Raw genomic sequence first — 69,697 nt, 5'->3', positions numbered from 1 at the left:
GGTTGTTGGATCAACCATGATAGTTATTGTGTGGGTATGGAGTGATTTGGTTTTTTTTTAAAAAAAAGTTCTTAAGTATGGTTTTGTTCTAGAAAAAGAAATATGAGGAGGAGAGTGAACTACGCAACAATGAACGATGGTCGCGGCACAGAAACAAGAAGCGGTGCCGCGTCTTCCGTTTGGTCAAAGACCTTACTCTATTCTTTCGCTCGTGCCTTGTTACATAATAGAGTCCCAACACATGGCACACAAATGAGACGCACACACAATCACTCCTTCGCATACACATTCTTGTATTGTAGGAAAATTAGTACTGCACTATGTAACGGGTGCTGTCATATACGCTAAGTGACGGTTGCTGTTTCAGAGTCCTAATACTGTCAACCATTCCCCTGATTCTCATTTATACTGTCCCTACTTCTTACCTATCTTTTATTACTAGAATCCAATATGTCCTATCTTACCTTTATCATATGCCTGTGCTCATTACTTCTCCGTGTCTGCTTCCTATCTTCTCCGAACCCTTAACCCTACCTCTCGTTTACTATAGTTTAAATATGGGCCACTGTCATAGAATTAGGGCAGCATTTATCGTACCCAGAATACCAGACTTTAACACCGTCTATCAGTTGATAACACTCTTCTACTTGTGCTGCCTACTTTGAGCCTTCACACACTAAATAGTAGACGTCACATCTTTTTTGACGAACCAAAGTCTTTACTAGTTTTCATTTCTTATTCTCAATCATCTCAAGTCGGCATCTACGGTTAAGGCCCACCGGACATACCACTCGATATCATACCAATGTCTACACACTACAATCTCCATTTGGGCAGATCCACCTCAGCAGGTCCTGCCCCAAATCTTGATACCCAAAGTACGTCGTCGTTGACCTCAACTGGAACTAACAAAACACCAACTATCCCAACAAAAGAGCTGTCTCATGACGCTCCTGTTCGGCCCGTTCTCAGACCCGTTTGCTCGTACAGCGACGTGGTATGAACAAGGTCAGAAACCCCTCAGCCTGGAGCTGAAAGGGAATCTGACAGTGTCTTGCGCACTTTGGCGTTGGATAGTTCGGACGAGGGAACGACCCCTATATTTAATACTCCTGTGAATATTAACAGCTCCCCCTTTTATACCACGAGTGATGAAAGCGACGAACCTTGGAAAGAGGTTGAACATTGCTATAAGAAGTCCAAGAAGTCCAGGACGGACAGTAAGGACAAACCTGGGAATGCCAGGGTTGAAACCCGGCAGAAGGATTTACCAGGAACAGACCTGATTAAAGAGGCTGAGAAGAACCTCACCTCTGAAGAATGCCGACGCATCTGAGAAAGGAGGCGCGCTGAGAAGCGGGCTAGATCAGTCGAGCCCCACCCTACAACGAGCAAAGGACCGCCGAAGGGTAAGGGAATAGATCCCCGTAACTGGGGAGGTATTGACCTCAATGACTCAGACGTAGATGTCGAGGCCCAGATGGAAGCATTGAAGGCCTGGGCCAATGCATGCGAGTGGTCTCACAAGAATAATGGCGCCCACGCAGAGGCGTCCGAAGGGGAAAATGAACCATCAAAAGCCAACCCGACAGAACGAGCGGTCCAGAAGGCTGAACAGCGAATGGCTAAGTCCTTTCAGAAGCAAATAGAACAGTTGAATTTGGAGATACAATGAAGGGACTCACTACTGGCTAAGGCCACGGCTAACCAAGCAGTGCTCCCCTGCATGAGGGCAGCCGTCAGCAATCCTGTAGAGGAATTAATACAAAGGACTGTGGGCAAGGAGACCAGGAGGCGAGGCCTGAGGGCATCCCCCGCAGCATTAGACGCCATGGCCCAAATAGCCCCTAAGAGCTACCTTGGCTGCACGTTCGACCAGTTCAAATCGAGAAGATCGAAACCCACCATTGACAGGGACCCCGACTCGTCAGAGGACAAGCCCGAGTCGAACTCAGACTCCCGAGATGAATCAACACAGGCATCATCATCAGGAGGATCGTCCTCGTCGTCCGACTCACCAGATAATTCATCATCGGACTCAGATGATGAACCCCCTAAGCGAAGGAAGCGATCCTCTAAAAAACGAAACCGCTCAAAGAAGTGTAAATCTAAAAAAGTCTTGGAAAGGAGAGGGGTCACCTTGAAACCAATCCCGCCTGCAGAATACGACGGCGTGGTCAACTCCCGCGCATTCCATTGTTTCATCACTGAAGGAACTGCCTATGTGGAAGATGGGAATGTCCCCCGCAAGCGCCAAGTCTTCGTCCTATCTCACTTCCTGAAAGGAAAGGCGCATGACTTCTATGCGAGGCAAGTGTCAGACCGACCAGCTGAGTGGAGGTTAAAGGAATTCTTTATGGAGTTATTTAACTACTGCTTCCCGCTGGATTATTGCACCCAACAGCATAAGAAATTATACCGCTGCTTCCAAGGCAACAAAAGAGTATGAGACTACTTGTCTGAATTAAACGAGCTCTGGATGATGATCGGTAACATACCCGAAAGAGAAAAAGTTGTTAAATTTTGGTTCGGGCTGAACCCCAGCATCCAAAGTGAGCTGTATAAGATGCGTCTCAACCCGGAGGTCATGTCCCTGAGAAGGGTTCAATGAACAGCTGAAATCATCGAGTTAGCAAACTCAACGACCGAATCACGCAGTCGCAATGACGGGCAACAACCCGTGAAGAAAGGAAGCAATAAATTGATCTGTAACTCACCACACATGGATCGCCCCAGCCAAGCGTACTCAGGCCCATCGACTGCTGGGAGATCTTTCCCCAATGCACTGCGGGGCAGGGATAGGACCTGCCTAAGGGGAAACAGGGTACCCCCTGGGAATCCAGGAAGGATGGCTGGCAATCACCGACCACCGCGAGAACAACCTGAAAAATTGAGCAAGGAAGAGCATGATAGACTTGCCTCAGAGGGCTGATGCTTTGTGTGCAAGCAAACTGGGCACATCTCCCGGAGCTGTCCCAGCAGAACCACAGTGCCCTCGGGTAGCGGCAACCGACCCCCAGGGATACCAAATTACGCCATGCACGTAGAGGCGCCCGAGGACAGAAGCCTGGAGGCGTTAGATTACAGCACAGAGGTAATCACGGAAATCCCTCTGGGATGTGCTTCTCTCGAGAACCCCATACATGAGGTGCAAGTGAGCCGCGCATGGGGAATTATTGATGTGCCCTTGGGTGACCCTTGGGCTAGATGGGCAGAGCACCTGTTAAGGATACACGGCCCCTACCCAGGTGATGACCTGACAAATGAAGAGACTTTCTCAGAGGAACAGTTCCTCATTTACCAAACCTCTGGTACCCACCACATCATCATGGACCGTGGATCACACCTCCGGGATGACGTTGAGATCCCGTCTCACCTGTTAGAGAACCCTGAGTTTGGGGTGGGCGAGTGGTACGCGGGGAGGCTAGCAGAACCCCTAGACCTACCGCAGCCAATGTTACGGCCAACTAAGAATCACGCCCCCATGGGCGATGCGATGTCTGTGCGTGTTTCATCGGCCCTGAACAATGAGGGTAGATACCTGGGGGGCACTGTAATAGACCAATTTATCTGTCAACGGGCAGAGTATGGGGACAAGGTCATGTACAAAGTGTTCAATAACAAGTTAAACTTCAACGTACGGGCAGCCGAGGAATTCCTATGCAATGAAAAATTAAGCATCACCCACTGGTATGCGAAGCGATTGTTGAAAGCATATAGGCAGTTGGATGCGCTAATGCTGGAGGCTGAGCTGAAGTGGGAGGACTACTCCCTTCAACTGTTGGAGGATGGGGGACGCAACCCTATGGACTGTGCGTTAGAAGAAGTGGCGCATCAGCTTTTCACGATACCTGACATACATTTTGGGGAGACAGCTCGCCACTTCCAATTAATCGAATTAAATGGGCAGCAGGTGGTGCCGGGGAAATATCCCGCCATCCAACACAACGCGGCCATCACACAGGACTTGAAGCGACTAATTCCTAAGCCCGTCGTGGTGGTAGTGCACGTAAACGGGCGACCTGCACGAGCCCTGATTGACACAGGCTTGCTGGCAGACTTCATGTCATCGACGTTAGCAGAACAACTGCGCATGAAACGGATCCAGCTGGAAAAACCACTCACCATTCAGCTCGTGGTGCAGGGCTCGCGATCTAAAGTGAACTTTGGGGCGAAGGCCCAGTTCTCCTACCAGCGCATTAGTGAAGAGTGATTCTTTGATATAATAAACTTACAAAATTATGATCTAATACTAGGAACGCCCTTCCTCTTCCAACACCAGGTGATGGTGGGACTCAACCCATCCAGAGTAGTGGTGGGGAGTGATAAGGCTCAACCTGTGAAAGGTGAACACGTGTCAGTACTGGAGTCTCGCATGGTGGGGATGCTTGAGGAGGAGTTGGAGAACGCTCGGCAGGAGCTCCACCGCCTGGCCAAACTGCTGTGTGCCAAGGCAAGCGAAACCGGGCTGCCCCCGTTAAGGGCGATAAACCACACGATACTGCTAATTGACCTGGACAAGGTTTATAAGTGGCATCTGTTGAAGTGCCCTGAGCCCCTAAGACCTCAATGGGGTGAGAAGCAAAAAGCGTACCTGTCGTCAGGACGGTGGAAGGTGACTAGCGCGGGAAACACAGTACCAATGTTGTTTATCTGCAAGCCCGGCACAGACAAATTGCACACGGTCGTTGACCTGTGTGAGCGTAATAAAAATACAAAAAAACTGTCATCACCTTTGCCCAACATCAATGGGATACTGCGCCAGGTCGCAAGGCGTAAGTTTCGATCTATAATCGATGGACAGGATGCATATAAACAGATTCGTGTCGTGCCCGAGCATGTCAGCCGAACGACTGTCACCACCCCTGATGGGAACATGGTGAGCACAGTGTTGCAACAGGGGGACTGCAACGCCCCTGCAACGTACCAGGCATTAATGAATCACCTCTTCGGTGAATTCATCGGGAACTGGATGGACGTCTATCTAGATGACATCATAATCTACTCGGATAGCCTGGCCGATCACATGGAGCATGTCAGGACGGTACTTAGGATCCTAGAACGAGAGAAACTGTACCTGAGTGAGGGTAAACTACAGTTTCTCTGCACCCGGCTGAAAATCTTGGGTCATGTGATTGACGAGGAGGGCATTCGCAAGGATCCTGACAAGGTCGACCAAATCATCAATTGGAAGATGCCAACAAACCGCGACGCCCTGCGGAGCTTCCTGGGGGGGCTGGGGGCGGTGGGTTTCCTGGCTGACAACATCCATAATGTCAGGGTCCCGATGGGAGTGCTATCTGAAATCACGGGGGACACTGTGCCGTTTCGTTGGGAGTTCACCCACCAATGGGCATTTGAGGAGGTCAAGCGCTATGTTGACAACTGTCAGGGGCACCACCGCGTGCCGTTGGACTACAGCACCGGTGCTCCTCCCATCTGGCTCATGACCGATGCCAGTGGGCGGGGTATTGCTGCGGTGGTGGCCCAGGGCATGGATTGGCGCTCTGCCAAGGTGGCCGTGCTGTACAGTGCAAAACTCAACCCCGCGCAGCAGAACTATGCTGTGCATGAGCAGGAGATGCTGGCGGGGGTTGAGGGGATGCTCAGGCATCAGGACATCCTGCAGGGCGCAAAGTTCACATGGCTGACTGATCATAAGGGACTGGTTGACTTACTGCATCAGCGGGACCTGACCGGGTGGCAAGCTCGTTGGATCGAGAAGCTGGGTGAGTTCGACTTCGAGATTCAGTACTTACCCAGGGAGGACAACATCCTCCCTGATGCCCCAGGTACCGTCCGTGCCCCCAGTGAATTCACAGAACACGATGACTCCGTCGTGGAGGGACAGTGGAGCAGATTGCCGGGGCTCATCTCGATGCCTGTCTTGGTGGGACCTGAGGCACTGATGGTCCCCTCCAGACACAGCACTAGGCTCGTGTCTAAGAGGGAGGCACCTGTCGGGCAGGTGCCTCCCAAAACGCCAGTAGCAGGCCACCCCAAGTGGGCCCGCGTGATGGCGCCCACGGCGACTGGTCATCCTGTGCGCAGGGTGGGACCTGCGGAAACTGGTCGTCCTGAAATGGCCACGGAATTCGCCAAGCGTGTCGCACCCCGTTTCGTTCTCAAAGGACTGGTGGAACAAAAGGAGGGGGAGGTAGCAGGTCAGACTCCTGTAAGCCCACACAACAACAATGACAGCAATGAACCGCTAGAGCGGCTAGCACACCTGGGATACCCAGATGAAAGTGAACTGATCAAAGGTATCAGAGATCAGTATAACCTGGACCCATTCTTTAAACGGATATTAGACTCACCTGGTGAATACCGAAACTTCGAAGTATTGGACGGATTGATTAAACTGCGCCTGCATGATAAGACCCTGTTATGTGTGCCCAACGTAAAAGTCAGCAATCAAGCTATCAGAGAGGTGATTATCTCACAAGCCCATTCACTCCTGGTGCACTTAGGAGCATCAAAGACATTGACGTACCTTCGGGACCATGTGTGGTGGAAGAGTCTAGTAAGTGACATTACCGCTTTCTGTAGCTCGTGCAACACATGCAAGAGGAGCAAGCCCTCCAACCAGAGGCCCTATGGGATGCTACACCCACTCTCCATACCCTCAAGGCCCTGGGAGTCAATTGGAATCGACTTCGTGGGACCCCTTCCACTATCAAAGGACTGCGACGGGGAATACGACTCGATAACGGTGATAATCAACCGTTTTACGTCAATGGTCCATCTAGTGCCCAGCCGTGTTAACTACAACGCCAGAGACATCACTGAGCTAGTATTTGCCGAAGTGTATAAGCTACACGGCTTGCCTCGGTCGATTGTAAGCGACCGAGATGTCCTGTTTACCAGCACGTTTTGGACTCACCTCAACAGACTGCTAGGCATCGAGCAGCAAATGTCTAGCGCCTACCACCCCGAATCTGATGGGGCAACCGAGCGGGCCAATTGAACCATCACGCAAATGCTATGGTCCTGCATCTCAACCAACCAGAAGGATTGGGCATCATGCTTACCCGCCATTGAATTCGCAATAAATCTCGCCCAGTCGGAATCGACTTCCCAGTCACCATTCTTCATCAATAACAGGCGGATGCCGCGTGCCATGGTATGGAATAACCCCCGACAGGACGAATATCCGGGGGTACGAGCATATTCTCAGAAAATGAAGGAGTTGCTCATATGAGCCCACAACTCAATGCTCGAAGCCCGCGTCAAGCAGACTCAGAATGCCAACTGAAAGCACCAGCTCTGCCCTTTCAAGGTGGGCGACCTGGCGTACCTATCAACAAAGAATATATCCTTTCCTAAGGGGCTAGCACAGAAACTCTTACCCAAGTATGTAGGGCCATACAAGCTGTTAAAGGACTACGGTAACAACTCCTTCCTCGTGGACTTGCCCAATCGATTGAAACAATGGGGAGTCCATCCTGTGTTCCACGCCTCCTTGCTGCGCATTCACTTGCCCAACAACGACCGCCTGTTTCCAGGACAGCTGGAGACCCAAATCATGGATTTCGGAGAGCCTGACACTGAGTGGGCAGTCGACAGAATCCTGTCACACATGGGGGCCTGGGAAGATGCGTCCTTTGAGGTACAGTGGCAAGCAGGCAATATTACCTGGTTACCATATGACCAGGTAACGCACTTGAACGCGCTATCAGAATATTTCGGAACTGACAGATGGACAAGGAACGAACCCTAATGATGACCAGCCAATATCTCTAGGAGCAGTCGCATTGGAGGTCAACCGATGTATAAAACCCTGTCCCGTTCCTCCAAACCCCCCATCTATCACTCCCTCCAGCCAATCACCAAGAACCATGCACTCCGCTCCCCTCGTTAACTTCGCCGAGCGCGATCGAGACTTCATTATCACCAACCCAGACGATGTGAACGAACTACGTCTCGTCACCCGCAGCCAGCTGAAGGCATTCATCGTATACTCCTACGCCCTTCGTAACAAGGCTCCCTCGGCTCGCCCTGCCTGCCCATTGGGCTATGAGTACTTTGCTCGTGCCTACAATCATGAGGGACTTACCACTACCGCCTCTGTCATCGACGAACAAGGCATTGTAAAGTGCGAAGGCGCGTCCATTGAGATGGGAGATCTCTTGGACGACGATGACAAAGACGTCACTTTGTCCGCTATGCGCATGGACCAAGTTGACTGCATGGTGTGGCACACTGCCCTCTCTGCCGCTCATCAGCGGGACAAGATCGAGGAGCGCCGCTTGATGAACAAGAAGAGCAAGAACTACTTCAAGAAGCAGCAGGTTAAGATGTTTAGAAAGGGGTTTGGGAACCAAAAGAGGAACGCGCTTAACACTGGTGCCCCCGGAGGGACCAAAGCGTCTGGCAGTGTCCAGCCACCCACCGAGGACGAGATGAACACCGTGGGGTGAGGCTCCGCCAAACGAGTCTAACCTTTGGATGAGAGTGTGGCCTCTCTCTGGAGGGGGAGATGTAACGGGTGCTGTCATATACACTAAGTGACAGTTGCTGTTTCAGAGTCCTAATACTGTCAACCATTCCCCTGATTCTCATTTATACTGTCCCTACTTCTTACCTATCTTTTATTACTAGAATCCAATACATCCTATCTTACCTTTATCATATGCCTGTGCTCGTTACTTCTCCGTGTCTGCTTCCTATCTTCTCCGAACCCTTAACCCTACGTCTCGTTTACTATAGTTTAAATATGGGCTACTGTCATAGAATTAGGGCAGCATTTATCGTACCCAGAATACCAGACTTTAACACCGTCTATCAGTTGATAACGCTCTTCTAATTGTGCCACCTACTTCGAGCCTTCACACGCTAAATAGTAGACGTCACATCATGGCCTCAAAAAGATTCGAGGCTTTGCTGCCAATGCTGGCGACTCTCAGTGCGTTTCACTCCGAGACCTGCTAACTTCTCATTGCTCCATCTCGTCTACCAGCCGGGCCTTAAAAAGATTCATTTATAGAACCCTTCATCAGCAGCCTTGTCTGCAATATAAATTGATTATCGAATCATGTCAGATCTAATAGTGCAGTACTAATTTTTTTATGGTACGAGAGTGTGTATGTGACGGAGTGATTATGTGTGTGCATCTTGTTTGTGTGTGTGTGGTGTCTGTGTGTGTGTGAGTTTTGTATGTGAAGAATAGTTGAACAGATCCAGCGCCATAGAGTGCTGAACGACACGGGCCAATACACAAGCCAGCGATAACAGACAATGAGATTGGCATTGATCGTGAATTGATTGACTTGGATGGACTACTGACATGTACGCAACAGAAATGAACTGGTTGAGCACTCACCAGACAACTTGACGATATTGACGTCAGGTGGTTGAGCAAAACAAACCAAAAATGAGCGCCGCATGCACATTGGTGAGTGTCGCAGCAACAATCGCAGCGCACCGCAGCACCCTGCAGCACCCTCTTTCCTTTTTTGGGGGGTGCTGCGACATTGGTGCTGCGACACTAACTTATGCTCATAAATTGTCAGAACTCAAGTTGTATAATACATAGTAGCATATCCTTCAGACCCATTTTTTCGCATCATGTATTGGATTTGAACTCACATTGTAATACACATACTTTTTAGTGGTGGATTTTCATATGATATCTTAAATCTGGAACAGTGGGACAGACTACAATTTGGTCTTCAGTGCTACATTTCAAGACACCAAGTACTGGGCGAGCTTATATTTATCATGTGAAGTCCTTCCATGCACTACTGAGTGCACCATGCAGACACCAGAACATGTGCCAGCGACAAGCAAGTTGTATTTACTTAGTAGTAGTACTGACTGTAGAACATCGTGGCAATTACCGCAGCAATCGCAGCAGTGGTGCAGCATTATCATGCTGCCCATATTTTAGAACCTTTTTCGCTATCCGTCCTAATGTGACCGACATTACTAACCAACAGGCAAAGCGTAAGTACTACTTCGAGAGCCCGTGCACGAAGATTGACAACTGTGCAGATCTCGATCGATGGTGGAAAACATTAAATCATACTGGTTCGTGTGGGGACTAAGACGTCACGGCCTGCAGTGTATCAACTCTTGTACAGTAGGCATGTTCTTGACTAACGCTCATAGACATGCCATTCATACATACAAGTACCGTGCATAAAGTACAGGCATTGAACTCAACCTTGCAAGGCTTTTCGCTAACGCGTTTTTGCTATCTTTGGATGTCGCGGTATTGACATGGACTGATGGCTACAGTATGTGCGAGCCACGCACACTCACCTTCGGGCCGATCTCTGTTAGTGTGCTATGGATATCTCCGACGCGAAACTTCGCGAAAGTTGTCTGGAATATGTTGCCACATATGCATCTACAATCGATACATGATGATACTGAGAAGTCCACAACACTACCACGGTGCTGACATCTTAAAATGGCTTGCATAATTGCCAGGGTCTTGTAGAAGACTGAACAATATTTTGTGGGCGCAACGGAGTTGCACAGTATGATAAGTGGGTATCTCAGCTTGACGAAATGCCTGATGAAAAATTCGTTGGTGAAGCCCCACCTTGCTGGACATCAACATAACGTGTAACAATGTATTACTTGACATTATTCCTGCGTTGAAGCCCGAAGCAAAGCTGACAATATCCTCGTGATTGATGCGTAGTAATACTCCAAGATGCACTCACGATTCGTAAACAATCGACTGGCGTTTATTCGAATATATGGTGGAACGCCCTTCAACGAGGTCCCTTGCGACCTCCTCAGGAGTCGATCACAACAACAGGCTTGTTGAGCAGACGAGCATAAATGATATCGCCTTGAAAAAACATGAATCAATTATGAACAGGCCCCCGTCACGATGTGCCAACTATATGTGGATCTCCAGGCATCGCAAAATTTATGAAACAATAGTGTGATTCCGTGCGAGAACAATGCATCTTGAAAGAGCGCGGGCAATGATTATGGTGGGCTCGTAATTAGTATGCGAAAGAATCTTGAGAGATATCAAACTTGCCGTCACTCCCACACTGGTCAACATGCTGCATGGTACTAGTCTCCCGTAGTCAAACCTTGAGAGAAGGAAGACAGTCGTTCCGACGTGTGATGACGAAAAACAAGCTCTACTTGTCTGTCCCAGTAGCAGTACTCATGGTACATCTGCGACGTCTGAGATGAGTGATAGCCGACAATTGGAAGTCATGCGTGTCGTAAGGCATGTGCATCCAGCAAGGTTACTTTCATCCCTCGAACGGTGCGACCTGGATTTACCACCCACTAGTTTCTCGATGGTCGGAAGGATTGGAATATTTCGATGGTGGGTGTTGTTCAACACTTGCAATGGTAGTCGGTTGTTGAGTGATCTGGAAAGCTCCGGCTACATAATTTGGAGTATGTGGCCCTCGTCAAGCAGGGGCACTTATGATAGTAACAGCATCATGTGTTGGGCGTCTAAAGCAGCATGAAGTCACCCAGGTCCACAAGCACCAGCATACTACTCTCAGCGAGGATTCACTCCTAGCACTCTTTTTACCACAGAGGCCACATTCATGTCTCAGAATGCTGGCAGTTATAACTATGTCCCTGAAATATACACTGAGGCTCATGTGGAGGGGTGGAAGAAGGTGTGTTGTATCGACATCGAATTCACTGCACGAGAGCCGACGTGCGCCCCAGACTACAGGTAACAGATGCAGTCCACAAGAACACCCCCACGAAAAAACACCATTCGAGCGGGCTTTGATGGCGTTGAGATTCATGACGTGAACAGCTACTTGGTCGATCAATTCATTCAAGACATCACCAATCACCTGTACGGATGAATATGGCGGGAGCACCGAGAATTGTGCAAGGTTTGCACTCGAGGTTGCAGATGCTGGTGTAGATGCTGTCGGCTCCAAGAGGATGAGGTTCCCATTGAGTCCATGGGGTATATTCAACAGCACATTTTACATTAATCAGTACTGGTCTTTGTTCACAATATCCTGGCAGTATGATATATCATTTACTGTCATTGAAGTAAATCTGTGATATATCCCTGGAGTCGGCTTACCACAGCAAATAGTTTAGATGCCATTACAAATGATATATCACCATGTACCCAATATGCACTGCCGCAATTTTGGCAATTTTGAAACTCAGCTTTTGTCATTCCAGGCATTTGGTCACCTCCTCATGTCAGGCCTTCTCACACTATTCCCACACTCCGCATTTTCGCATTTTTAGCCACCTTACTCCACAACACCCAAAACATGACCCAATATGGTACAGTAAAAACATCAAAAATGCGATTTTCTATATTTTAATTCCTGTAGAAGGATCCTATGTGTGTTCTGGGTCAGCTATATGATATATCTACTCCGAATATACATAGAAATAGACACCTCACCTCAATTAAGGTCCGGTCCTACAGGAAAAAATTTCACAGGGGGTGAACCACCAGGAGAGGGGGGGTACACTATGCAACAGGTGATCATCCTATGGTCCTATGCTCCTGATATATTGTTCCTACTGTTGAATAGATACTGGGAATCATTTTTCAAAGTCTGTCCACCTAGAAATCATTAAATGAGAACACATTTTATGTTTTCTTGCATATGTGCTATATCTATTGATGTAGGACGCTTCAGGGGGTGAAATAAAGATGGGAATCTACTCATATATGTTCTGAATATAATAGAACACCTCCCCACCAAAGGGGCAAAAATACGAAAATGTTTTATAACCTACCCTATGTCAAGAGGGCCCTAGAGGAGGAGCAGGCACACAAATAGACAAAAAAAGCGGTCTATTACATTATATCATACATATATATACTAAACTGCTACTTATATATGCACAGGGATCTATTGTGGTGTGGTGGTGAAGCTGCAATGATGTAGGGGGAGGGTGGGAATAATTGAAATTGTGGGGATGTACCATATTGGGTCATGTTTTGGGTGTTTGTGGAGTAAGGTGGCTAAAAATGCGAAAATGCGGAGTGTGGGAATAGTGTGAGAAGGCCTGACATGAGGAGGTGACCAAATGCCTGGAATGACAAAAGCTGAGTTTCAAAATTGCCAAAATTGCGGCAGTGCATATTGGGTACATGGTGATATATCATTTGTAATGGCATCTAAACTATTTGCCGTGGTAAGCCGACTCCAGGGATATATCACAGATTTACTTCAATGACAGTAAATGATATATCATATTGACACTATGGCCTGCTTTGTTCAGCTGATTTTTGGCATACTCACGGGCATGGCAGATCCAAAACTCCAGTTCTCCTACATCGTCGAGCAGTTGCGCAAGCACAAACTCACGTATATCCCTGTCGTAAAACCACAGACTTCTGAACACAACAGCTATTTCCTCCAGGATATCTGGAATGGGCGTGAGGGAAGCATGTTCATCAGCATCAATGGGCATAACTGCAAAGTGCTATTGAGACGATAGACAACAAGGGCGGACTTGTTGTGTTCAGGAGGTCGTTCATGCCAACGTGAGTCGTTCATTATTTATTTCCGTACTTGACAGGGACTGACGTCCCCCCTTTCTTGTGCCCGACCTTCCATTCCGCCTGCTAAAGGATGTCATGCTTGAGCATGGCGACCAAAAAATGTGGTACATGCCTGGTAATCAATCAACGGGGCTACTCTGACCGGCCCTTTGCGCCAGAGTATAGTCAGCAACAGATAAGCAGATTCTAAGTTCTGAACACTAAAACATACAACTTTTACACTCTTTTACACTAGATACCCGACTTACCCATCATATTTTGTATTGAAGCCTATCTGTACGACTCGATTAGTTGGCAGTGTGTTTTTTATCTTGTTCCACATGCAAGGCGAGTGTGACGGCAGTGGTTGGTTTGCTACGCTGACATGTTTTACAAGAGGTACAGAATGTTTGTACGTCTTGCGCCATGGTTTTCCACCAGACATACTCCTGGAGATATGACAGGGTCTTATCTGCCCCTAGATGGGCTAATATGGAGTGCGCTTGATCAATTATGATCTCTATTAGTCGCCGCCCATCTATCTTAACATCAGGTATGCATAGGGGTGTCCTATCTTTTAACTTGATTCTAATTAACCCATCCTTTACTTCAAAGTTTCTAAACTCTTTGGGTGCTTCGAGTACCTTTTTAAATAAGGTGTCTTTCTCATATTGGTGCCTCATTTGGCCCAGTAATTCCATCTCGTGAGGGTACGTCACCGGCAGGCGGTTGGTCTGGCCCGTAGGTAAGTGGTACCCGATGGTGTTTAGAGCAAGCATTAACATAACACTTTACCTCTTCAAAAGCACGCTGCTCTGTTTCTGTTCAACAAAACGGAACTGTGTCACTGCACACAGCCGACAAGACCCCCAATGGTATACGGACCTTGTGTATATCGTCTGCCAGGTACCCGACGGCCCCGATGAACCCCCAACAGAGATTGTGATTCACGGGTGTCTTCCAGGTGAGTACCTTGTCCACTTTGTCCGGGTCCATACAAATCCCATTGTCACTCACAATCCAGCCCAGAATTTTCATCACAGGGCACAGAAATTTAAGTTTCTTCTCGCTCAAGTAGAGCTGCTCTCGTTCGAGAATACACACAATCACCCATATGTGTTCAATGTGTTCCTCGAGCGTATCAGAGTAAATGATAATATTGTCCAGATACACATCCATGAAAATTCTGATGTATTCACTGAATAGATGATTCATCACGGCCTGGTAGGTTGCGGGTGCATTGCAATCCCCTTGTTGTAACACATGGCTGACCATGTTTCCGTCAGGGGTAGTCATAGCCGTCCATGATACGTGTTCAGGAATCACTCTGATATGCTCGTACGTGTCTTGCCCATCCATTAGCGAATGAAACTTCTTTCATGCTACCTGACGCAATATTACTTCCATGTCCGGTAAAGGAGAGCTAAGTTTTCACGTGTTCTTGTTTCGTTCTCGAAGATCAACCACCATTCTTAGGTGATCTGTCCCAGGTTTTCATATGAATAACATAGGTACAGTATTTCCAGTGCTTGTCATCTGCCAGCGTCCTGACACTAGGTACGCACTTCGCTTTTCAGTCCATTGAGGTTGCATCGGTTCAGGGCACCTCAATGGTTGCCACAGGTAAATTTTCGCTTCGTCAATTAACAGGATGGTATGATTTATGGAGCGGAGTGGTGGAAGCTTCGCTTCAGCAGCTTTAGCACATAAAGGTCATGCTAACTGCTTCAGGTATTCCTGTGTCTTCTCAATTTTGTCACTAACGATCTCCGCTACTCTCGACTCCAGGGTCGTTACCCCTTCTCCTGCCAAGGCTAATGGCTTAGTGCTTCCCAGCACGATGTGTGACACGTTGAACCCAACAGTCACGCTATGCTGATAAAGAAACGGGGTCCCCAGTATGAGGTCATAATTCTGTAAGTTAATCACATCGAAGTATCATTTATAGTCAGCGCCCTGATACTGAAACTGGACAGCCGTCCCGTAATTGACCTTCAATCTGGACCCTTGGACGGCCAGCTGAATTGTCAGAGGCTTTTCCAACACGGTGAGCCATGCATTGACCTGTTCTGCAGTAGTTAGCGACATGAAATCCACTAATGAACCTGTGTCTATAAGCGCCCTAGCTGGTCGCTCATTGATGAGCACCACAACTACGATGGGCTTTGGTATGGCACGAGTGAAATCGCGGGTCACCACGGCATTTCGCTGCAATGAAGGGTATGTTCCTGACGGTACCTGTACCCCACATACTCTGATCTCCCGTAATGGGTGTCCTCTATCCGAGGCCTCACAGGTCCTTACTGTCTCCCCTAGGTTTATCCAGTCAGATATCGCCAACCGAAGGCCCTCCTCATGGTCCAAAAGAAGACTAAACATCCCAGCCATCCCGTCGTACTGGACGCCTTGCAGCGCCCTGCTCTTGCGCTGTACTCGACATGCATACCATCTTTCAGGGTCCCAATATCGCCGATGCACTTTTTCTACCGGCACCCAAGTATGTATGTCTAATCCCTGATCATACAACAGCCAGTTCCCATTGATAGTTTTATGACAGGTAAAGCGTGGGCGCCGAGTACAAAACAGACTCTTGGTGCACATCGGGCTGAGCTCACTCAGCCACCAAACTAAGCGATCTGATACAGGATCTCCCATTGGAGGTTTCCGATCCGTGCATTCACAGTCTAGTTTTCTCAGCCAGCGCCTATCATGCCCTAACTCCAAACCTAGACGGATGAAATATGCGCTGTCCAAACGGAAGTTCGGGTTTTCCAAGCTTGTGCTATCAATGTTTGTCCGAATCTCGGTGCGTGAGTGATCAATTATTGCATACTTGTCGTCCGAGATTCTAAACACAGTAAATCGATCAGGGTCATCCCAATTATCTGTCAATTGTTCGTCATTCGGGTACTTGACCCCCTGAAGCAAATGGGTAGCTCTCTGGGCTATCGGATCCTGAAACTCCTTAGGTCGCACTGTTCTCACTGCTCCTGCCTCGTCTTCTGTAATGAGGGATTCGGGGGCATTCGACAGCCACATGCCTATCGAACCTAGGTACAGTCCATCTTGCATTTCAGTCGTGTTTGCTAGACCACGCAATCCTTCTGACAATTCATTTTCCACGTGTATCCCAAAGCTGGGTATACCAGGCGGCTTGCCAGGTGAGCTAGACTTTATATTTATTTTCTTGGGACAGCCCTGCAACAGATGACCCAACTCCTTACAGTTGTAGCAGTGTCCCTCGGAGCTTAAGCGATTTCGCTCCTCGATACTTAGCGAGTCGTTTCTCTGACCTGTTCGTGTCTCGCTTTTTCGTCGAGGTCCGTCCCCTCCATAACTGGGTTTTGTTTGACGGGTTCCCCAGGTGGGTTCGGCCAATACACTTGTTGTTTCCCATCTGGGTTTCGGTCCCTTCAAGGGTTTCCAATTCTCAGGGTTGCTGCCACACTACCGACTACTGTTGGTGCCTCCTTTTCCTTTCGGGTGGGTCTCTTTTCGCGTCCCGTTGTTACCAAGTGCGCAATCTCAATTATCTCAGCAGCGGCTTGCACCTCCTTAAATGAGGATACTTCCGGATTCAACTCTTTTTTCCACAGTTCCCACTGGATCTCTGTATTCAATCCTGTCCATAATTGAGTTACCCAATCTCATTCATCAATGTCCCCAATCATGTTCCACAACTCATTGAGTTCATAGATATAATTGCGCACTGGTTTGTTGTTCTGAAAGCACCGTTTTAGCTTTTCATGCTGCTTTGTCCTAAAGTTAATAGGGAAACAATAGTTGAACATTTCCGTAAAGAACTCTCTCAGTCTCCAACAGTATGGATCTCCTGATACCTCTCAAATATAGAATTCATGGGCTTTACCCTTCAGGTAGTGCAACAGAATGAACACCTTCTTTTTGGAGGGTACCTTACCATCTTCCACATAGGCTGTGCCCTCGGTTATAAATCGATGAAACGCCCTGGAATCTACTGCGCCATCGTACACCATGGGTGGTATTGGTTTCAGCGTGGTTTTTTCCTTCCTTCTTCTCGTTTTTCTCTTGGAGTGCTTATGCCTTCATTTAGTGGTTTTGTCACTCATTTGGGACTCGGTCGAGCTCGACTCATTGTCAGAGCTGTCTGAGCTATCATAGCTCACATCCGACGACAAGTCTGAGTCACCGGATCCAGTCCTGGTACGACCGATTCTCCCTGACGCCTGTCCGATGTAGGACTTCGGTGCTACCTGGTGTACAGGCTCCATAGCCTGTGGAGTGTGCCTCCGTTCCCGCCGGTCCGAGGTGGGTTTAACCACTTTGTCCACAAGGGTCTTTATGGGATCTCTGTTCAGCTGTTTCGCTTGGGGCATTGCGAGCTGTCCCTTTGCTATCATCGCTGTGAGTTCCTTTAATTTCCTTTCATACTCTTTCCGCAGATGTTCCTCTGCTTTAGCTACAGCGACTTTTACTGCCTCTTCCTCTCTGGCAGCTTGATCGTTGTTGCCCCTTTGACACCCTCGGGGATCGCCAGGTTCGTCCCTACTTGGGTCCTCGGATTCTGATTCACCGGCCATCCGTTTGGCCAGTTTGTAGGATTCTAGAGCCGCGTGTTGGGCCTCCATATCTAATTCTTCCTCTTCTAGGGTCATTTCTCCCCAGTTCCAAGGGTCTGGACCTTTTCCCTTGGATGGTCCTTCCCCAGGGGGCTCTGTGTCATTTCCATGGTCATGCCTGACGCTATACTTGCGTTGGTTCACTCTGGTGCGTTCGTCTTCTGTCAGCTGTTGTTCAGCTGCGCTAACTACTTTCTTTTGTTCCTTTGTTAGCTCATTGGGTCTCTTTGCCCGGCTCTTGTTGACGTCATTGAAGATCGTCTTTCGGTTGCATTTTCTTGCAATGGTCGACCAAGAACGATCATCATTGTCCTCGGGTTGGCTGGTGAGCCCTTCGTTCTCACTCGCTGTTTCATAACTCATTATGTCCGCAGATTTCTCCACCAGTGCTGGTATATTTTCAGCTGTTGGTATCTCGACTAAAGTACTCGCAGCTAGTCTAATCTCCCTGTCGACCCAAGGGTCAACTGAGGGGGTTCACGCACGGACCACGTCGCTGTATGAACGAATGGGTCTCAGTGTGGGTTGGATTTCGTTTTCGGTCTCGTAGGACTGTCCCTCCGAAGTCAAAGGGGATCCTGCAGCGTTGGGCTATTCCACAGGTGATCTCGGGCCCTCCGCCGGAGTTTTAACACTTGATAGTAGGTTAACGATGAGATTTCCGAAGTCATCATGCACCTTTACATTTTTCTCGTGGGCGGGGGTAGAAACTGAGCTGGCTCTAGCGCGAGTGCACGAGCGGGTATTATACATGGTTTGTTTGGGTTTTGAAGACATGTTTGGAGTAGTCACCATTGATTAACGTGGTGGGCCAGACCAGTTGACGAGGTGACCAGAGAAGGTTTTAAATATAAGCTAAGACTCAGTTGAAGGTGAAAAAATATGTGATGGCAGTCAAAGTTGATAAGACTTGATGTGTCAGCACGAGGAATAGAATAGAATAGAACAGAATATAATCCTTATCGCAAAGTCACCAGATACCAGTCTGATTCAATTGGAAAAGAACTAAGGGATCTTTACAGTACAAGTAGGGTTTAAATACTAGTAGCTTGTGAAGAGCCCATGATAAAGAGAAATCAAATACTTCTAAGACACTCGAGTCACTCTATGTCAGAACCACGAATGTCGGCTTAGGCACCTAGTTCTTGGCTTCGTCTATTCTTTCTGCCTCAATCTCTATCCTCGATCGTGGCAACGCCACAGATGCTTTAGCAATGACCGACAAGTGTTCAGATCATGTGACTAAGAAACAAGGTTGAGGTTATGGCAACATCATGACAGACGGGGCACCGATCAGTAAATTGATGAGTCCTTGATGGAACTGTAGAACAATATAATTCAGCTCCTGCTAAATATCATCATTTATAGTGTGACAAATTTGAGTTGGAAACACATAGCCGTCAATGCCTAAAAATCCAGAGTAACATGAGCAGTCAACGACAACGTAACTGCGTTCCTCCCTTGCAGCGGAGGAGCAGTGGTAGCGTACTGGCGCCATGTCATATCCTGTACCTCCGGATCCGGAATTCCGGATCTACTTCATTAAAGTCCGGTCCTCCATCGTACTATTCTGCCCGGCGCTCTGCCTTCATCTCCGCACTCACCCCTAACTCCTTTTAGATTAGCTATTGCTCCGGTTACCGGTTATGTTCTTTCCGCTATGCTTATTGATCCATCCATTCCTACTTCATTTCCGACTTCACTGCTTTGATCTGCTACACTTAGTAATAGACTTTCCACATGCTTCATACATAGCCCTTACCTTTGCTGACTGATTTTCTTACATGTTACCTACAATATATAAACCCCTGTAATACTCCGGAACTCCTCAGTTCGAATATCATCTTAGTTCTGCTCATTCCTGCAATCTCCAGACTTGAGTCTCATCTCTTGTCCACCTCCGAGTCTTAGGGGTTAAACCTTAGGACTACTTCTCCGGCTCTACCTTAGGGTAGCCTAACCTCTGTTCAGTTTCTACTCCGGACTTCCGTAGTAGCCTTACTCCATCCCAGTATAAACCTCCCGGAGTTCCACTGAACTCCACCGACACTAAGTCCTCCGGAACTCCCCGGACTTCCGTCGGACTTCCCCTCTGTCCCCCGGAAATTAAAGGGCACATACTCGGGTAAGGGGCGCAGTGCACGAGCTGAAGCCGAAGCCCTTTGAGTAACCTCTCCCTTGAGCATGACCTTAACACGCCAATTATTTTGACCATTGCCATTTTGTCTTACTTATGTTTTGCATTATTGGATTGATTATCGAATACCGACAAACCAAAATAGTAAACACATCTGATACAGCAGCACTGCACTCGACATTGCATCGCGCAGTTGATGCATCGCTTGTCGCAGCCTCGTACATCCTGATTGATAATGCGTGATTGATATCTGATGAAATTACAAGTTAACACCTGGGACGTGTCAGAAAAGGAACTTTGGCTCTGTACGACCTCATGACCGAACAAGGAAGCCCTGGGCCGTGTCCAGGCCGTGACTTTGGCCTGGCTTGGCCTGGCCCACAGCCTGAAGCCAGGCCATGCACATCACTAGCGGCAAAGCACAAGCGAATCATGCAAGGATCTCACCCGCAAAGGCCAGACTAAAAAATAGACATAAATGAACAAGTGTTAACATTTAGACTAACGTCAGCTGCATCGTTGCTGCGTTCACTCTCTAGTACCAGTGAATGTGAAAGGGGTAAGCTGAAACTAAGAGTCTCAATGAAACAGAACTGACATAAGCACCACACTATTCTGGAAAATGCCGGAAACACATCATTGTCCAAATCGGGACATTTCCCCGATAACTTAATGATGAAGCCTTGAAGGCAACTTAGGATTTATTCACTTCCGATTCAGATTTATATCTAGTACTCTATCACTATGAACAACCATGCCAATGCTAACGGGGGATTCGGGAATCAGAATGGAGATGGAAATCAGGTGCGTCAATGACTTTTTAACATTGGATATTCACTGATATGATACAGATCCCTAGACAACTGCTCCAACATGCTCCAAGGGCCCTGGACGTGACATTTACGATGCCAAGAAGACAACTGGTGAGTAACATACACATCTGTGAGCTGCAGCACTGACCTTGTTGAAGGAGTTGATGTATGTTACATGGGCTGCCGCGCGAATTCGCGTGTGCCAACAAGTCTATGAACCCACCTTACCACTCCCTCCGTATCCGCTGCCGCCAGTCTGGGAAGACAAGATGCGCGCGATGATGGTGCTATGGATTGCAAGGGAACGCCGAATGTTCGAAATGGAGATGCAGGAGCTTGAATATCTCCTGGGACTCAGACGTGTGCGTTAGCGCTACTAGGTAAGTTAATTAAAAATTACATACTTCTGAATGGACTTATGAGATTATCAGACAGAAGAGGGACAATGTTAGGTACCATGCCAGCTCAAGAGGCAGAGGGGTCGGGGCTTGGCTTCAGCTCTTGCGCTGCGCCCTTAGCTGAGTACATGCCCCAAATTTGGAGTAGGTCCGACGTTGTCTGATGATAGGACAAGTGAACCACTTAGGTCCACTTTGAGGGTCAGGAAGTAAGAGCTACTAGTGGCAGGCCAACTAGGAGTGGAGCGGAGAAGGCAGAGAGTGATGTGGAGGGTGGATAGTGGCAGGAGGAATGTTTGGTAGGAGCGGGGAAGGCAGAGGATAATGCGGAGGATGGGAAAAGGGGCAAAGAAGATATTGATAGGGGCGGAGAAATAAGAGGGACACTTAGAGCACGGCTCTAAGTTGGAGCGGAGGGTCGGAGGGTTGGAGGTGACAACAAGTTGAGACTTGTGTCCGGAGGAGGCAAGGTCCTACTGAGAATTCTCAAAAGAGGTAACTGCGAGAAGACAAGTAATATTAAGACTGAGGAAAATATCTAAGTACATGATACAGTGGCTCAAAAAACTGTCCACATGTTTTCACATTTTTCACTATCTATGATATTGTATGAGAATATACAAACACCTCAAGGACATGCTGGTATTATATTGTAGTACTACTTCAGGGCTGTCAATTGAGCACTATTGTGTGGGAATCGGTTGAGATATGGTGGAGATATGAGGCTTACAAAATGATGACTCATGTGGACAGTTTTTTGACTCAAGTATTTTACAGTGATAATCAGGTATTCTAGTACATTGTGTGACCTCCCTTGGCTTTAATTACTGCCTCTATCCTTCTAGGCATACTCTTGAAACTATATCTAACTATATAAACCAGAATGTCTCATGTCTCATGGTCATAATCACCATGAAAGCCATCTCCTCTGCTCAAAGGGACAATATCCTCTCTTTGTCCTATGCTGGCCTCTCTGTTCATCAAATTTCCTCTAGAACTGAGGTATGCAAGTATACTATGGCCAAGTTTATCAAAGAAAGCCACCTGGACAAGGAAAACTCTTGTGGAGGATGTCCATCTCTACTAATAAGTGTTACAGTAACATGAGCGTTACGCGTCATTTCATTCTTTGGACTCATCTAGACCTGGACCATGGTTACGATTCTATTTCCATTTCTTTCTTTTGATCCTGTTGTTCTGAAACACGAGAAGCTCTCACTTCTACCCCTAGATCAGAGAAGCCTCGGCTTCAACCAAACCCTATGCCCTATCCACTGTTTCGGTTCTCTCATTGATGGGGATTCCCCATGCCCTTTGCCCTTACCATTCAACCGGTACTTCTTACTTCTTTACACTTATGACTCACACAACCCTTGACCCTTACCACTACATCGGTATTGCCTCCGCTTACCCTGTACCCTTACCGTTCCACCGGTACATCACTTTACATACATATATATATCACTTCTCATGTAACTAGATTCTCTAACTTGAATCTACTCGGTTCTCATCTGATCTTGTCATTGGGTCTGAACTTCTCTTGTCTAAGAGAACTCCCTCTGTACAAAGAACCATCTTCTCTTGAGACGATACTCTTGAGTTGAACTCCGTCTCATGGATCGTATCCTCAAGAAACCCCAATCAACTCTATGCAAGTAAGGGCCTCAACCCTTACTCAGACTTAGCGCAGGCAAGCTCCTTGCTGGGCTAGCGCCAAAGGCCACGCTTAGAACACCCCTTGCAGGTTTAGCACTGCCGGATCTCATCCGAGAGGTTTCACGTAACAATAAGAGGGCTATCATCCAACATATCACTACAGGAAAGGCTGATAATGCTGTCCAAGCCACCTATTATATCAATTCCATCATCCCTACTCCAGTTTCTTCACAAACAGTGAGGAATGTCCTTAAGGAAGCCAATCTTAGGGCTGTAATAAAGAAGAAAAAGCCTCTTCTTTCCATCACTCATAGGAAGAGAAGACTAGCCTTTGCCCTAGCCCATCAAAACTGGACTGTAGAGGACTGGAAGCGGGTCATATGGTCTGATGAGACTAAAATCAATAGAATTGGGTCAGATGGGAAGGTATATGTGTGGAAAAAGAAGGGGGGCCCTCTTACAGACAGAGAGATTAATGGAACTCTCAAGTTTGGAGGAGGTTCTCTAATGGTATGGGGAACTATGGGGTGGAATAGTGTGGGAATGCTTGCAGAAGTTGTGGGGAGGATGGATGCTGAGCAGTATGTGGACATCCTCAACCACCACTTGCTGCCTACCATGGCAGAATCAGGAATTGATGAAGAAGACATTATTTTACAACAGGATAATGATCCAAGTATACATGCAGAAGAGCCAGAGAATGGTTTGAAGAGCAAAATATTCACCTCCTTGGCTGGCCAGCACAATCCCCTGATGTCAATGTCATTGAACACCTCTGGGGAGTACTCAAGAAGAAGCTTTTAGCCTATGAACACCCTCCTAAAGGAGTGTGGGAGTTATAGGAGAGAGTTACAGTGGAGTGGGGAAAGATTACAGCAGAGGATTGTCAGAAATTGATTGAAAGTATGCCTAGAAGGATAGAGGCAGGAATTAAGGGCAAGGGAGGTCACACAAAATACTAGAACAGCTAATTATCTGTGTAAAATACTTGGGTCAAAAAACTGTCCACATGAGTCATCATTTTTTAAGGCCTATAGCGCCACCACATTACCATGGATTCCCACGGTCAAGGGCTCACATTCATGCCCCAAGGGAGTACTACAGAGTACCCCACTAGCATAACCTTGGTCTACCTGTCCATTCATATACAATAATGTAGATAGTGAAAATAGCACAAACATGCGGACAGTTTTTTGAGCCACTGTATATCTAAAAGGGGAAAGAGGTCCAGTTGAATGGAGAGGTTATGGAAGGGGACCGGTTGAGCGGTTGAGCGGAAGTGTAGGGGCAGAATGCGGACTTGTGATTGGACGGAGCGGAGGATGGATGGAGCAGAGGGGGTCGGAAAGCGGAGTGGATATCAATATTGGAGTGGTCGGATCAGGTATATGACAGACAAAAGTTCTAATAGTTCGAACCGAGAAATAGCTGCATGCTTCGGATACATACACTGTACTTACACAAATTCCCATATCCAAATTCTGTCCCATTTCCTGTGTCTGGGCAGCGAGAGCACTGACGGACATTTTGGAATTAACGTCCAATGTCAAGTCCTGCCGATAGTTTCTTCCAAAAAAATAATGCACAGGAAGTGAGCGGGCGCATTGTACGCAAGCGCCTGCAGGCCTACGCCATGAAGTCTGTGGATTCGTCTTGGCGAGACCAGGAAAAGCAATCAGGAGGATTGATCCGACAATAAATTCGAGACGTGAGAGTGATGATCATTTCTGTTAATGGTGGCAACTTGGGGCTACTTTGCGTGTGGGGTGGGAGTTCAGGCTTATTGTTAGTAGCCTTCATAGTCATGAATTGGCCCTTGGGCTCACCAGGATATTGATGCAACAATAAATTGTTGCACAGCAAGAGGATCAAAAGGCAACGACCTGTCTCGCTCTCTAGAACTCCCATGACCTGTTCTCACGCTGGTAAACGAAGCAGATCAGCTAAAAACGAGACAGACTCATATTTACATATGCAGCCGAGAGCGCTAGGGGGCGCCTTTCCTGAGGAACGGTTTAAGAATTACATAGACAGAATGAATGAGGAAACCAAGTCTGTTCGTTGGTGAGATTCCATACAGCGTCTTCAACAAGAACTGCTTGCCATCCATCGTCCTAATCTTGGGCAAGATGAGGATCTCAAAGCGACATATAGAGAACAACAACTGCGGGTTGTCCTTCAAGTAGATGCTGGCAAAGGTGTCCTCCCACTCAATGGTCATGAGTGAGTGTGGCAGGCTGTTCTTTATGTTCTAAGTTAGAAGTAGTTAAAGATTGGTGAAAAAACTCACATGTCCTGCTTTCCCGTCTCATACCCCACAATTCACAGTCCAGTCTGCCTGCGCCTAACACCCAGTTCATCACCTACAGCAGTTTGCTCTTCTGATGAGGCATTAAGCAACATCCAGACAGGGCTCAATGCCCTTGTTGTAAAACTTAGATTCCTGGAAGGCATTAACTAGTCCATACAACAATGGATCTGAGTGAGCGTTCGAATAATAGAAACATATTAACTCACCGCTCCCCGATCACATTTTTGACAGTAAACCATTTTACAAAAACATCTTGCTCTAACACGGTCACATGCCAGTGTGTCATGGTAAAGGAAAACGACTCAAACTTCGTGAAACTAATTTTCGCCAAGGTTACTAAATCCATCACCAGGCACTTCCATGTCCATTTGACAGCTGGATGCTCCTTTGGGGCCAAACTACTCAGCACCAGTTTTTTGCCCTTTTTCTGGCTGTCTGAGGATCCTGTACCACTCTTTAGTGCACTTGTCGTGAACCTAAGTGCAGCAGATCATTGTTATAGCATCTTTGTCCGTTACAAAATAGAACAAAAACACACCTCACAAATATATAAACCATCACCAGCCTGAGATAAACCCATCTGTGCATGGGTAGTCTTGCAGGTGACCCTGTTATGCTTGTTGCAATCATGCAAGTCCATCTAGAATGGACTTGGAATGGAGGACTAACAAACTGCCTTCAACCACAGACTCGGATGACAGGTCTTGATGGACTTCACTCACCAAGAGTAGAGAACCTTGAGCAATATCATGATTGATAACAGCCATTGAGAGATATAGAGAATCTCTGTGTTTATATACCCCTACAAACAAGGGCAAGTGCTAAGACGCGGTGACCTATCATGATGGGCTGTCACAGTGTTGGAGGTTATTGACAGGTATAGGATGTAGGTATAGTATGAGTAGCCAAGGAGCTTGCATTTGAGGCAATTTGTTGATGTGTGAGTGGGGTGTCAGTGTCTGAGTTGGGTACAATATGATACATGATACTGTTCTCCTTGATAACAGATGTTGAGAATACAACAAGATTGAGAATATGAGACAAAGCACAGGACAGTACAAATACAAACAAACAAACAAACAAACAAACAAACTCAGGAAATGTGCAAATCAGAATATATCTGCGTGACTTGGATGCGAAGAGTAATGGAGTCATGTCGTCTTCGCTTTGAAGCATGATCAGTGTGTAGAGGATAATAGATATGCAATCCTTACATTCACGACTCAGTGATTTGAGCCTCAACATCATCATGCAAAGTGCCTAACATCAGAAGGGATGTTCACAATTATGAAGCTACTAGTGAGTGAAGATCGATACTGGACAGAGGGAATTTAAAAAGATGGTAGGTCATCGTCATCGTCAACGTCATCATCCCCACCCCCTTCGTCCAAGTCTTCATCTTCCGTTTTGTCATCACTAATCTCTTTGTTGCTCTCATCTTCTTCTGCATCATCACATCCTGCACAACACTCTTCCTCACTGTTGCCTTCATAGTCCATATCTGCCTCATTGCTGTTGCTTACAACGGTTGTGCCTGGAGACTTGAACCCAAGACAGTCTTTGGTTATGTTCCGCACCATGGCTGGATGACCAACACCAAGGTGAGTATACCACATAAACATATCCCGATCAACAAATCTGGCTCGAAGGTTGAGAATCAATATATCATGAGAACAGATATTTGCGCTCACGTGCCAATGCAATATACTTCCCAATCATCTAACTCCCCTTCAGGACGCACGAATGATTTTCCATAGCGAAGGGAGCTAACACCACAACCTGAAACAAAGACCAGAAGTAAATGCACACCTTGAATCACCTGTCCTTGATCAAGAAACCTGAAAGCATCTGTGTCCGATTCCTCTACAAAGGCGACCTTGGGAAGACATACGTGTTTTGTGCTGGATTTATGGTTTGCAAGGGGGCCAGCCATCTAACCCATAGAACTTCGAGATGCTGCTTCACAGGTTGCTCCTTGTTGTTGAGCCACATATCCATATGATAGATACCTAATACATGAGCATACCAATATGGGTGAGTCGGCGTTGTCTCGCCTGAGAGCACCATGACGTCGGTGTGTGTCCTAGGGTTGACGGTATCATATGTGGTGTAATGTACTTGCATGGTGTGAACAGAGTAGATTGTGTCGTTAGGAATGATGACTGAGTTATGTTCTTCATCTGTGAAGATATGGTCGCGATGGCTCACGTCTAGCTTGCGCAGCCTATAAAGGATGTGATCCTTTAGTTTTGGTATGAATTTCTGATAACCACTGTGAGTAAACATGTGTATAAAATGTCACTCGACTTCTACCTTGAGAGCTGGGTTGTCATCATGCTCTCGAAGGAATGTGAATAGAGCAATTGGATTGTTCTGATTGCATGCGATATGGTAATGCTTTCCGGGATCAACTGGTGATTGATTGATGGAGGGGGATACACATGCCGCGGCCTCTGCCACCTGTTGAAGTACATGGCACCTGCATTCATGTTTAGCTAATTGCGATGGAGTGTCCTGCTTGTTAGTCAGTGGATAGAACACCTTCAGCGCTCGGTGTGCAAGCTCCCCCTGTACGAGGATTTCAGGTGCATAATAGAAGGAATGTCGCTGATACACACAATTTGAGTAGTAAATGAATCAGTGATCCCAAAAAACCATATTGTCCTCACATAATCCCCCATTGCATGAAACTTATAAGTGTTCAGATTGAACTTCTTTACCTTGGGCCCTGTGGATTCTGGAGAGACTTTGTGGGTTTCAGAATGCTGATTGAATCTTCTTTGATGAGCTGCTCTCTCTTTCGGTAACTCCAGAGTGTTGAAGGTAGCGCATGTGTCGGTCCGACACTTTCGCAACTGCCGGGAGAGTTTTTTGAACGTTTCTTCCAGAAAAATCAAAGTAGAATCCGAGTGTAACCTGATTTTAGCAAGTGCATGCCACTCTGCAAACTGATATAGCAGAGACTGCACGGTTGTGTCATGCTTGAGAGGGAAAAGCCCTTCAAAAATTGGAATAGCACACTGGAGGCGACAAGCTGAATGCCATCAGGGAGGGCATAAAGGAGCCTCATTAGGTGTGTAAAGAGTGCCTTCCAGGTACCTAGTTCGCACTCGTGCATCAGGTCGATGACAAGCATCCGAAATGGGTCAAGGCCTAAAACTCCCAGTTTCTCGAATGAATTGATTCTGCAAGGACTAGTTTTAGTGATCATATCTAATAGGGTTGGACTTACCAGAACAGGCACCCACTGAGCCTTCTCCAAGAGTGTCTTTGACCTTTGCACCATTGACAGTATTTCCCAATCCATAGATAAACTTGCGAGCCTCGGCAACCTTAGTTGTAACATAGACTTGAAGGTTACTTACGTGGAATTTCATGTCCTTCACAAGTCCAAGGTAACCAAACAAGGCTTTCAGGTGTGAGGCAGCGAGGACATGGGCACGAGCCCATGTCCTTGATGGTCGCAATTAAAGCCCTGGAAATGTATCAGCCATCCAACATTTTTAATGAATGCAAACGAAAAAATGTACTTCTCCGGATAGTCAGCTGAATAGGTGAAGATTCGAGGATATACTCTCTGCATGACTCCATTGGCACATTTCACAACAAATCCGTGTTGATATACATAGAGAAATTCTGTGTCCAACAAGATTTCCCAGCACACATGAAATAATTCCCTTCGGCAGTGTGTGTGAAGGGAGGCCATGCCGGTTTTTGAGATTCTAGGCAGGCTACTTAGAATATCTTTAATACTATCAGGAAGCTGACAAAGATAGTCTATGTTAGCAGTGTTTGTTAAACGGAAGGTAAAAATCCTACAAGGTGACATGATCCCGATGTAGGTGATGAACGTAAGTATTTCGTGAGATTTCCGAAGTAGGCAGTAAAGCGGCCAAGCCTTGGCAGTTCTGAAGTTCGCCAGGTGAGTGGTGTTGGAAAAGAACATCAAACCTGCAATAACACGTTCCAATGAACACCTGGACTCCTTTGGCAGTTTTTGAAGATCATCCTGAGCTTCCAGCCAAGCATCAGAGATATAAAGCTCGTCATATATTCGCTCTTGATGATCATCTAAAGGATCCTTCCACAGACATTTAAAGGGCAAAAGATGGAATGCCTGTGCTTGAGCATCTGTGAATGTGGCGCGTATAACTTCTATGAGAGGGCAATAATGGAACCCAGGAATAGTGTAAGGCTTAGAGCAATCCTCCTTTGACTTCATTGGAATGTCAATCGTGATGCTAGTCTCAATCCAGTCATCTGGAAAGGTGATTCTCTTCCCGCTTTCATCCTTATCCAGTTCTCATAAACCCTGTCTCACTCAAAACTGCTGAAGGTGTTCGCGGTCAAAATCTTCTGCGAGCATTACATCTTTGACAAGGGCTGCGACTTTAGTCTCTGATATCTGACTGGTGCTGGAGTTCATCCAGGACATGAGACGATAAACTGTCATATTAGGAAAGGGGTATGGTGGAGCAAACATGCTTGGTGGAGAATCAGCTTGTTGAGGGGCAGTTGGACATGTTCTTCCAAGCAATGAGGATGGAACAAATCCAGTCTAGCTCAAAGGAGGGACGAACGAGGGTATAGTCGGCTGAGGCCAAACAAGTTGAAAGGGGTTTGAAGCGTGTCTCTGAGCATTAGAAGAATGCGTCAGAATCTGGAGAGGGCAGGGAGGGCAGGCCAGATTTTGAGTTGACGGACTCTGACCTGACTTGGAGTAATTGATATCTTCCTCCGAGTGCGCTGATGTCATCGAAAACACCTTGGGATTCATCTCATAGGGCATGCCAGGTTCCTCTGGACGAGTCGAGAGATCAGAAACAGAAGGCAAATGACTGCTATTCAAAAGAGACTGAACCAAAGTCAAATCCATCTTCCATCTCAATATCAGCATCATTTTGTGGAATTTCTTGGTCAAGGGAGTGTTGCGAGTCGGCAAGATCAGAAGTATCGAGGATGTGGGCGGCAGACCCTTGCCTTTGTTTTGATGCTAGCAATTGGCAGGGGGCAATTGGTCTCGGATGGCCCATTACCTGATGTTCGAGTTTACATGAGTCACTAAGAATAACAGTTGCAACTCACGTGTGAAGTGTTCGCAGACAGGTCGCCATGACTGGTGAGGAGGCCACAAATGTGCAAGCAATGAGGCATCTTTGGTGCGTTCCTGTCTCTTCTGAGTTGCATGAATGCTAGACTTTTTATATGAATGACAGGATGCACGATGCCTGTTGAGTCCACGGGTATCTGTTGCCCTCTCCCAAGAGCAGCCAGATGCACCACACAACACCATCATTAAAAGGAACAAGCCAGAGAGAAGGGCAATAATCCAACTTGAGCTTCGACCCAGATATCCTGCGATATGCATTTGTGGCACTTTGGAGCTCCTCCAAGTTGAACTGGCTTGGAGGCAGTTACGGTGGCTATTTAAGACTCTGACTCTTTCAGATTCTGTGCAGCAGCTTCGAACTGTTATACAAGCCTGTTGGACTCCAACTTGGACACCAGTAAGTCACGGTTAAACATTGAAGTGACGATCAAGTTAGGCCTGGGTTGCAAAGCCGAGTTATTTGATTTGAATACTATGATCAGATACTCACATCTACACTCATACCAGCTTGTACCATGACAGGCTCAGGTGCCACATATTGCAGTAACATATCTCCGTATTATATGAGTGAACGGACGTGCATAATATCCCGTACTATATGGGCCAGCGGACCATGGGCCGAAGGTAGATATATCCTCGACTATGACGGATGGGCTGGGAGTGTTATTATTCCCAATGGAGATGGGTGGGCCCATGTAGGGAATATGTAGAGTAGATGAGTGGGCCGATGGACATGAATATTCAATAGATGGATGGGCCGAGGTAGTTGGATATTATGTAGATGGGTTTACCAAGGTAGATGTGTATCAAATAGCCGGGTATGTCAAGGGTGCTTGTTATCACATAGACGGGTGGGCCCAGATATATATCATATTAGACGGATGGGCCGACATATTGGTATTATTTTGTAGACGGGTGGGCCGAGGGAGTGGTGAAATATTTATTATATATACGGGTGGGCCGAGGGAGCGGTAAAATATTTATTATATATACGGGTGGGCTGAAGGTAGTCGTATTTTGCATAGACGGGTAGGCCGACATGGGGGTATATAATATAGATGGGTGGGCCCAGGAGAATGATAATTGTAGACATGATGGAGCTCAGGTAGTTGTATATTATCCAAATCAAAGGAGGTAATAATTGAAAGTCATCCAATGATGTTGTATGGCACGGAGTTTTGCAAAGGGGTGAAGTGGAAACTCGTGTTCCAGGCCCTGTTCATCAAAGCTTTGAGATGGAAGAGGAAGGTCTTGCAGGATGGCACGGAGCGTTGCAAAGGGGTGAAGTGGAAACTCAAGCGAAGTGTACCGAGTTCTGAGACCCAGGTCTCAACAAACGAATATGTGATATCCATCACACTTCCAATCATCTGGTATTTCATTGAGCAATGGATGATAATAGATCTTTGAAAGCCAACATCATCCAAGCCTACCAAATGCCAAATGCCAAGTTCTGACTACCAAAAATCGAGTGGTGTACCCAAGATCTGAGCCCCGACTATCAAATCCCGATTATCAAGTATTGAGTCCTGACTATTGAGTCCCTGAACATCGAGACCCGAAACCCGAAGCCTAAGATTCGAGATTCGAGACTTGAAACAAAACAAAACTCAAAACTCAAAACGTGGAACTCATATATTTTTACGAGTTTCGAGTGCCGAACATCAAGTCCCAACTATGGAGTCCCAACTATGGAGTCCCAAAACACAAGTCCCGAACATCAAGTCCTGACCATCGAGACCCGAAACCCGAAGCCCGAGATTTGAGACTTGAGTTCTGACCATGGACTCCCGGGTATCGAAAATCGAGTGAAGTGTACCGAGATCCGAGGCCCGGGTCTCGACAAACGAATATCAGATATCCAACAGACTTCCAATCATCTGGTATTTCATTGAGCAATTGATAATAGATAATAGAACTTTGAAAGCTAAGATCATCCAAGGCTCCCTTATCTGATCCTCTCTATCTCCACCCCCTTTAACACCAAAGTGCGGACATCCAGGATTCAGCTTCTGATCTCACAAGATCAATTCAATCATGGATGTTTCTTCCACTTCTGATGATGAAATAACCCTCTTGCGCACTTGGGCCCTGACTGTCACTCATGTGGCATGTGAATATACTGAACAGAAATTCAATGCAGAGAAGACAGGAAGAGACCCAGTTATACCTTCTCCGAACCTAGACACTGATCTGGTGATGGCTTGTGATCGATTGGTTGATCAGCTCATAAAGGCATATAAAAATCCCAGTGAGTCTTCCTGCAGATTCGGAAAATTTGTTTGATCAGTCAAATTGCTTCATCACAGTTCAGATGCTGATCGATATTGCAAGATATAGCAAATTGATCTCCCCGAAGGACACAGGGCATAATGAAGAGAGAGAGGCGAGGTTGCTTGAGAGGTGTCCTCCTGGCCATGAGGGCACAAAGTTGATTGACATACCCGCGACAATTCTTGATGCATCCTGTGCCATCAGTGTGTTATATATATTGTTACTGGATGGATATTGAACATCAAATGGTACCTACAGAAGGAAATTTGGGTGGCCTCGGATTTGCTCACTCTCATACTCGAAAAAAGCATAAAGCTCGATGGGAATTGGCGTACTAATCAAAAGTGGTTCACACCAAGGTCGCAAAATGATGTCCTAACTCCTGGATGCATTAATTTATCTCCGGCGTGGTTTCAGCAGGGGCACGAGGTAGGATCTGATGAGATGGCGATCTAGGTAGTTAAGCTCACGAATCCCCCAGAATCAGGTAGACCCAGTGGTTTCTGCATCATTGAATGGAGCATCCTCGGAGGATATCCCGAAGGCCATTGCGAGGCCAGCAGCCATTGCAACAGCAGCACTCAGGGTTATGCATCCTGAGCAGTACTGGGCAGGGTTGCAAGCCTTTGCGAGCCTCGAAGAAAAAGCACGAAGCAAGGAACTGCCGAAGATGTCAGAGACTCTCCAGTACTGGGCAACTGTGTTTAACAGCCTCTCCGTCATTTGCAATCGGGAAACCCCGAATCATCAAGACCATTCATCGATTCCTGAATGCTTCAATATTCTCACTAGCGTGGGGAATTATTCTAATGCTCGGATGAGTATTCCAAGCCTTCAGCTGGAGTTCAGGTACGATCCGGGGTGTATGATTGCTTTTTCAGGAAGGATTGTCAGACATGGGGTTCATGCAGTCGAAGGGGATCGGATTGCCTGGGCATGGTATATGAGGGATGCTGTTCATATTTATGCCGGGATTCCGTCGTGTGGATGGGCAAGGTTGGATTGGAAGAAGTAGAAAAGGTAGTTACCCGTGTTAGTACCCACCTTCCAATACATGATATTAGATATCAGGCACTCCATACTCATAATTCGGGTTTCGGGTCTCGATAGTTGGGACTCGATATTCAAGGATACTCGAAAGTGATATTGTACACATTTCACTGACTACCGAGTACTGGGTTTCGGGTTGTGGTACTCGGCCCAACCATTGAGTCCTGAATATCGAGACCCAAAACCCGAAGCACGACATTTCACCGAAACCTGAAACCTAACACCTGTGTATGGAGTCCCAAATATTGAATATGGAGTCCCAAATATCAAGACCCGAATATCGAGACCCAAAACCCAAAACCCGAAGCACGACATTCGAGACTCGAAACAACTCAATACTCCAAATTCAAAACAATGAAACTCATGCATTTTAACGAGTTTCAAGTTTCGATTTTTAAGTCAAGAAAATACACATTTAATGAAATACAATTTTGGGAGTTGTCTTCTTGAATCACTGAGTACTGAGTGCTGAGTACCGCAACCCAAAACCCGGTGTGGGGAACGTCCCCACTGTAGGCCCGTATCCCGCATATTTCCCATGCCTTCCCACCATTTTCCCGCGCATTCCGCTACCCATCCACATCTTCCCCGACCTGTCCACTACACGGAACCAAGTGGAACCCAGTGGAACAATCGCGTACCACACGCATTATATTCCTTCAGCCTTCGGAACATCCTCCCCCGTCCTGTCCATGTCCTTCCATCCTCGCTGGTGAGTACTAGCTACATTCCCCGTGTCACTAACATGTTCCTATCTCATTTCCCATGTGTTATGGTACTTATACGGATCCTTCCACTACTCAGGACCGATTCCTTATCTCACAGCCTCACCCGGTTGTAGCATATCGCATTTCGGAACCCCTTCCTATATAGGTAGCAATAGATGGGATCTTAGTTTTTTTACCTTCTGATAGACTTGACTCCACTTCCACTTACAGAGTACTTCCCAGTACTCCACTCACTGTTTAAAATATCTTCCTGAATCTATTCCTGATCACATTGCATCGTTCCCGCCCCCATGAGTTCTGCTTGAAATGCCCGACATCAGATCTGACGACTTGGAGCAAGTACCAGACACAAGCCTGGTCCGACTTTGCCCAATCATCCTCCTGCAGGCTCATAGTTTCTTTTCCCTCCATTCGTTCCCCATTAGTTCCTTTTGTTCCCCGTTTGTCCTGTTTGCTCCACGTTAGTTCCCCGTAGTTCCACTCGTTGCACGCTGAGTTCCGCTCGTCGGGAACCCTCCGCATCTTTGTGTTCCCAGTCCTAGTAAGGACCGGAACCCTTCGGGTCGCTAGACAGAGTCTAGTCTTTGTTTCCTCGCACTTATTTGAGGACTCACTACCCAGTAGCAATCCCCTCAGGACGAGTATAAGCCTCGCACCCTTGTTAAACTTCTGATTCACACAGAGTCTATTTTCCTCACCCACACCGGTACTCGGTAGTCGGTACTCAGTGATTCAAGAAGACAACTGCCAAAATTGTATTTCATTAAATGTGTACTTTCTTGACTTAAAAATTGAAACTCGAAACTCGTTAAAATGCATGAGTTTCATTGTTTTGAATTTGGAGTATTGAGTTGTTTCGAGTCTCGAATGTCGTGCTTCGGGTTTCGGGTTTTGGGTCTCGATATTCGGGTCTTGATATTTGGGACTCCATATTCAATATTTGGGACTCCATACACAGGCATCGGGTTTCGGGTTTCAGGACTCGATGTTCGGGTTTTGATATTCGGGACTCGATGGTCGGGACTTGATAGTCGGGCTTTGGGTTTCGGGACTTGATATTTAGGACTTGATATTTGGGACTCAATATTCAATGGTCGGGACTCCATACATGGGCGTCAGGTTTCGGGTTTCGGGACTCGATAGTCGGGCTTTGGGCATCGGGACTCAATTGTCGGGACTCGATGTTCGGCACTCGATACTCAATGGTCGGGACTCCATACATGGGCGTTGGGTTTCGGGCTTCGGGACTCGATAGTCAGGACTCGGGTTTCAAGACTCGGTAGTCGGCACTCGATACTCAATAGTGGGGACTCGAAACTCGAAACTCGTAAAAATGTTTGGGTCAAGTTTTGAGCATTGAGTATTGAGATTTGTGTCGAGTCTCGAATCTTGGCCTTCGGGCTTCAGGTCTCGATATTCCGGTGTTGATATTCGGGACTCGATGTTTGGGACTCGACATTCAGGACTCAAGATATCTGGCTCTTGATACTCGACATTGGGTATGCAGGACTTGGCATATAGCAATAGGTCATATATTTGGAAGTCAGTGTTTAATTTTCAGTACTTATTACATCATGTACAGAATTTAGACTTCAACATTCTGAATTGAAGGACTAGAACTACTCCGGTCCCCTTGGCTTCAATTTGGTTAGGACGGCTGTGTACATCTGAATCTCGGCCATCTTTTCACAGATGCCATCTTGTTGATCCTCAATCACTGTCAGGAGGTGTTCTCTCATCCACCTCAGTGCCTTCAGTGATGCAACTGAGCTTTCAGCCACCTGCTCTGGAACAACAAGATGTTCGTCCTCAACGCCAGACTAGAAAGGATTAGTAACCATTCCAGGAAATTCAGTAAAAGTCTTACTAGCCAATGCTGGTAGTGATAGACACAATTAGCAAATACCTGATCCCATGCCCATAATTCCTTCGGGATTGCAGTTGGTCCGGTCCACCATTGAGTTCCATAGGTTGATACAATCCGGGAGGGATCCCCCAGATCTGCAACATCATGGAACTTGCACAGGTGGGATGAAAAGACGTCGTCCAGAACCATGTCCCAGGTGAGCTCAGGAATCAACCGAAGAATATGAGTGACCAGGCTCGGAACAACCAAAATGATGTTCCTTGCAGCTGAGTACTGCAGGAGGGGAGTCACAAAAGTCTGTTGGAAATGTCAGCATTGACCACCACAGTCATCAGTCTCTTACAGCTACAGTGGCTCAAAAAAGTGTCCGAATGTTTATGCATTTTCAGGTAATTGGACAATAGCAAGGCAGAACCAAACAATAACCGAAGGGTATAGGGACATGTCCGAAAGCCCTATATAATAGCTAGAATCTGAGATATATAGCGTGGGAACCCGACCATATATGGGCAAGCTATGGTAATTCTAAATACATCACTCATTCGGACACTTTTTTGACTTTTTATTAAAATAACAAAATCAGACCATTCATACATTATACTCTTAATTAAAGTGGTGTCATAACAATAATATGGTCTGATTGTAATATTATTTGAATATATAAACCCACATAAGATCATGAAATTCAACATAATTATCATGAAGCCCATCTCCTCTGCTCAAAAGGATAATATCCTTGTTCTCTGTACCTCTGGTTTATCTACTAGGCAAATTGCCTCAAAAACTGGTCTTGGCAAATCTACTATTGCTACAGTCATAAAGCAGCACATGCCAGAGAAAGAAAATCATCAAATGGGATGTCCTCCCAAGCTTACTCCACAGAACAAAAGAGCTATTGTTCACCAAATTCTATCTGGCAAGGCTTCAAATGCTACCCAAGCTACCAAGTTCATCAATTCCATCATCTCCACTCCTGTCTCCACCCAAACTGTTAGAAACACCCTCAAGGCAGCCAATCTTAAGGCTGTAACCAAGAAGAAAAAACCTCTTCTCTCTGTAGCTCATAGGAAGAGAAGACTGGCCTTTGCTTTAAAGCACCAACATTGGACTGTGGAAGACTGGAAGAAGGTGCTTTTGTCAGATGAAACAAAAATCAATAGAATGGGGTCAGATGGCCAGGAATATGTGTGGAAAAAGGCAGGAGAACCATTAGGAGAAAGAGAAGTCAAGGGTACACTGAAGTTTGGAGGAGGAAGTATGATGGTATGGGGTTGTATGGGGTGGAATGGTGTGGGGATTCTTTGTGAGGTGGAAGGAAGGATGAATGCAGAGCAGTACATCTCCATTCTAGAGGAGTGTCTACTCAAAAGCATGCAGGAGTCAGGAATTGATGAAGAAGATATTATCTTTCAACAAGATAATGACCCCGAACACACCTCAAAACTGGCTACAAAATGGTTTGAAGACCATGATATCAAGTTCTATCATGGCCAGCACAGTCTCCAGACGTCAATCCCATTGAACATCTCTGGGAATTACTCAAAAGACTACTTGCTGCCTATCAAGATCCTCCAAAGGGGCTTTTTGAACTTGGGAGAGAGTTGCAGCAGAGTGGAAAAAGATTGCTGAAGAGGAGTGCCAGAAATTGATAGAAAGTAAGCCTAGGAGGATTGCAGCAGTTATTAAAGCCAAGGGGGGTAACACCAAGTACTAGAATCATAGAATAGTCTTGGTTAAATATAAAGTCAAAAAAGTGTCCGAATGAGTGATGTATTTAGAATTATCATAGCTTGCCCATATATGGTCAGGTTCCCACGCTATATATCTCAGATTTGAGCCTTGATATAGGGCTTTCAGACATATCCCTATACCCTTTTGTTATAGTTTGGTGCTGGCTTGCTATTATCCAATGACTTAAAAATGCATAAACATTCGGACACTTTTTGAGCCACTGTATCTCCCATTGCAGCCTGGCTTTAAAGTGCATGATCCGAGCAGCAGAAGGCTCCTCAGTGTGGGTAGCCTCCATCTGATATTGAGAGATGGATGCTTGGATGTGAGATGCAGCCATTGACATTGTAGCTGCAAGATCTGCCGGAGTGAGTGTGAGGGGTCGGGACCCATCGCCTGGAATTCTGAGAATCAGAAGGGGATGTAGGAGGAATATGCAATACAGACATGGTTAATGCAGTATTATGAACCTGGAAATGACAATCACAATGGCAGTTGGTTTGGAGGTGAATATATGAGCCACAGGTTGATGGATAAAATTTTTCAAACTCCGACATTTGTTGATCTGGGCAAACTCTGTCATAGGTCAACCCGGCCAATTTCCGGGACTAAAATGTTTGGGTTGATGTAGCTGTTTCATATCTTCAGCAAAAAAAATTCATTCATCTCGAGCATCTATAAACCTGCTCTTCTGGTCTTGAAATGCTGCCTGGGCATCCTGTGCCAGCAATGAATACATTTGGGATTGCCTTCCCGAGTAGCATGCATGACCCAGAAGGTTTTTCACCAATGATTTGTGCATCCTGTCACCCCATTGGGTTGCTTTCCACAAGAAAAAGTTACATGTCCAATCCATCTCCAATTGTACCAACATCATTTCTTCCTTCCATCGATCCCGTAGGGCCTTTGCCCGAAGCCAATGCACTCGGTAAACTTCGGATGGGTCCGTCAGCTGAGCACAGGATATGTCAAGCATGCCCTGAACTCACATTCCTCATTCCACGAGTGATCAGGACCCCCCAGGTCGACTTCAACTGACCAGAACCAAGCGAGGGACTCGTTTTGCTGACCTCGGGCATTTGGATCGCCGACTGGCAGTGCTGATTTTGAGCTGCTCCCGAAGCAGGGGTTTGTATTTCTGAAGCTGGTCTTCCCCCTGGCTCAAGTTGCATCATTTGCTTCCTTGTCTTCATATATATACTGGCATGGAGGGACACTTCCTGCTGCATGGACGTCACCTGGGACCAAGCTCGAGTTTTCAGGGCCTGGGATTTGGCTTGCCTAACTGTTGTTTGGAACAGAATTGCCTTGTTGCACAAGTGAATTCGGAGGTTGTGAAGGGAGTCATTGGCCTGCCCTTCACGAAGAGACATCTCCAGCATAATGAGATCCTCTGCCATGCAGCGTCTGCATCGATCTACTCCGAGGTTTGATGGCAATGGGATGACAGTGAGCTTGGGGGAGTTCGCCCATGTGTCAGATGTCTCAGTGAAGTCTGCCAAGTCATCAGGATCATCATCTGCATCAAATCCCTCTCCAAGATGAGTAATAGCAGACTGAGTGAATCCATCTATCTGGCCTTGGAGACGATCACGTTGCTGGGCTATGTCTAATCTCTGTGTCTCGGTAGTTCTTCTACCAATTCTTCGGACCTCGATGAGCAATGCAATTTGAGCCTCTTCAATCACCAACCCAATTGATATCCATGTCACCACAGATCTGCGAGCAGGTGCTGCATTTCGGGCATTACCCTCCTCTAGTAGTCTAAGCTCAATCTCCTTTTTGCTCGGTGCTGAGTGCAAAATTAATTCGGACTTTGGATGGAGACAAAGTCAACTTACCCTTCTTGATATTAATCTCATATACATCCATAGCCACAGGATCATTTATTCTGCTGGACTGAGCGATCCTCCGCTGGCTAACCATTCTGTCTTTGAATCGCTGGGTGCTGCTTCATTGAGTCTGTCGAAAGCTTTTCACTTTCAGCGATGCCATTCTTTGCCTGCTTGTATTTACAGCAAAGGGTCCTTTTCATGTGGATCATCTTGCAGAAATTGGAATCATTCATCTGATAATTGAGACATTCCCCGAGCAGCAGGGGAAATCAGGTTGAGACATGACCATAGGGTCTCCATGATCTCTCCATTGATCCGACTGATGCCTTCGATAAATTCGACACATATTGGACATAGCAGCTGTCCTGATGTCTGTGGATGTGCCACAACCCGATTCTGGGAATGATGGTCAATTCCGGAACCATTTCGAGAAATCTGCTTTGATCCACCCGAACCCGAAAGTGCTTGTTGTATTGACAGTTGATATCATAGAAGGTGACCACCCTCGTGATGCCTTCCATGTTGTGCTGGGCAGCCTCACAAAGGGCATAGTCCATGTTCATTTGTCTGTGAATGATGCATGGTTAACTCATGAATGTCGAATGGCAGGGTGGGCTTGCCTTTTGCATTTCTGAAAATCTACCATCGAGTGAGGAACAAAGCAACCGTGTCGAGCACAGGCTACTCCCCCGATGCCTGTCGATTCCAGCTTGTGCCGAGCCGCATTTGCTTGATTTACTGCCCGGTGATTGCTGCAGCTCGATTTTTCTAAAGTGTCAGCAGCCTCTGCAAGATGCTTTTTATACCTGTCTTTTCCCACCATGAATCCCAACCCATCTGACAGCCAAACTTCATCAAATGGCTTCATGGGATGCAGGTGTTCGGCTTTGAAATTTCCGTCCATAACAAATGACCGGGTGTATTTCCACCTTGGAGCTGTTAACATCGCTGAGGTGACTTCGGTATCAAACGAGACTCACTCATCAAGTGATTCATCCCCTGACAAGGATACATTGATCCCCTGGCTGAGGACAAGCGGGGCAAAATAATGCGAGATCACCTGCATTCAGGTTGTCAGAATGATGGCCAAATCCATGCCATTTCATGGCCTTCAACTGCCTCCACTGTCGGGTGACTCTCATGAGCTCTCGGTATCAGGTCCTTGCCACATGCTTTGTCAATATAATGTCCTTTAGATGAGAGATATAGCATTACCAGTACAAGGTGTGGAAACATGTTGGAGGTCATTCGCCGGAGCTTGCTGTAATAGTTCATCGCCGAGGTCCCACATTCAAGGTTGTCCAATAGAAAATCATTGAGCACCCTGAAGGTGAACAAAGTCTTCGGCTTGTTAAATGAAGCGGGGAAAAATCCATGTCGAAACATTTGAAGGTCTGGAGTCATGGTATTTGGACAATCGCAGCATCGAACCTGGAGGCGATGAACTCCAGACTTGTTGCAATGATAACCATGGTGTTTTCCTTCGGCTGGAACTCGGGTCCCGACACAGACGGTAGATCTTCAGGCTCAAGCTGGTCTTCAGGTTCGTCTTCTTCGAACAAATCCCACCTATCTGTAAGTACCGGACATTGTTTGCCCTCATGACCAAGGTGTATGACAAGTCCGACGTGAGCGAGACAACTTTGCTTGAAGAATTGACCATTCCATTGACTGATCCAGTGGAAGGGATTGCAAAGATGTTGACTTCTGCAACAGCCAGTGCAATATAGTGGCTCCCCAAGACAATCTTGACATTTGTAGACCCCATCCTGGTTGCAGACAATGCATCTCCTATCTTCTGGTGGAGCTTCTTGATCCAGGAGGTGATGTAGATATGATTCCTGCCTTGGCAGCCATTGCCTGAGGTAGTCATTCTGACTCTGCATTTGTTATACTTAGCTATCATTTGAATTGCAATGCAACATTTTACATGAACTTGCCATGGTTTTTGGGAGTTGCAAAGGCTCAAATAAGCCTTGGTCGTGCTCATAAGTATTGTCAGGAATGTCTTCCCAAAGAGGTGGTGCCTCAACAGGCTGAAGTGTTGGTGATTCTGGGGGAGAGTTAGGCATGGACCTGTAGGCATGTCTTTTTGTGCTTGCAAGTGGGACCTTGACCCAAGTCTTCCTACCTTTGCTGCCCCTTGCTTCTACCCTGTGGGATTTTTGCAGTGGGGTGCATCTAACCTATCTTCATCTTATTTTCTAAGGCTGCAAGCAAAGCATTAGCTCAGGAATGTGAATAAATTGTTATTGCAATGTGATGTTATGCAGTCTTGATGCTGTCATTACAAATTCATTTCCATTAATAGGAATTGCGTCCAATATGGGTTCGATTAACCAACTGTTAGGCTTTGCTCAAAGTTCAACTTGTCACCATTATTACTTCCACCTTGCTCATCCTCAGCCCTTTCTGCAATCTCATTCACAATGGCAAGATCAGGTCATTCCACTCAGTTGACTTCCACTTCTGGAAGACATAGGGCGCGTCAACCACAGACACAGAAGTTCACAGACAACGAAATTTTGGAGTTGAAGAACTACCTTCCTGAGTGGACTTCGGCGAAAAGGAATGAGAAGCGGGCAGGTTTCACTGCCATAGCTAGGGCTGCCAGGCTATTTGCTCCCAAGGTTGACCAAGCACAATGGAAGAAGAGGAAGCGGGTGATTCATCCTTGCTTCATTCAAAACTAAAATTTTAACATCTTATTCTTCCATGAACTCTCAGATGTACAAGACATGGTTGTTCAACAACAAGAAAAAGAAGGAGAGGAAGGACATGATAAAGTATGGGAGGAAATGGACTCCCAGGCAGGTGATCTACCAGCAGAAGTGGGAGGAGGTGCTGAAGAGGATCAAGGATGAGTCCAGGGCAAAGCCAGGAGGTCCTGGTATGTTCAAGCATTATCAGGCGGCTGTAAAGAGAGTCATGACTGAATTGTCTGACAACGAGTTGGAGAAGGCGAAGGACACAGCCGAAGAATGGTCAAACAACTTTCCACCTCCGAGATACAAGCACAAGTGGCTCGTAAGAAGGGACCGGTGTATATGGAGCACTTTTTGAAGGAGATGTGGAGGCAATACAGGATGAGAGTGTTTGTGATGTCAGCATGGAAGAATGAACAGGGCGAGGTGCTGTTCGGGATGTAAGTCAATTTTGTCATCTCAGATCCTCGATCTCAATACATTTCATGCAGGCACAATGATAACGAGGCATTAGGAGATGGGGACAGTTTCATGAAGACGAAGGAGTGGGAGGACATCGAGCCAGTTTGGCAGGAGTATGCACAGGAACAATTTGGTGAGTGTTTGAACTCTGGCTACTGGAATGAATTGGTTGATCTTCTTCATGATAGGTGCCGGGGCACGGGATGGAGGGCAACAGGTGATGGGAGGTCGAAAGAGAATCAGGAAGCCTGCTTTTGAACTCAAGACCAATGGGGATGGGATGCTGGTGCTTCCAGACATCACTGAAACGAAACTCGAGGAGAAGAAAGCCATAGTCAGAGCATTTCTTACATCGCACTATCGTGAGTCCATCGTTGCAACACCCGAACATTTGTTGAACACATGTATACAGGTATCTGTTCCGGGATTGACAAGGCAGTTGTGCCATGGAGCGCCATCGTACAAAGTCAGGATGACTTTGTGGCAAGAAAGTATGTTCCGGTGGATGTAGACTTGAAGGAGCCATCGAAGTTGCAACATTGGGACATGACCGCCTTACTGAATTTCTGGTATGCTCGGCAGGAGAAAGGCAAAGGTCCAACATTCCTGTTCAAAGCATCGAAGAACAGAGATGGGGACATGGTAACCTCAGTTGTATCCGGGAATTCACCTTCTCATCAGACTCATAAAGTCAGAAGAGATACAGTGGCTCAAAAAACTGTCCACATGTTTTCGCATTTTTCACTGTCTATGATATTGTGTGAGAATGTACAAACACATCAAGGACATGCTGGTACCATATTGGAGTACTACTTCAGGGCTTCCAATTGAGCCATATGGCGTGGGAATCGGCCAAGATATGGTGGACATATGAGGCTTACAAAATGATGACTCATGCGGACAGTTTTTTGACTCAAATATTTTACAGTGATAATCAGGTATTCTAGTACATTGTGTGACCTCCCTTGGCTTTAATTACTGCCTCTATCCTTCTAGGCATACTCTCAATCAATTTCTGGAAATATTCTGCTGTAATCCTTGCTCATTCCACTGCTACTCTCTCCCATAGCTCCTATACTACTTTAGGGGGGGTTTCATAGGCTTGAAGCTTCTTCTTGAGTGTTCCCCAGAGATGTTCAATGACATTGACATCAGGGGACTGTGCTGGTCAGTCAAGAACATTGATATTATGTTCTTTAAACCATTGTCTGGCTCTTCTAGATGTGTGCTGGGGATCATTATCCTGTTGGGAAATGATGTCTTTTTCATCAATCCCTAATTCAGCTATGCTAGACAGCAAGTGGTCATTTAGAATGTCCACATACTGCTCAGCATCCATCCTCCCCTCAACTTCAGCAAGTATATCCACACCATTCCATCCCATACAGCCCCATACAATTAGAGAACCTTCTCCAAATTTGACAGTCTCACTAACCTCTCTGTCTGTTAGAAAATCCCTCTTCTTTTTCCACACATATACCTTCCCATCTGACCCAATCCTATTGATTTTGGTCTCATCTGACCATATAACATGCTTCCAGTCCTCTACAGTCCAGTTTTGATGGGCCAAGCCAAAGGTAGTCTTCTCTGTCTATGTTTGATAGAGAGAAGAGGCATTTCTTCTTTGTTACTGCCTTGAGATGAACTGCCTTGAGAACATTCCTCACAGTTTGTGAAGAGACAGTGGTGGTGATGGTGGAATTGATATAATGGGTGGCTTGGACGGCATCATTAGCCTTTCCTGTAGTGATATGTTGGATGATAGCCCTCTTATTAGCAGAGGTGGACGTCCTCCACAAGAGTTTTCCTTGTCCAGATGGCTTTATTTGATACACTTGGCCACAGTAGACTTGCATACTTCAGTTCTAGAGAAAATTTGATGAGCAGAGAGGCCAGCATAGGACAAAGAGAGGATATTATCCCTTTGAGCAGAGGAGATGGCTTTCATAGTGATTATGACTATGACACATAAGACATTCTGGTTTATATAGTTAGATATAGTTTTAAGAGTATGCCTAGAAGGATAGAGGCAGTAATTAAAGCCAAGGGAGGTCACACAATGTACTAGAATACCTGATTATCACTGTAAAATATTTGAGTCAAAAAACTGTCCGCATGAGTCATCATTTTGTAAGCCTCATATGTCCACCATATCTCGGCTGATTCCCACGCCATAGGGCTCAATTGGAAGCCCTGAAGTAGTACTCCAATATGGTACCAGCATGTCCTTGATGTGTTTGTACATTCTCATAAAATATCATAGATAGTGAAAAATGTGAAAACATGCGGACAGTTTTTTGAGCCACTGTATGATCCAAAGGCCTCAGAATTCAGAGACCAAAACTGACAGTGATCCCGAGACCGATCACGAGGGTGATTCCAAGAGTAAGCCCAAGGGTGACACTCATGATATGGGATGATGCTGGTGATGACGCAGCGGAAGGTAGATCCCCGCAAAAGAGACCCAGAACAGAGCCTGGTCCTTCGACAGCACATGAAGGGACCGCTGTCCCACATGCAATTCCAAAGCCTCGCCTGGTCAATGCAGAGAAAACTGGTGCACTGCTGACATCACGAATGGGCGACCTCCCGGCTGGACTGACTGAGAGAGTCACCGGCAATGTTCAGGAGGATGGTGCAATCGAAGGAGTCAATAGGTCACTGGCACTGAAAAACATGCGGGGAAAGAAAGCGGTGATTGAGTCATCGGCAAGGACAACCCGGAGTAAGTCAACACAACAGCCATTGGACACTAGCCCTCGAGTGACCAGAGCGAGGGGAAAGAAGTAATGGACTTATACTACACTGCCTGCCTTTACCTGCTATTATGTACATGTCAATGTGATTCAATCATATCGAATAGAGTCCCAACTATCGAGTCCCGAAACCCGAAGCCCAAGATTTGAGGAATGAATCCCGACTACCGAGTCCTGAACATCGAGTCCCGAACATTGAATCCCGACTATCGAACACCGAGTCCCGACTATCGAACACCGAGTCCCGACTATCGAGTATCAGTATCGAGTCCCAAACATCGAATCCCGACAATCGAACACTGAGTCCCGACTATTGAGTATCAGTATTGAGTCCTGAACATCAAATCCTGACAATCGAACACTGAGTCCTGACTATCAAGTATCAAGTATAGAGTCCCAAGTATCGAACATCGAGTCCCGAACATCTAAAATCCCGAACATCGAACATCAAGTCCCAAGTATCGAATCCCGAAACCCAAAGCCCGAGATTCGAGGAATGAATCCTGACTATCGAGTCCCGACTACTGAGTCCCGAACATCGAGTCCCGAATATTGAATCCCGACTATCTAGTATTGAACATCGAATCCCGACCATCGAACACCGAGTCCCGAACATTGACCATTGAATCCCGACTATCGAACACCGAGTCCTGACTATTGAGTATTGAGTATAGAGTCCCGAGTATTGAACATCGAGTCCCAAACATCGAACATTGAGTCCCGAACATCGAACATGGAGTCCCAACTATTGAACACCGAGTCCCATACGACGCCCGGTGACATGCATTGAAAGATCCGGTAGTGTACATGATGTGGGGATATCAATGAAAATTCAGAGGTTGTAATAAGGTAATTTACATAGTCATTTGTTCTTCAAAGTGTTGAATCATGGAATCTACTACCTTGAGCATTTCAATGCTCATCTGTTCAACTCTTTGCAACCTCTGCAGGTCTGCATCAGCTTTTTTCAGTTTGTCGGAAGTTTCCGCCCAAGCAGTTTGGAATGGTCACTCAGCCTCCATTAGTTGTTGGATGGAAGAATCAGGAAGACCTCCAGTATGGCGTTTGTAATCACCGAGTCAATCTCGGACAGATTGGTCTTGCAGAAAGATTAGCAAAAAGATAAATGCTCTGCTTTCAGATACTCACATTCTGGGTGTTCGTATTTTCCGAAAGGATGGAGCTCCCAGACCATCAAACGTACATCTTTGACATTGAGCTCCGGCTCATCTGCACGAAGTTCAGTAGATGATTTGGCGGCTTGGGAGATACAATAAGTATCAATAAACATCTGGAATGAATAGACCCACATGAAATAGACACCTCTGATGTAGCCGGTGCAAAAGTGGGAGGATCAGCAGAATCCGGCAACTCATCAACATCAATGATATCATCCTCAGGCCCGAGGTACAAGTCTGGATCAATGAGACAGCCGGCATCATCAGCCTCACCCAGATGTGATTGATCTTCAAGGGTGAAGTTAGCATGGATGGTGAATGCTGATCATAAGGAATGTATAAACATACCAGGCATTGCAGCCAATGCACCCGGTGGTCCGGATGACATAGAATCATATTCTATGTCATCATCCGGCCCAAGGTATAAGTCATCTAAGTCATCTGAGGGATACCCGGTAAATTGATAAGGAATGATAAGAATACAACATACCTAGTGATACCCGGCCCATAGATGAGTCATCCACATCCATAGAATTATAGTCGGTCACCAGGGGGTCATTAAATCTAATGGCTGGATGGGAACTCATGTGGTGTGGAGAATTGGTGGACTGGTTGACTGATGATTGAAAAAAATTCGAAGTTCAACACACAACCGGCAATTGCTGAAAGTTGAACGATGACCAAACAAACACAAACAATCAATGATTTTATCGATCATCCATCAAATGTCTTGTTTGATTTGAAACTTCATCTTTCTGATAACTGATCTCAATCTGATTTCAAGATCTTTAAATCTCTCAACTCACTCATCATGTCTACTCCAGTTGCCGACTCTTTGACTGATCTCAAGAATTCCACTGCCCAGATCATGGCCATCATCAGCACCGCCCGGCAGATTCCCCCAGGTCCCAGCCACTCAGCTCTGGGAAAACAGATTGGTACACTTGTGGTATGTATTTTTTTTCGTGTTTTTCTTTTGTCTCTAACATCCAGGTAGTCTAATGTAGCAAAGGAGTATGGGTCCAGGGATGGTCCTATTCCCGGACTCATCATTTTGTGCCTCAAAGAGCTACACCGCATCCGGAGCATGGTTCCCAAGGTCTGGCCTGACTGGCACACCATCGGGTATGACGATCCCCGCATTTTGAGGCACGCCTGGTACCCCAAGGTCCTTGCCTGGGAGGCCTTAGGTGACTGGACCTTTGATCTCCCAACTGCTGCCCCCCCATCCACAGGTCCGATTCCAGTCAACCTTCCCTCCCCAGCCATCCCTACTGGCAATGTCGCTGGCCCTTCCACCAACCCCACCACCAAGTTCCGGGACAAGGGGAAAGGTAAGGCCGTCTTCGCTGACCTGGAGCCTGAGGCAGAAGGCAGTAATAAGAGGAAGTCCCCCTTGATTTTGGGACCACCCTCCCAACCCCCAAAATCTGTGATGAAGAGTCACAAGCATCAGAGGTTGGCTTGCGTGGTGAAGTCCAAGCCCATGGTGGAGTACTTTTATATATCTCAAGTGTATCCATACACTAATACAACTCACAGAAAAACCCATGCTACGCTTGCAACAAGCTACAATGGCCTTGCACAACTCGGATGGACAAGAGGACCGGGGCTCCGTGTATGTCGTGCATCTACTGCACGACAAAGAAGATCAAGTGCACCCCCGCATCTATGGGATCCCCACCTCCTCGCAATGGTGCCTCCTCTACCACCCGGAAGACGAGGTCCAGGACGTCATCCAGGGCTCCCTCCAAGGCTCCCTCTGCATCCCAAACCCCTGCCCCCTCCAAAGCTCCCCCTGCCTCCCAATCCAAGGCCCGAACTCACAGTCAGTCTCGTGGCCCGTCCGGAACTCCCGGTGTCACTGCAGTGACAACCCCCAAGACCCAGATGCATGGTCGCAGCAAGACCATCACTGCCGTCAAGGCACCTGCACCTGAACCAGCTCGTAAGTCACCCGAGGTTTCTTTTTATCATCGTCTGACCTTAGGTTTCCATTCTAGCTCTTCCGGCCTCGAGTTCGGCAGTCCCAGCTGCAGCATGTGGCCCGGCAGTCCCTGCTGCAGCACTTGGTGTGCCCATGCTGGATTTCCATGCCATGTCCATTGCAATTCGTCAAGGGCACAGCTCGAATCGCTCTTCTGGAGGATCGTGTGGCAGAGCAGGATGGTAAGATTGATACCCTGCAACGTCTTCATGAAGGCCTTAGGCACGAAATCATGCACCGGCACCCCTCATTCCCACTGCCCGATCCTCCTGCCAATGCATCATCCTTGTTGCTTGATCAATCTGGCCCCCCCACCATGTCACCTGCCAAATCTGCACTCCCACTTCTCATTGATCTCACAATGGAAGGCATTGCTCCCACAACCGCAACCGCAACATTCCCGGATGCCTCTGCCATTGATGGCCTCCTGTTTGATTACAACCAAGTTGCTCATCCAGAGGATCCAGATGCGTCCGGCGAAATTGTGAACCCAGGTGATCCGAGCAACCTTGTCCCAGAATATGACTCTTCTGATGACATGGATGTTGAGGTGGAGGTGAAGGTTGAAGAGTCTTCTGAGGAGGTTGACATGGCTACATAATTGCATAGTGATAGATGTATATACAAGTTTTCAATGAATGTAACTTCTGCCAGTCCATCGATCGAGTGACTGAGTTCCAAGTACCGAGACCTGAAACCCGGAATTCGGCACTCGGTACTCGACGAGAGATTTGAAACTCAAAACTCGACATTCGAAATTCGAAACCTGAAATGAAGTGCTGACTACCGAGTACCAAGTACTGACACCCGAGATTTGGTACTTGGTACTCGGTGATTCAAGTCTCGGGATTCGAAACTCAGATTTATATGAGTTTCGAGTTTCAAGATTCAAGATTTGAGTTTTGAGTTTTGAGTTGAGTACCGAGTACCGACACCCAACACCCAAGATTCGGTACTCGGTACTCGGTGAAATGTGTACAGAAATACAAATGTAAGATGATACACACGAATCACCGAGTACCGAGTACCTGAATCTCGGGTGTTGGGTGTCAGTACTTGGTACTTGGGTGTTGGGTGTCGGTACTCAACTCGAAACTTGAAACTCGAAACTCGTAAAAATGTATGAGTTTCCAGTTGAGGTTTGAATTTCGAGTTGAGTCTCTCTCGAGTCTCCAGTCTGGGTGTTCGGGGCTCTGGTTCCGGGTTTCAGGGTTCAGTACTCGGTACTCGTTACTTGGTGAATGTCAGACATGGTGTATTCAGGCTTTCTGGTATCTATCTACTCGACGAAGATGTTTCGATTGACGAGTGAAACGTGACTGTGATCTTATTAGTATCACTCGTCGCTGAGTCTGAGTCGAAACGAGGCAGCTCTCTGGTTCTCTTTCAGTGCTTTTGTGGATATAGTATACCAATACCTAGGCCTATCTGTCTATATGATATGTATCTGGGCCCACCCATCTGTCTAATATTACCCGACATCGGCCCACCCGTCTAGGTAAAATTCCCCACTTCGGCCCACCCATCTATGTAATAAATAATTCACCTCACCCTCGGCCCACCCGTCTATCTAATATTAACCCATGTTGGCCCACCCATCTATATAATAAATATTTCACCTCACCCTCGGCCCACCCGTCTATCCAATATACCCCTATGTTGGCCCACCCGTCTATGTAATAAATAATTCGCCTCACCCTCGGCCCACCCATCTACCTAATAATACCCCACGTTGGCCCACCCGTCTATCTAATATTTCCCTACGTTGGCCCACCTGTCTATGTAATAAATATTCCACCGCTCCCTCGGCCCATCCGTCTACAAAATAATACTAATACATCGGCCCACCCGTCTATATAATAATATTTGCTATACATCTCTCCTCAGGTCTATAATATATGTCAATCCTACTCTACATATTACCCACATGGGCCCACCCATCTCCATAATAATATTTCTCCCAGCCCATCTGCCATCGTCGATGATATATATAACATCAGCATAGATGGGTCCCACCCGTCAACATCAGGAATATACATAACATTGGCCCATAATCCTGCTGGCCTGTATTACACGGGATATTATGTAGGTCGGTGTCATATCCCGTACCTCCAGATCCGGAATTCTGGATCTACTTCATTGAAGTCCAGTCCTCCATCTTACTATTCCACCCGGTGCTCCGCCTTCATCTCCGCACTCACCCCTAACTCCTTTTAGATTAGCTATTGCTCCGGTTACCAGTTATGTCCTATTCCACTATGCTTACTGATCCGTCCATTCTTACTTCATTTCCGACTTCACTGCTTTGATCTGTTATACTTAGTAATAGACTTTCCACATACTTTGTACATAGCTCTTACCTTTGCTGACTGATTTACTTACATGATACCTACAGTATATAAACCCCTGTAATACTCCAGGAACTCCTCAGTTTGAATATCATCTTAGTTCTGCTCATTCCTGCAATCTCCTGGACTTGAGTCTCACCTCTTGTCCACCTCCGAGTCTTAGGGGTTAAACCTTAGGACCACTTCTCCGGCTCTACCTTAGGGTAGTCTAAACTCTGTTCTATTTCTACTCCTGGACTTCCATAGTAGCCTTACTCCGTCCCCATATAAGTCTTCCGGAGTTCTGCCGAACTCCACCGACTTCTGTCCTCCGGAATTCCCCGGACTTCCATCGGACTTCCCCTCTGTCCCCCGGAAATTAAGGGCACGTACTCGGGTAAGGGGCACAGTGCATGAGCTGAAGCTGAAGCCCTTTGAGCGACCTCTCCCTTGAGCACGACCTTAACAGTCGGGTGACCCATATAGTATGGGATTTGTCACTGAAGGGGCTTGGTGAACCAGGCCAATGCATCTCAGGCACAAGCTAGAAGCCATGGGAATAGGAGGGTGCGCATGCACCAGTCACAGGTGCTTTGTGCCTAATTCGATGGTCGATTTTCAAAAGGGCGAAAGGTAGGAGGTTCCCAACATGGAAGTTGGTGTCGGATGTTGACATTCAGGAGCAGACAGATGAACATGGACTATGCCCTGTGCAACACCTTGAGTCACAATACAGATGGACTTTGCCAGGTGTTGACATTCTATGACGTCAATTGCCAGTACAACAAGCACCTCTGGCAGCGGGTGGACGAGAGCCTTCATCTCAGCCTTCCTTTGGGAATGGACATTATCCCGGGGATAGGACTGTGGCATGTTCATGGCCACCAAGACAAGTGCTATGTTTGGTACACATCCAATTTCATCCCAGGGGCCGCCAGAATAGATGGGGAGATCATGGAAACACTGTGGGTGCCTCTGAACATTATATCTCCTTCCGCCTGGGGAATGTCAACCCCGCAATGACAGGAATGCAAATGAACGACTGCAACTTCATGAAGATGATTCAGATGGGTTAGTCATGTCATACCTAATGCCTGAAACAAATTTCATCACAACAGGGCTATTCTTGTCCCAGAAATACAAAGAGGCCAAATGAGGGGTCACTGAAAGGACCGAGGCATTCGATGCATTGAATGATGCAGCAGATCCAGAAATGGTTGAGCGGTGGGAAGCACAAGAGAGAGTGGCCCAAGGCTCTTGGATAGACAATCCATCAGCCCTGGACATCTACAATGTGCAGTTGCAAAAGGGCAAGTCTCATGTGTGCATAGATATCTTGGTCACGGCACTGATGCTTGACCTTGGCAGCATGAACCTGGAAGGAGGTCGAGGTCAACTTACTGCAGACATCCATCTGTCACCTGGGAGAAAGACTGCAGCTAGGAGCTGCCACTTGGCTTCCATCCAGGATCACCATTGAGGAAATACAGATTGCTCTGGCAATGGACATCAGGAGGATGGGAAGACACCCTACCAAGAATCAGATGCTGGAGATAGGCCGTTGCCAGATCAGGCTGCAACACTCCATTGTTGAGTTTGTTGCAACAGCAGGGAGGTATTTCAGAGATGGCTATGATTCTGACGATTGTATCCCCAACATGGATGTCAAGTTCCTGCGAAATGGCTGTGGATCCAGTGATGAAGACACCAATGATGATGGAGCACTGGGAGTCCATCACCCGACAGCTCTATTCAGACCTGAAATAGTTGTCATCCCTCTCCCATCCAACTTGGGAATGGAGAGATGTAGGGAATTGGGTGTGGCAGGCCTGATCAGACAAGAGATCACCCCAAGGGAGGGACAGGCAAATGACATGCTGCACGCCATCAGAGTGCACCCAGCCGACAAGGTGGTGCTGTTTAGGACCACAGTCAGGCTGGCCAAGTTGTATACCAGGACCACCCAGGCTTGGGCGCAGGTCCACTTGGTGGAACAGGTGATCAACCTCAACAGCATGATCTACAAGAAATGCAGGGCCCAGCTCCAGAATCTCAGGGAAGGCCAGCTGTTGCAAAAATACTGGGAGTTGGAGAAAAGCCACCTCAAAGCCACCTCTGCTGTTGCGGATCCCAATGCCTGAGGTCAGAGAAATTCCACACTGCCATGGTTTTGGTCCCTAGATGTACAAGGGGATTTGGTTAGCAATGACTGGATGAATGAATGTGAGTCATTCTTCTCAGGACTTCATTGTCGGGCCCATGTCAACCCAGAATCCAGTTTACAGGGTGCATTGGCTTTGGACCAAGGCTCTGTGCGATTGTTGGGCAGAAGAGTTCATCCTTGTGGGACACAAGATACATGGCTCAGTCAAACACACCAGAACAGCGACCCCACTCAGGTGGGCAACAGGTGCTATGTGCTCAGATAGGCTCAGATGTACAAACAATTGGCCAAGGATGCTCACGCCCGGTTTGTTGAGGTCAACCCAACATTCGGTCACGACCAGTGATGTCATCATTGGGTGTTCCCAGCAATACAGTTATGCTATGATCTTCTTTTGTATGTAGTCTATGGTCCTTGCAAACAATGTGGTTTCATAATGTTTCATTCCAGCCCAGTTGTGTATCATGTGGACCCGTCACCACATACGGCCCTAACAATGGTCCTCACTGCCTATTTATACTGGTGGTTAAATGGCTGTATTTTTCATTCCCCCTTGCACCTCTGTTGCCCTGATCAACATGCAGTATCCATCACTAATCTTCCAACCAAATTCAGTCCCGACCAGCGTCTCCCTTTGGGATGCTGCAAACATATTTGAATATGTGACTTCGTGGTTTACCGCGATCTGGTTGGCCCTGGATGAGATCCAAGTGTCTTGAACATCTTCCTTCTGAAGAACTTTCATCCAGCATCTGGTCTGGGAAGCCAAGGTGAGTCTCCATTTCCTTACTGTGCTTCTCCATTTGGTATTCTTTAGGCTGACACCCACACTTTGCAGAGATTTGTATTCCCCTACATCAACATATGTGCCACCAGCGACACTTCCCCGGCCTTGCTGGAAAATCTCAACGAGGTCGTGACAATGCTCACCCACTGGCAGGTAGAAATTGCGGATGATGATGACCTCTTCCGGTTATTCCACACCCACCAATTCAACATGGCAGGCAACCTCATGGTCTGCTACCAGATCGTCTCCAACTATGCCTACAGTTGGTGGAATGACCAGTTCAATGTCTGTCCATTCAAGATGCCCAACCGTGTCCCAGTGGAAGAAGTCATCTGATTATACAAACACCACATGCAACAGCTTGTGAGTCCCTTCCCTTTATCCAACTCCTGATATTTGAATCTTATCCTATGCTAACAATTCCATCAGCCGGTCGCATATTTCCTGTGGCCAGAGATGTGCAGGCATGATGTCAGTCCAGACCCCCTGTTGACCAATCTCCAGGTCATCAAAGACAATCTCGGAGATCTCGGTGCTCAGCTCGAGCAATGGCTCTCCAGGAAGATGGAAGATGCAAATGTTGCCTTGGAGGCAATGACTGCCCTCGAGGGTCTGGTAGACAACCTCCATGATGCCATTGCAGCATCACAGCAGTTGTTAGATGGGACCGGGTTGATGCCGGAGCCGGGTGAATATCAGTGAGCCTATGATTTCGGTAGAAGAACATTGTACATAATTTCGGTAGTTGCATGTGTGAATGCCCAGTTCTTGTCACCATCCATCCATTGCAATGCTGTAAGATGCAGAGAACTGCCTCAGGAGCAGTACTTAGCACGACCCTGCACCATGCTTCATTCATTACAGATCCATAAGATCTCCCTTGGCCTCGCCACCATGCGCTTGGCCCCTGAACATGCGCGCTATTACATCCCCTGATTTTTCGTCCTTCAGCATCACTTGAGCCATGAAGCTCAGTTGACATGTCAATAAAATTGAGCAACATCCATCACCCGCCATCTCATTCACCCTGCCCATCATGTCCCACATCATATCATCTTATGCCAGCCACATTGCCTTTCTCAGAAATGGTATGAACCTAATGCCTGTGATACCCGAAGACTGGGCCTTGCATGCCACAAACTCTGCCAGTGAATGGGTTGAGCAACAATTCCTTGCCCACATAGCCGGCAGATCCTTGGTGGACCCTCCACCCAGGATGGATATCCCCACGTTGCTCTTGTGTGGTCAGCTTGCCTGGCTCATGGCCGAGGTGTATCGACACCCAAGTAAGTCCATCTAGGTCTTCTCTGGCATCCCCTTGCTTATGGATCCCCTGAACTCAGTCAAATTGGACATTAATGTCATCCGGTACAACAAGGCTCTTGCAAAACAAGAATCATTGCTTCTTGGACCTGAACCAAGTGGCACCCCGACAAGGACCCCGAAAAATCCTAGTCAAACAACACACTCAACAGCACGTTTAACACCTAACAGCACTACTCCGCCCTAGTGGACTCATCTGAATCAACTCACCCTAATTTCTAGAACTTCCAACCTATCATCAATATGCCTGGAAGTAGGAGAAGCACAAGCATCGGACCAACCACATCGCCCATTTCATGTACTACTTCACCTACATACGAGCTCAATACACACAAAACAACAAGATCACCCATCACACAAGAAGCAATAGAAGCCATGTCAAACAGAGTCAAAGATGCAGCCAGCGGAAAAACCTTTCTTGAATCGAAGCTACTCTGCCACATCAGCCAACCTTTTACGTTAAATCACCTAATATCAGTCCTATTTCAAATCACACAAATGTCAAGCACTACACTGGTCCCAGTAGTCGTGGCAATCTGAGTGGTGGCCTTCCTACTGAAGGATGTGAAAACGGGTAATGTAGCAGACACAATCATGAAGCAAGTTACATAGTTCATCATCACCAAGCTGGCCGACAGCAATGCAGCCGACACCCTCTCCAGGAAAATCACTGACGACATCACGGCCAAGCTAGTAGACCATGTTGTTGCAGCTGTATCTCCTCAAGTCGCTCTAATACATGACGCCTCCCAATCCCTCACCTCAATAATAGAAGACACAAGGATGTTACACACCTCCACATGTAGAGAAAGAACCAAAAAAGAGGACAACATCAAAACAGCAGCAGACCATATTGAGGACGCAGCAGACGCCCTCTACGACTCAGTGGAGACATACCAGAAGGCCCTCCAAATCTTAACCCCATCCCTAGATGCGACACAAGAGAAGATAGACCAGCTCTCCACACAGATCTCTAAGGCCCCCGTGCAAACTCCTGGAACAGCACATTCATCCTACTCTTCAGTAGTGACGGCACACATACCACTGCAAGTAGACAGGGCTTTGGGCCATGCAGCACTTCAGGCACGTCAGATCCTATTAGACCCCCTACCAGGAGGAACCCTGTTCCCATCAAAAACCTTGAAACACGACATAGCAACCAAAATCAAAACCACACTGAAGGCAGCAAGGGATGACACCACCCCAGAAGGCACCATCTGCTCGATCACAACCCTACATAACGGAGGTATAATTGTTGAATTAGAAACTGAATTGCTGGCCAAGTGGCTCAACAACCAACCAGGTAAAAGTGCACTAGAAAGTCACCTAGACATACCTGTATTGTTCCATCAACACCAATACCCTCTAGTTTTAGAATACTTACCTATTCAGATGCAGATTGAACAAGAGGACTTCCTACAACAGATTGAACAAGAAAATCAACTCGAAACCAGCGCCCTCACCTCAATTAGATGGATCAAGCCTCCCACAAAGTGTTCAGCAGAACAATGGAAAGCTTTCGCCTTACTCCACATCACAGATGTCCAAATAGCAAATGACATCATCCATGAAGGACTTTGCTTGGAAAGTGAGAGATTCAGTGCTAGGAAAGACCGAAGGGAACCAATGAGATGCACTAAGTGCCAGAAATTCAATCATATCGCTAAGAACTGCACCTCCTCACAGGACACATGCGGCACCTGCAGAAACCAACATCGCACCTCAGCCTGCAACTCATACCATACAACACACTGTACCAACTGCAGAAGTCAGCAACACACCAGCTGGAGTTGCTCATGCCCCAAATTCATCAAATGTTGCAAGGAACTCGACGACAAATACCCAGAAAATTGAATGCCCTACTTTCTGACTGAACACGCATGGACACACGCAGCTCAACCAATACATCAACATAGGAACTCAACATCCCCACAACCCTCTCCCCAAAGACCCCGTGGTTCCTCTCCCAGACACCTACGCCAAATGACCATTGCACTCCCCAGCCAGCCAACCCACAAAAGATCACCCCAATGTCCGCAAGACAAAGAAATACACAGAATCATCGCCACCCTCACCCCTCCATCCTCCTCCTCCTCCTCCTCCTCCTCCTCCTCCTCCTCCTCCTCCTCCTCCTCCTCCTCCTCCTTCTTCTTCTCCCCCTCCTCCTCTGACTCCCTCCCCCCTTCTCCTCCCTCCACATCTGCGAACAACGATACCAACGGCTTACCCTCAAATCTATCCACTCATGTCTAATCACACCCTTCACCCCCCTGCTCGTCTATGTATATGGCAACAGAACCTCAATGCCTCCATGGTAACCCAAGCATCACTCCTCAACAACTTGAAACTCACTGTCGACTGGGATCTCATCATCATTCAAGAACCTCATATAAACTTCCTCTGCAACACGTGTGCAAACCACCGATGGCACGTTCTATACCCCTCAGAACATTATACTAATCCTCAGCAACACTCTCGGGTGATTATGCTTGTAAACTCTTCCATTAATACTAACTACTGGAAACAGATACCCTTTCCCTCCTCAGATGTAGTAGTCATGCAGCTGAACAGCCCATATGGATGCTGCTCCATCTTTAATATCTATAATAACGGCAACTCTCAAGATACTCTTATGGCCCTCAATACCTACCTTGAAGACAACATCGAAACAATCCGGCCCATGGAAATGGACCATATACTCTGGCTAGGCAACTTCAATCGCCACCACCCGCTCTGGGAGGACATCCGCAATTGCCATCTGTTCAACTATACAGCAGCCAGCCCACTCATTGACCTCATAGTGAACTACGGCATGATTCAACTACTCCCCTGCGGGATCCCCACTCTCCAAGCTAACTCCACCAGCAATTGGACCAGACCGGACAACATCTTAGGGACGGAAACAATAGTGGACTCGCTCATCTCCTGCATTACCGACCCCAGCCAATGCGGTCCTTGCACGGACCACATCCCTATCCTCCTGACCCTAGAACTAGAAATGTTGAAGTCTTCGACTGAGCCTCGACGAAACTGGAGAGAGACGGATTGGGAAGCTTTTAATGAGCACCTAAGCAAAGCACTCGAACCATTCCCACCTGTCCCTCTGGCCTCTGAGGAAGAATTTCAACAGGCCATGAGCTGTATCACCAGAGTTATCTCAGACACAATGGAAGCTACCGTCCCATTCACTAACCCCTGCCCCCACTCGAAGTGTTGGTGGACGAAGGACCTTAGTAAACTTTGAAAACAGGTCAATGAAGCCAGTCGACTGGCCTACCAACTCAGAGGCATCCCAGAACATGCCTGTCACAACGAACTCAAATCCATCAAGAATTGCTACTCAGAAGAAATTGAATTGACGAAGAAACAACATTGGATTGAATGGCTTGAAGATATAGAAGGTAACGATCTATGGACAGCTAACAAAATATATATCCTCAGTGCCCAAAGATGGGGGTAAAGCCCACATTCCGACCCTCAACATTTATCAACCGAATGGCACCACTACCAAAGCCATCACCAATCAAGAAAAGAGTACCATCTTAGCCAAGTCCTTCTTCCCACCCCCCCTGCTGACGACTCTGTTCCCCCCGACCCAGACTACCCCGACCCTGTCGCACCTCACACCCCATTCTGTTGAGATGAAGTCACCTGGGTGATCACAAAACTTAGCAGATACAAAGCTCCAGGTCCCGATGGCATCTGTAATATAGTTTACAAGCGCTGCGCCAACATATTAGTACCCCATCTGACCCACCTCTTCAATGGAGCCTTTACATACTGAACGTTCTACAAGCCCTGGAAACACTTCATGACAGTGGTCTTACGCAAACCAGGGAAGCCCAACTACTTGGTCCCAAAAGCATACCACCCTATCACCCTCCTTAATACTCTAGGAAAACTGCTGACGGCAGTAGAAGCAGAACACCTTACCTTCACCCTAGAGCACTACCAGCTCCTCCCACAGACGCACTTCAGGGGCAGATGCGGGCGCTCAACGACTGATTCTCTCCATCTCCTGGAGGAAACTATCAAACACGCCTGGAGGAAATACAAAGTAGCATCAGTGCTCTTCCTGGACATAGAAGGCGCTTTCCCAAACACGGTCACCAAGAGACTAATCCATAATATGCACATGAGGCGCATCCCAGGTGAACTGATTGATTTCATGGAACGGTTGCTCACACGTCGTCATACACAGCTCAAATTTGATGGCTTCACATCCAACTGGATCCCCATCAACAACAGCATCAGCCAAGGAGACCCACTCTCAATGATACTCTATATTATTTATAGCTCTGATCTAGTCGATGTGGCCTGCACCCGCTGAGGAAATGAAACTCTCAAGGAACTAACTCTCATGTTTGTAGACAACACTGCTTTCATAGCAGTAGGTAAGGACTTTGAAACCACTCACGAAATCCTCGCAGATACAGTGGCTCAAAAAAGTGTCTGAATGTTTATGCATTTTCAAGTAATTGAACAATAGCAAGGCAGAACCAAACAAAATGGGTATAGGGACATGTCTGGAAGCCCTATATCATGGCTCAAATCTGGGATATATAGCGTGGGAACCCGACCATATATGGGCAAGCTATGGTAATTCTAAATACATGACTCATTCGGACACTTTTTTGACTTTTTATTGAAATCACAAAATCAGACCATTCATACATTATACTCTTAATTAAAGCGGTGTCATAATGATAATATGGTCTGATTACAATATTATTTGAATATATAAACCCACATAAGATCATGAAATTCAACATAATCATCATGAAGCCCATCTCCTCTGCTCACAAGGATAATATCCTTGTTCTCTATACCTCTGGTTTATCTACTAGGCGAATTGCCTCAAAAACTGGTCTTGGCAAGTCTACTATTACTACAGTCATAAAGCAGCACATGCCAGAGAAGGAAAATCATCAAATGGGATGTCCTCCCAAGCTTACTCCACAGAACAAAAGAGCTCTTGTTCACCAAATTCTATCTGGCAAGGCTTCAAATGCTACCCAAGCTACCAAGTTCATCAATTCCATCATCTCCACTCCTGTCTCCACCCAGACTGTTAGAAACACCCTCAAGGCAGCCAATCTTAAGGCTGTAAACAAGAAGAAAAGACCTCTTCTCTCTGTAGCTCATAGGAAGAGAAGACTGGCCTTTGCTTTAAAGCACCAACATTGGACTGTGGAAGACTGGAAGAAGGTTATTTGGTCAGATGAAATAAAAATCAATAGAATGGGGTCATATGGCCAGGAATATGTGTGGAAGAAGGCAGGAAAACCATTAGGAGAAAGAGAAGTCAAGGGTACACTGAAGTTTGGAGGAGGACGTATGATGGTATGGGGTTGTATGGCATGGAGATTCTTTGTGAGGTGGAAGGATGGATGAATGCAGATCAGTACATCTCCATTCTAGAGGAGTGTCTACTCAAAAGCATGCAGAAGTCAGGAATTGATGAAGAAGACATTATCTTCCAACAAGATGATGACCCCAAGTACACCTCAAAACTGGCTACAACATGGTTTGAAGACCATGATATCAATGTTCTATCATGGCCAGAACAGTCTCCAGACCTCAATCTCATTGAACATCTCTGTGGATTACTCAAAAGACTACTTGCTGCCTATCAAGATCCTCCACAGGGGCTATTTGAACCATGGGAGAGAGTTGCAGCAGAGTGGAAAAAGATTGCTGAAGAGAAGTATCAAAAATTGATAGAAAGTATGCCTAGGAGAATTGCAGCAGTTATTAAAGCCAAGGGGGGTAGCACCAAGTACTAAAATCATAGAATAGTCTTGGTTAAATACAAAGTCAAAAAGTGTCTGAATGAGTCATGTATTTAGAATTACCATAGCTTGCCCATATATGGTCGGGTTCCCACGCTATATATCTCAGATTTGAGCCATGATATAGGGCTTTCAGACATGTCCCTATACCCTTTGGTTATTGTTTGGTTCTGCCTTGCTATTGTTCAATTACTTGAAAATGCATAAACATTTGGACACTTTTTTGAGCCACTGTATGTTAGAACGCCCAGGAGGGGGTTACGATTGGTCTAAGGCACACAACTTGAAATTCGAGACCAATAAGTTCGCTCTCATGGACTTTTCCATGAACCGTCAGCGCAACCACCCGAACATGCACATTCAAGGCTCGATTATACGTCCTACCGCCACTCACCGCTTTCTAGGAGTCATAGTAGACCAGGAATTACGTTGGAACACGCAAGTAGACCACGCGACAGCTAAAGGATTGGCCTACATCCTCCAGCTACATTGTCTTTCCACCACTGCTAAAGGCCTACCCCTACGACTAATGTGCCAACTCTACCAAGCAGTAGTGGCACCCAAGATGCTGTACGCGGTGGACCTATGGTTCACGCCCTCGTACCATGATGGCTCTGACATCCCTCAACGAGGATCCATCGGCATAGCAAAACACTTCACCTCCATCCAGCGTATCACTGCAATAGCAATCACCGGCGCATTAAGAACCACAGCAACGGACATACTAGAGGCACATGCCAACTTGCTCCCTATCCTGCTGCTGCTACAGAATACATGTCACCGTGCTATTGTCCACATGGCCGCTCATCCCAACACCCATCCATTATACACCCCTATATGCAGAGCTGCCAGCCGCTTTGTCCAATCTCACCACACCTCCCTTAATCGCTTCACACACCAATATCGCATCAAGCCAGCAGAAATAGAATCCCTCATCCCAGATTGAAGACCCCCCACCAGCTCTAACTCCTATCACACCCACATCACCACCTCCAAATCTCAAGCTACCCAAGACCACAATGTGAATAAGGACTCCATACAGGTGTACAGTGATGGCTTGGGACACCAAGGTCAGATCGGCGCAGCAGCGATCCTGTTCAGGGTGGGCTGCATCCCCCGTAAACTTCTGTTCCACTTGGGCACAGATGAAGAGCACACAGTGTTCAAAGCCAAAGCAGTAGGCCTAGTGTTAGCAGCCAAACTCATCACAACAGAAGAGGACATTGTATATCCTGTATCAATCTTCGTGGACAACCAAGCTGTCATTCAAGCCGGTGAGAGCTTTGACTCGAACCCAGGTTCCTACTTAATTGATCGTTTTTAAGAATGTCTCAATGCGCTAGCAAGAGCTGATATCAACTTCCAAATCACCCTGAGATGGTTGCCAGGTCACTCTGACATCCATGGAAACGAAGAAGCTGACAAGCATGCAAAAAGAGCAGCGGAAGGTCAGCACAATAACAGCCCAACAGAAACACTCCCCAAATTCCTATGTTACAACACCCTCCCACTCAGCATCTCTGCTCTGCAGCAGGCCCATCATAAAGTCACAACTGAATGCTGGGAATGCCTTTGGCGCAAATCCCCAAGGTACAACCACATCAATTGTATTGACCCCAAGCTGCTGCATCGCTCTCTCATCAAACTGACAGCAAACTTCCCCAAACAACTCACCGGCCTCTACATCGCCCTACACATGAAACACATTCCCCTCCGATGCTACCTGTACTGCATAGGCAAAGTCCCATTGCCTAGTTGCCCACACTGCCCAAACATGGATGAAACGGTACCGCACTATCTCCTTGACTGCCCACATTACTGCAGAGAGCGTCATGCGTTGCTCCTAGCACTAGGCCGTAATGCCACATTGCTATTGTTCCTCCTGTCAGACCCCTCTGCAACCCCACATCTCATCCGCTATGTCAACTCTACGAAGCACCTAAGCAAGACATTCGGTGAAGTACCCCTGCCCTGCAAGCCTCCAGACTGATATAACTCTGTAAATTTTGTAGCTAAAACACCCGCACAACCCACACAAAGTCAAACCACTCTCGATCCTCACCCCACCCCCTGTAACAACACTCCTGTATCACCACTGTACCATCTCCTTGTACATTGCCCACATTTGCCTACATGATTTCACCACGCCTGCACTGGCGCATGTCAAACAAAGTACCAGGATAATCCTTCTGTCCCTAAGGACCACCCACTACTATATGTTTACACCATGAAATCCTGTACCAGCCCGCCATCAGCGGCCAAGTACATGTCAAACCATTATCACAATAGCCTACATACCACACACATAGTTACTATAGTCATCTCACTCATCAAACAGCACGTCTAAAATGGCCGGCAGGAATGGCGATGTAGGACGCGGATCGGCACTGACATGGTACTCCCTTGATGTACCGATCCACTGCAATATTCACCTGACCCTGCGTGCTCTATCCGACTCCTTGCCGATCAAACTCCCGCCCATGCGCGTTCAAGCCGTTCGCACAAGCGGATCGGCCGACAACGAATCAACGCGCATCATCGGTCGGTCGCGCGCGTGTTTTGCCTTTTTAGCTCACAGATACTCAGTCGAACCCCATATCCATAAAATCCTTGTCCACTGGTGTGTAGTATATTCTTCTTTGGTTTATTTGACAGATACAGTACTTTTACCTCTCAAACTCCCTATTACGTCGCCTTAAGCGGCTTGGACTGATTTACTCTCACATATCCCTGTACATATCACGGACGATTGACCACATGTCCCACATACATTTCTAGCAAACCACAAGGTAGCCCGGACATCCCAAGTGATGATTATCTCCATTATTTACCTAGTAGCCGATTTTGTACTTAAGGAGCGCTCACCCGTTATTGCAATTCAGTTAATTCTCACTCAGAAGCCGTGTCTTTTGTGTTCCATTCTCTTCTGATCCTATTCTCGTGTCCGTCCGCACGTTCGTCTTAAAAACTTCTGTTCCCTATCATCTATCTAAGTCGGCCGCACTCGCTCGCGCACCACATAGCGATCAGTAGAAATTATAGTCGGTCGGCTTTACGGGTAACCGTTTACGCTGAAACACATATTGGATCGGCTGCCCTTTGACTCGTTGTCGTGCCCCTCGTATTATATACTGAGGCAGCAATTCGGTTTGCTTTGTTCTGCTTCCCTCGGGTCGAACTGAACATTTTAGGCTCACTACTCGAATCGGCCGTTATCGCGCTGAGGTCATAGTGGAATCTGCTCCTTACAGCGGACTGATGGGGGTACGCCTCACATCAGGGCATTCGCAGGTTTGGAGATGTGATTGGGACACTGGGAGTCCCATAGACTAGACTGTACTGTCCTACATAGAGTATTACTCTGCAAAGGACAAAAATTGGAATAAAAAATAGATGCCTGGGAAGAGGAGTTGTTGGCAAGGTTCCCTCCGCCCGAGAAGATGCTCTTGGACTGCCCTTCGGTAGTAATTGATTCTGGCCACAGGATCATTCTCTGGTACATCCCCAATGCCCTGAGTCCCTGGGTGCAGATGAGTTCCTCACGCAGAACTATCCTTCAGAAGTAGTTGACTGAGATCCCAATAGAACCACATATACATGGCCACCCTCGCCATGGGCGATATACTCAAGAAGAGTGTCACCAACAAAGAATCAGTCCAACTTCCGACCTCCTGAGGATCCTGCATTGACCCCTGGATGCATCAACATATGAGGTGAGTCTGGCTGTCTGATCATCAATAGTTATTCACATGGGGCAGTGCTATGGCCCTCCTCCAGACGATCCAGATGACGGGTTCAAACTGGAGGTCTCTGCCTCCTTGAAGGGTGACAGGAGCCTGTCCATGATCATGGATATGCAGAGACCCACCCTCCTTGCATCTGCTGCCTTGCATGTCATGCACCCTAAGCTTTACTGGGCTTCTGTGAGGACTCATGTCAAACTCGGTCATTGGTTGGCAGAGCAAGGCTTGCATGACATGCATCATTTGCTTAAGCATTGGGCTTCCATCTACACTGGTGCCACCGTCATGTGCAACCATAAGTCCCCTGACCACAGAGACCTGAAGTGTCCGCCCGAGGCATTCAACATATTGACTTGCATTGGGAGCTACCCACATGCCATCATGCAGTTACCAACCTTGGAATTGAGCTGGTATACAACCCTGGCGTCATGGTGAGCTATTCTGGCCACCTAGTCAGATATGGCATCCGTGTTGATGAGGGAGATCAGATGGTATGGGCTTGGTTCCTCCAGGATAGTGTGCACAATTATGCCAGAACCCCCCACCCAGATTATGCCACATACAATCTGGTCAACCTCCATGCATACCAGTTGACCAAGTACAACCAGGCTGATTTTGTTGTGTATGGCAACCCATAGATCCCTTTCCCGGCTTCACCCCACTCCACCCCCATTCTTTACAATATTAAGATTTTTTGTCTTTTCACATCACTCCTTACATACCGATGGTCAACCTCAATACATACCAGGCGGCCAAGTACAACCAGGCTGATCCCACTATGTATGGCAACCTGTAGACCCCCTTCCTGGCTTCATACTACCCTACCCCCATTCTTCACAATATTAGGATATCCTGTCCTTTTACATCACTCCTTACATACCAACACAACACCAACACCTACCAGAAATATGTCAATTTAATGCATTACTCCACATTTAATACAATCATTCTTGTGAAGACACTTGAAAGGGCCTTACTACATTTCAACCTGGACAATGGAGGCCCAACTGTAAGTATTCCACACCACCCTGGTCCCAGTCAGACTAATTTATACCACTGTGTGGGTGTTAAGACCATGCTCAGGGGTAAGACAGAGTCTGAGGGGCTTGGCTTCAGCCCAGTATGCTGTGCCCCTTACCCGAGTATGTGCCCCTAATTTCAGGATTGTAGTCCGACTCGAGTTCTACAAGGTCCAACAGGACATTGGAGCGGAGGTCCTCTAAAGGAGGACCAACAGACTACCAGGTGAGCGCGGGAATGTCGGGCGGAGATTGGTCCGCCCTACAGGGGAGAGTCAGAGGGCTACTGTAGTCAGAGCTAACAGTAGGAACGGAGCGGAGGAGACTGCTCGGACAAAGTCCAAAGCAGAATGGAAATGTGGAGGACAGAGGTATGAGAGGATTAGCCATAAGTCCAATGCGCGGGAAAGGCGGTGGAGGTGCGGGAAGTCAGAAGAGCGGAGAAGGCGGCCAACCTAGGGAGTCAATCCCCTAGGCCAGCAAACAGGAGTTGTCAAGGGTTTTGCCCAAGAACAGGGACAAGAGAGCAGGGCTTAGAAAAGGTAATATTCAGACTAAAGATCTACAGACAGATTTACATATGTTTATATACTCTAAGTTAGTAGCATAGCATAGCAGAAGGCTATGTACTGAGTGTACAGAATTACTAGAAAGATGACTGAGACATATGAGAAGGAGGCTCAGAGAATAGTATGTACGCGACAGATCAATAATCACTTGGGTATAGGAATTACCAGTGATCCGAAAGGAGGAACTATGATACTAAATGGAGATAGGACCAGTTGAGTGGTTCTTAGTCTAGGAGTGGACCGGTCAGGCAGTCAGGTGGACTAATAGTTGGGTGAAGCAATACAAGAGAAACTGGAGGAACCAAGTGGGTCAGAAAAGCGGAGATGGTGGAGGGAGTAGGAGTAGGATCAGTCAGACCAACAGAGCGGAGGAGCAGAGCTCCAGATAGGGTCGGATGGTAGGGATATAGTGTTGGAGGAAATAGGGGTAGTGTCAGAGGAGCAGAGCGGAGTCGGGCAGAGGTAGCAGGGCTAGTCCTTGTCATATACCTGATCCGACCACTCCGATATTAATATCCGCTCCGCTTTCCGACCACCTCCGCTCTGTCCAATCATCATCCACATCCGCCTCTATGCTTCCGCTCGACCGCCCAACCAGTCCCCTTCCATAATGTCTCCATTCAACTGGACCTCTTTCCCCTTTTAGATATATACTTTCCCCTTCAGTACATAGACCCTTACTTCCAGATCACTGGTAATTCTCCTTACTGCTCGATCACTGATCCAACATGTACATATTGATATCCACTCCGACTTATGTCTTCACCTGTGTAAGTACTTACAAATTATATCCTTGGTACATAGCTTTACAACATAGTTATCCTGGTCACTGCCTCCTACTTAGAAGTATATAACATATCCTGTACTTAGATATTTTCCCCAGTCTTAATATTACTTGTCTTCTTGCAGTTTCTACTTGTGAGAATTCTCAGTAGGACCTTGCCTCCTCCGGACACAAGTTTCACCTTGTTGTCACCTCTGACCCTCTGCTCCGACTTAGAGCTGTGCTCTAAGTCTTCTCCTTACTTCTCCGCCCCTATCAAGTATTCCCCCTGCTCCTTTCCCCCTTCCACATTATCCTGCGCCTTCTCCACTCCGCTCCTAGTCAGCCTGCCACTAGTAGCACTTACCTCCCGACCCTCAAAGCTGACCTAAGTGGTCCACTCGTCCTATTGTCGGACAACTTCAGATCCGCTCCAAATTTGAGGCATGTACTCGGCTGAGGGCGCAGTGTAAGAGCTGAAGCCAAGCCCCGACTTCTCTGCTTCCTGAGTCGGCACAGTACCTAACACCTAGGCCCAGTCATTGAATGCTCTCTTCAGATCTACATCACCACCCTGGGCCGAGTTGTCAAATTTTATACCGACATATGGGCCTGACCATCAATTCTCTATCACCACACGAGGCCTGGTCATCAAATTCTGCACTGACATATGGGCCCGGTTCTCAAATTGTATCCCACCATATGGGCCTGACTGTCAATTTTACATCACCAACCCTGGGCCCGGTGATCATATTTTATACCATTGTATGGGCCCAACCATCAATTCCATGATTCTACATCACCACCCTGGGCCCGGCCATCATATTCTATACCATTGTATGGGCCTGGCAGTCAATTCTACCTAACCGCCCTGGGCCCTGTCTGTCATATACCCAATTCAGCCACTCCCAACACCATTCATAGACATCCCTACTATTGGTCCGACCCCCTGTTTCCCTGTCCACTCCATCTGTCATATACCTGATCTGACCGCTCCGATACTGATATCTGCTTTGTTTTCCGACTTCTCCGCTCCATCCATCCTCTGCTCCATCCAATCACAAGTCCGCATTCTGCCCCACGCTTCCACTCAACTGCTCAACCGGTCCCCTTTCATAACCTCTCCATTCAACTGGATCTCTTTCCCCTTTTAGATATATACTTTCCCCATTGGTACATAGACCCTTACTTCCGGATCACCAGTAATTCCTATTACCGCTCAATCACTGATCCAACACGTACATATTGATATCCTCTCCGACTTATGTCTTCGCCTATGTAAAATACTTACAAACTATATCCTTGGTACATAGCTTTACTACATAGTTATCCTGATCACTGCCTCATACATAGAAGTATATAACATATCCTGTACTTAGATATTTTCCTTAGTCTTAATAGGTCTCAACTTGTTGTCACCTCCGACCCTCCGACCCTCCGACCCTCCACTCCAACTTAGAGCCGTGCTCTAAGTCCTTCCTTTATTACTCCACCCCTATCAAATATCCTCCTTCGCCCATCCACATTATCCTCCGCCTTCCCCCACCCCTACCAACATTCCCCTGCTCCTATCCACTCTCCGCATCACTCCTCACCTTCTCCGCTCCGCTCCTAGTCGGCCCGCCGCTAGTAGCTCTTACTCCCCGACCCTCAAAGCGGACCAAAGCGGACCATTCGTCCTACCGTCGGACAATGTCAGATCTGCTCCAAATTCGGGGCACATACTCGCTAAGGGTGCAGCGCAAGAGCTGAAGCCAAGCCCCGACCTCTCTGCTTCCTGAGTCGGCACCGTACCTAACACCATCCCTCCTTCTCCGACAATGCACAAAGTGCATCTCAGCAGGACTAGCCCTGCTACCTCCGCCCAACTCCGCTCCGCTTCTCCGACACTACCCCTATTTCCTCCGACACCGTATCCCTACCCTCTGACCCTATCTGGAGCTCCGCTCCTCCACTCCATTGGTCTGACCAATCCTACTCCCTTGTCATATACTGGATCCGAGCACCTCCAATACCACCCATGAACATCCCCACCCCTGGTCTGACCCCCTGTTGCCCCATCCGGTCCATTCCTCCTTCCCTGACAATGCATGAAGTGCATCTCAGCAGGATTAGCCCTGCTACCTCTGCCCAACCCCATTCCGCTCTTC

The 69,697-nt window shown here is 47.1% G+C and overlaps 16 protein-coding genes across 16 annotated transcripts in view; 11 read left to right on the top strand and 5 right to left on the bottom strand.

Moving 5' to 3' along the window:
* Positions 1 to 238, bottom strand: part of EDB91DRAFT_1166374 (uncharacterized protein) — a 1,887-nt gene extending 1,649 nt beyond the window's left edge. The window contains exon 1 of the mRNA XM_041319993.1: positions 1 to 238. This exon is cut by the window's left edge and continues 840 nt beyond it. Coding sequence (XP_041171321.1) covers positions 1 to 18 — 18 coding nt within the window. The 5' untranslated portion in view covers positions 19 to 238.
* A 7,600-nt stretch (positions 239 to 7,838) lies between these two features.
* EDB91DRAFT_1263810 (uncharacterized protein) lies at positions 7,839 to 8,420 on the top strand (the record flags this gene model as incomplete). Its single annotated transcript, XM_041324468.1, has 1 exon — positions 7,839 to 8,420. One exon carries the CDS (start codon positions 7,839 to 7,841, stop codon positions 8,418 to 8,420), a length of 582 nt encoding a protein of 193 aa, XP_041171320.1.
* Positions 8,421 to 13,008: 4,588 nt separating this feature from the next.
* EDB91DRAFT_1086810 (uncharacterized protein) lies at positions 13,009 to 13,422 on the top strand (the record flags this gene model as incomplete). Its single annotated transcript, XM_041316121.1, has 2 exons — positions 13,009 to 13,116; positions 13,204 to 13,422. 2 exons carry the CDS (start codon positions 13,009 to 13,011, stop codon positions 13,420 to 13,422), a joined length of 327 nt encoding a protein of 108 aa, XP_041171319.1.
* A 4,470-nt stretch (positions 13,423 to 17,892) lies between these two features.
* Positions 17,893 to 18,891, bottom strand: EDB91DRAFT_1166366 (uncharacterized protein). The gene is made up of 6 exons (XM_041319992.1): positions 18,664 to 18,891; positions 18,545 to 18,621; positions 18,448 to 18,511; positions 18,310 to 18,395; positions 18,018 to 18,208; positions 17,893 to 17,989 (listed from the first exon to the last, which is right to left on the bottom strand). Exons 1-6 carry the CDS (start codon positions 18,856 to 18,858, stop codon positions 17,916 to 17,918), a joined length of 687 nt encoding a protein of 228 aa, XP_041171318.1. The 5' UTR covers positions 18,859 to 18,891; the 3' UTR covers positions 17,893 to 17,915.
* Positions 18,892 to 20,944: 2,053 nt separating this feature from the next.
* Positions 20,945 to 21,383, top strand: EDB91DRAFT_1086809 (uncharacterized protein; the record flags this gene model as incomplete). The annotated part of the gene is made up of 3 exons (XM_041316120.1): positions 20,945 to 21,004; positions 21,060 to 21,123; positions 21,154 to 21,383. The coding sequence occupies 3 exons, from the start codon at positions 20,945 to 20,947 to the stop codon at positions 21,381 to 21,383; spliced, it is 354 nt and encodes a 117-aa protein (XP_041171317.1).
* A 3,578-nt stretch (positions 21,384 to 24,961) lies between these two features.
* EDB91DRAFT_1086808 (uncharacterized protein) lies at positions 24,962 to 26,128 on the bottom strand (the record flags this gene model as incomplete). The annotated part of the gene is made up of 7 exons (XM_041316119.1): positions 24,962 to 25,009; positions 25,037 to 25,069; positions 25,093 to 25,317; positions 25,434 to 25,509; positions 25,584 to 25,853; positions 25,916 to 25,993; positions 26,100 to 26,128. 7 exons carry the CDS (start codon positions 26,126 to 26,128, stop codon positions 24,962 to 24,964), a joined length of 759 nt encoding a protein of 252 aa, XP_041171316.1.
* A 6,396-nt stretch (positions 26,129 to 32,524) lies between these two features.
* On the top strand, positions 32,525 to 33,776 carry EDB91DRAFT_1086807 (uncharacterized protein; the record flags this gene model as incomplete). The annotated part of the gene is made up of 5 exons (XM_041316118.1): positions 32,525 to 32,738; positions 32,797 to 32,966; positions 33,020 to 33,190; positions 33,243 to 33,610; positions 33,647 to 33,776. The coding sequence occupies 5 exons, from the start codon at positions 32,525 to 32,527 to the stop codon at positions 33,774 to 33,776; spliced, it is 1,053 nt and encodes a 350-aa protein (XP_041171315.1).
* Positions 33,777 to 38,795: 5,019 nt separating this feature from the next.
* Positions 38,796 to 39,229, bottom strand: EDB91DRAFT_1061669 (uncharacterized protein; the record flags this gene model as incomplete). The annotated part of the gene is made up of 2 exons (XM_041314469.1): positions 38,796 to 39,070; positions 39,127 to 39,229. Coding segments are annotated over 2 exons (378 nt in total), but the record flags the coding sequence as incomplete, so codon positions are not given.
* Positions 39,230 to 40,561: 1,332 nt separating this feature from the next.
* Positions 40,562 to 41,220, bottom strand: EDB91DRAFT_1239662 (uncharacterized protein; the record flags this gene model as incomplete). The annotated part of the gene is made up of 4 exons (XM_041321887.1): positions 40,562 to 40,756; positions 40,793 to 40,908; positions 40,985 to 41,117; positions 41,188 to 41,220. 4 exons carry the CDS (start codon positions 41,218 to 41,220, stop codon positions 40,562 to 40,564), a joined length of 477 nt encoding a protein of 158 aa, XP_041171313.1.
* A 1,181-nt stretch (positions 41,221 to 42,401) lies between these two features.
* Positions 42,402 to 43,903, top strand: EDB91DRAFT_1254373 (uncharacterized protein; the record flags this gene model as incomplete). The annotated part of the gene is made up of 7 exons (XM_041323814.1): positions 42,402 to 42,635; positions 42,700 to 42,862; positions 42,925 to 43,117; positions 43,169 to 43,272; positions 43,328 to 43,501; positions 43,552 to 43,781; positions 43,835 to 43,903. 7 exons carry the CDS (start codon positions 42,402 to 42,404, stop codon positions 43,901 to 43,903), a joined length of 1,167 nt encoding a protein of 388 aa, XP_041171312.1.
* A 3,981-nt stretch (positions 43,904 to 47,884) lies between these two features.
* EDB91DRAFT_1254371 (uncharacterized protein) lies at positions 47,885 to 49,661 on the top strand (the record flags this gene model as incomplete). The annotated part of the gene is made up of 5 exons (XM_041323813.1): positions 47,885 to 48,022; positions 48,071 to 48,562; positions 48,616 to 49,021; positions 49,077 to 49,145; positions 49,201 to 49,661. The coding sequence occupies 5 exons, from the start codon at positions 47,885 to 47,887 to the stop codon at positions 49,659 to 49,661; spliced, it is 1,566 nt and encodes a 521-aa protein (XP_041171311.1).
* Positions 49,662 to 51,913: 2,252 nt separating this feature from the next.
* EDB91DRAFT_1061664 (uncharacterized protein) lies at positions 51,914 to 52,410 on the top strand (the record flags this gene model as incomplete). Its single annotated transcript, XM_041314467.1, has 2 exons — positions 51,914 to 52,020; positions 52,071 to 52,410. The coding sequence occupies 2 exons, from the start codon at positions 51,914 to 51,916 to the stop codon at positions 52,408 to 52,410; spliced, it is 447 nt and encodes a 148-aa protein (XP_041171310.1).
* A 190-nt stretch (positions 52,411 to 52,600) lies between these two features.
* On the top strand, positions 52,601 to 53,528 carry EDB91DRAFT_1254370 (uncharacterized protein; the record flags this gene model as incomplete). The annotated part of the gene is made up of 2 exons (XM_041323812.1): positions 52,601 to 52,708; positions 52,770 to 53,528. The coding sequence occupies 2 exons, from the start codon at positions 52,601 to 52,603 to the stop codon at positions 53,526 to 53,528; spliced, it is 867 nt and encodes a 288-aa protein (XP_041171309.1).
* Positions 53,529 to 54,129: 601 nt separating this feature from the next.
* EDB91DRAFT_1086802 (uncharacterized protein) lies at positions 54,130 to 55,848 on the top strand (the record flags this gene model as incomplete). The annotated part of the gene is made up of 6 exons (XM_041316117.1): positions 54,130 to 54,261; positions 54,301 to 54,321; positions 54,390 to 54,623; positions 54,768 to 55,036; positions 55,422 to 55,624; positions 55,682 to 55,848. The coding sequence occupies 6 exons, from the start codon at positions 54,130 to 54,132 to the stop codon at positions 55,846 to 55,848; spliced, it is 1,026 nt and encodes a 341-aa protein (XP_041171308.1).
* A 596-nt stretch (positions 55,849 to 56,444) lies between these two features.
* Positions 56,445 to 57,515, top strand: EDB91DRAFT_1061666 (uncharacterized protein; the record flags this gene model as incomplete). The annotated part of the gene is made up of 1 exon (XM_041314468.1): positions 56,445 to 57,515. The coding sequence occupies one exon, from the start codon at positions 56,445 to 56,447 to the stop codon at positions 57,513 to 57,515; it is 1,071 nt and encodes a 356-aa protein (XP_041171307.1).
* Positions 57,516 to 63,801: 6,286 nt separating this feature from the next.
* On the top strand, positions 63,802 to 65,834 carry EDB91DRAFT_1254366 (uncharacterized protein; the record flags this gene model as incomplete). Its single annotated transcript, XM_041323811.1, has 3 exons — positions 63,802 to 63,994; positions 65,195 to 65,521; positions 65,584 to 65,834. 3 exons carry the CDS (start codon positions 63,802 to 63,804, stop codon positions 65,832 to 65,834), a joined length of 771 nt encoding a protein of 256 aa, XP_041171306.1.
* Positions 65,835 to 69,697: the final 3,863 nt, after the last annotated feature.

Source organism: Suillus paluster, assembly GCF_016628075.1.
Source record: "Suillus paluster strain FC165 chromosome Unknown EDB91scaffold_106, whole genome shotgun sequence".
NCBI lineage: Eukaryota > Fungi > Basidiomycota > Agaricomycetes > Boletales > Suillaceae > Suillus > Suillus paluster.
Note: the sequence above shows the minus strand (reverse complement) of the source record. Positions and strands in the feature narration are given on the sequence as shown.

Excerpts from the sequence above, each read along its gene's own strand:
- EDB91DRAFT_1166366 (XM_041319992.1), bottom strand. The coding sequence starts at position 18,858 with ATGGTGACTACTCCAAACATGTCTTCAAAACCCAAACAAACCATGTAT. Across the intron at positions 18,622-18,663 it reads CGGAGGGCCCGAGATCACCT|GGACAGTCCTACGAGACCGA; the intron begins GTGGAATAGCCC and ends TTGACTTCGGAG. Across the intron at positions 18,396-18,447 it reads CTGAAAATATACCAGCACTG|GGCTCACCAGCCAACCCGAG; the intron begins GTGGAGAAATCT and ends GTGAGAACGAAG.